We start from the raw sequence: 72089 nt of genomic DNA, 5'->3' as shown, positions 1-72089 counted from the left end.
CTTCCAAGGAACACCCCTAGGGAGTGCCCAGCTGAGCCCATTTGTTCCTTGCTGGCACCATTCTCTGACCTCAGGGAAGGAACCCAGCATTTCCCTGAATCACTCTGACCCAACTGTGGGTGTGGACCCTCTCTGATCCAGTGCAGAACAGGCTGTGTGGATGTCGAAAGGACATGTGGCCCAGAGAATGATTCAGAGATACTGCAGAGTCAAGATCTAACCTGAGACCTTTTTCTCTGCTCACTTCTGCCTCCCTCCCAGGTTACCAACTAGTGAACAGTCACCCGGTATCAGTCACTCCCTAATAGGAGCGCTCCAGGTAGTTCCACAGCCTGAGAGGGAGGCCACGTGTTGCTCTCCTACCCCTACCATGTATGCACCTCCTCCAAAGTCTGGTCCCCACTCTCAAACCGACCTCTTCCCAAGGTAGCTGAGGACTGGTCATTCCCTTTAGGACACTCTCACCTTTCTGGGAGCAATAAGATAAGTTTATAATATCTGGCAGTATATTTCAAAAATCTATTTTACTTACTCTTCATTATTCTTGAATTTTTAAGTTGAGATATAATTGACTTGTAACAGTGTAAGTTTAAGGAATACAACACCTTGGTTTGATACACATATATATTGCAATATGATGACTGTGGTAGCCTTAGCTCACACTTCAGTCATATCACATAATTACCATCCTTTTTTTGTGGTGAGAGCAATTAGGATCTAGTCTCTTGGCAACTTTGAACTTTATAAGACAGTATTATTGACTAAGATCACTTTGCATTAGATCTCCAGAACCTGATCTAGTTGCAAATTTGTACCCTTAAATAACATCTGCTCAATTCGCAACCCCCAACCCCTGCTAACCCCACTGTACTCTCTGTTTTTGTGAGTTTGGCTTTCTTAGGCTCCTCATATGAAATCATACTGTATTTGTCTTTCTGTGTCTAACTTATTTCACTTGCCATAATGCCTTCCATGTCCATCCATGTTTTAACAAATGGCAGGAATTCCTTCTTTCTCATGGATGAATACTATTGCATTGTGTATGTAACACTACATCTTCTTTATCCATTCGTCCATTGACTGACACTTAGGTTTTTTCCATATCTTGACTATTGTGAATAAAAACTACAATGAATATGGGTATGCAAATACCTGTTTAACATACTAATTTCAATTCCTTTGTATCTCATTTCAGTTTGAGATACTGATTTCAGTTCAATTGCTGGATATCCAGCAATACCTAGGAAAGAGATTGCTGAATCATATGGTAGTTCAGCTTTTAATATTTTGAGGAGTTGCCATACTACTTTCCATAATGGCTTGTACCATTTTACATTCCTATCAACACTGTATACATATTCTCTTTCCTCCACATCTTTGCCAACATTTGTTATTTCTTGTCTTTTCTTGATAATAGCCATCTTAACAGGCATGAAGAAATATCTCACTACGATTTTGATATGCATTTTCCTGATGGTTAGTGATGTTGAGCATCTTTTCATATACCTAGTGGCCATTTGTATGCCTTCTTTGAAAAAATATCTATTTGAATCCTTTCCTATTTTTAATTTGATTATTTGCTTTTTGCTACTGAGTTGTATGAGTTCTTCATATATTTTTATATTAACCCTGATCAGATACATGATTAGTGAATATTTTCTCCCATTCTGTAGGCTGCCTTTTCCCTTTATTGATTGCTTCCTTAGCTGTGCAGAAGTTCTTTAGTTTAATGTAGTCCCACTAGTTTATTTTTTGTTGCCTATGCTCTTGTTGTCTTATCCAATAAATCATTGACCAATCATTGATCCAAGACCAATGTCAAGGATCTTTCCCCCTATATTTTCTTCTAAGAATTTAATGGTTTCAGGTCATAAATTGAAGTCTTTGATCCATTTTTAGTTAATTTTTGTTAGTGGTATAAGACAGGCATCCAGGTTTTATTCTTTTGCATGAGGATATCCAGTTTTCCAAGCACCATTTATTAAAGAAACTATGTTTTTCCCTGTGCATCCTTAACACCACTGTCAAAAATTAGTGTAGCATATATGTGTGGGTTTATGTCTGGACTCTCTGCTCTATGAATTTACTCTTAAACTAACTCTGTCGATCCAACCCTAATGTTTTTAAGTTTGTTCTTAGAAAACTTTCATGAAATTTAATGTGTTCTCATCAGTGACTACCTTCTTACAGAAGAGTAAGCCAAAATACATGCACTGTTTTATCGTCTGCTATTGGGGATGAGATGAACCCACATGAGCCAATTATTGGATAGAACAAATTTAAAAGAAACACCAAGAAATAAATTGTACACAAAAAGCAAAAATACTTCTATCTGAGCTTCTCAAAGGAGAGGGCAAGATCATTTGTTGTGGTCAGCCACTAAAGTGATGCTAATTTGCATATCACAAAGGTGATAAGGGTGAGCTTAGGGTGCTTAGTAGGGCTTCCCAGGAGACACTAGTGGTAAAGAACCTACCTTCCAATGCAGGAGATGTAAGAGATGTGGGTTGGATCTCTGGGTCTGGGAAGATTCCCTGGAGGAGGGAATGGCAACCCACTCTAGTATTCTTGCCCAAAGAATCCCATGGACAGAAGAGTCTGGCAGGCTACAGTCCTCAGGGTCGCAGATTTGGACATGACTGAAGTGACTTAGCACACATGTGCAGAAAGCTTTAACTAGAACAAAGGCTTCCCTGGTGGCTCAGACAGTAAAGAATCTGCAATGCGGGAGACCTGGGTTCGAGCCCTGGGTTGGAACGATCCCCTAGAGGAGGGAATTGCAATCCACTCCAGTATTCTTGCCTGGAGAGTCCCCATGGATAGAGGAGCCTGGCAGGGTACAATCCATGGGGCTGCAAAGAGTTGGACACTACTGAGCGACCAAGGGCAGCACACAGCAGAGGGTGCTCAGTCTCCGCTAGCCACTGTTGTAGATGGGACCAGAGGAGTCACCTTCCCAGCTTCCTGCTGCTTTCACATACCTCCTTCAGTGTTGAATTCTCTTTCCTGTCTTTCCCTCTCCTTTCTTCGCTCCTATTATCTTGTGCTGTATTCTCCCCTTTTCCTTTAGGATGCAGTTTATAGAAGAGAAAGTGCGCCTGAGCCTCGCAGCTCTGGCACAAGTCTGTGCCTTCTGGGCAAGTCATAACCTTTTGCATGGCTGTGAGCATAACTGCGGAGAAGGCACTGGCAAGCCACTCCAGTACTCTTGCCTAGAAAATCCCATGGATGGAGGAGCCTGGTAGGCCGCAGTCCGTGGGGTCGCTAAGTGTTGGACACGACTGAGTGACTTCACTTTCACTTTTCACTTTCACACATTGGAGAAGGAAATGGCAACCCACTCCAGTGTTCTTGCCTGGAGAATCCCAGGGAAGGGGGAGCCTGGTGGGCTTCCATCTATGGGGTCGCACAGAGTCGGACATGACTGAAGTGACTTAGCAGCAGCAGCAGAGCATAACTGGCACAATCTTGTGTGTGTGTGCTCAGTTGCTTAGTCGTGCCCAACTCTTTGTGGCCTCATGAACTGTAGCCTGCCAGGTTCTTCTGCCCATGGAATTTTCCAGGTGAATACTGGAGTGGGGTGCCATTTCCTACACCAGGGGATCTTCCCGACCCATGGATTGAACTTGTGACTCTTGTGTCTCCTGCACTGGAAGGCAGATTCTTTACAACTAGTGCCACTTGGGAAGCATGACACAATCTTGGGCCCTGACAGTTTCCCCAGTCCTCTTGCTACCCTACCCAGGAATATATTTTGTAGCAAATCACTTCTCTATCATCCAGGGGTTTGTAGTTAATAATCAATAATAACAATAATAATTGTTTAATGATCATTAGGGCCAGGTAACTCCCAAACAATGAGGCAAACTTTTGCTGATGTGTTCCTGGCTCCCATAAGACTAGTTGCTGCTAAGTCACTTCAGTCGTGCGTCCGACTCTGTGAAACCCCATAGACGGCAGCCCACCAGGCTCCCCCATCTCTGGGATTCTCCAGGCAAGAACACTGGAGTGGGTTGCCATTTCCTTCTCCAACAAGACTAGTTACCCATTTATAAATCTTGACTTAGGAATGCATTCACTATAAGCTGAATAAGCTCTGGGGATCCACGTACAGCATAGTGACTATAATTCACAATACTATATGTTTGAACATTGCTAAGAGAATAGATTTTAAAAGTTCTCACCACATATAGGCACACAGTATGTAAGTATGTGACGTGATGAATGTGTAAACTAATCTTATTGTGGTAATCATTTTGCGATACATACATATATCCTATACTTATATTCTTAAACTTACACAGTGTTAAGTCAATATGTCAATAAAGCTGGAAAATAAATAATTTTAAAAAATAGTATCACAACAATAACAAAAAATAATAAAATGACAGTAAAATAGAGACCAATTGATAAGAGGCTGGATGCCCCAAGCTGTTTGGGATGGTCCTAGGTACACTGCTCTGGAAAGCTTAGTACAGGCCTCTTAAACTTTAACCTGTAAGTGAATGACCTGGAGATCACGTTCAAATGCAGATTCAGATTCAGCAAGTCTGAGTTGCAGATTGAGAGTCTGTATTTCTAACAAATTTTCAGGTGACGCCAGTACTGCTGGTCCACAGACCACTTTTGAGTAGTAACGATTTGATGGATGGTAACTGTTTCCTCACTCACATATTCAGCTTAATATCAGAAAAAACAATTACTGAAGACAGGGACACAGCTGAGCCTGTAGATATGAGCTCCTGAATTGACACTTCCTACATTTGAAAAGAGTCCAAGGCAGTTGCACAGCATTTAACTTTACAAATAACTTGCTTTTCTGATCCCAAGGTTGCTCTATTGTACCTGTACAGCCACACTTTTAGCAATCCTAGGGTTCACACGTGATTTTAAAATAAAGTTGTTTGTTTGTTTAGGTGAACCTTGATTTTAACATACAAACTCAAAGGAGTTAGAACACATTAGGGTTGACTCTATAGTTATGATGGTGTTGTCATCCTGTTCATCAGTTTGATAAGACAGACATCTATTCCAGGGAGTTGTCAGTCAGTCCACCAAGTGCAAATTTGAGAAATATATCTTCTATCTGAGATTTAAAGAAAGCAGAAACAAGATGCTGGGGACAAAGGCTATGTCAGAAGATGTAATGGAATAATTTTTTTCAAGAAGTTAGATGGCAATAACATCTTACAGTTGTTTAATGTTTATATTTACAGAACAACTTCATCTGAGGTATGTCATTTAATCGTCAAGAGGCAACTTTTTTTTTTCCTTTTCTTTTTTAAACAGATTAAGAAACAAGAGCTGAGAGGTAAAGTGATTTCTCAAAGGCACCTGCTAGAGTAGATATGGGTCTGGAGCAGACTATTCATCCCTTCTGGTTCTTTTCTCATTACAACATTGGCAACTATGTCATGTTTGTTTCCACTACCCTTTGCTGGGCAGACATCAATAATTGATCCTGGAATTCTTTTCCACTGAACTCTTAGCTTCACAACCTTCCCAACTCCATACCTCAGAAAGCTAGAAAACCTCTACCAAGGAATTGGACCTGGTAGGAAACATATTTCCCTCCTACAAGTGTTAGCTTTTATTATTCACAAAGATTGATTGTAAAGAGACTCACTTTCCTTGAAGATCTATAAAGGGATAAGCATTCATTTTTTTCTGATCTACTTAAAGTCTGTGGAAGTCCTTTCCAACGCTGGAATTCCATATGTTAACCTCCAAGTTATTATAGTGAGGGGATGTCTATGCTGAGATAGATAGAATTCTAAAATGGATCCCCTGATTCTCTCCCTAATGTTCACAGCCTATGTAATCTCCCCTTCCCTTGAGTTTGGGTGTGACTAGTGACCTGCTTTTAGTCAACAGAATATGACAAAGAGGAAGGGATTTTATGGATGTAATTAAAGTCCCAAATCAGTTGATTCTGAGTAAATCAAAAGGGAGATTGTCATGGATGGACTTGACTCAATCAGGTAAATGTCCTCAATAGAGGACTGGGCTCTCCCTTCGGTCAGAGATTCTCTCTCCATTGCTGGCTCTGAAGTATAGTGCCATGTTGTGACAAAGCCTAAGGAGAGGGCAGGTGATAGGGAGCTGCAGGTGCCTCTAGAGCTGAGAGCAGCCCTAGCTGTAACCAGCAAGTAAACTGGTTGTATGACTTCAGTCATAGAACCATAAGCAGATGAGGTCTATCAATGACCTGAAGGAGTTTGGAAGCAGATTGTTGTCCAGTTGAGCCAGGATAACACCTTGTTTGTAGCCTTATAAGACCCTAAGCAGGGGACCCAGATAAGCCATGCCCAGTTCTTGGCCCACAGAGCCTGTGGGATAATAAATATGCATTGTGTTAAACTGCTAAGTTTATAATCATTTCTTATGCAGCAATAGAAAACTAACACACATGCCTTATGTTGTACTTGCATTACTAAATCTCAGTCTTGTTCTGTTCAGCTGCTGCTGCTGCTAAGTCGCTTCAGTAGTGTCCGACTCTGTGAGACCCCATAGATGGCAGCCCACCAGGCTCCCCTGTCCCTGCGATTCTCCAGGCAAGAGCTACTGCCCATCTATTCACTTCTTCAAAATGCTAGTCAAAACTCACTTAGGCTCAATTTTGTCTGAACCTGAGAATAAGGAAGAGAGATATAGGACCCTGGAATACAGGGAAGACCTCTACATTCCTGAATGATATTACAGTCCAGATGACAGCTGGCTGTGAAAACTGCAAACCAAAGAACAACTGTTATACTTTGCTGTGATTTTCCAACTTTTACCAAGGACCACCACAGCAAAAAAGCCATTTAATGATATGCATTCTAGGCAGTCCTACTTGAAAGTCCTGTAAGCAGATAAACTTGAGTTTGTTTTCATAGTTAATCATAAATTCTAAGTTTTCTTTAGTGAGATTTTCTAACAAAGTGTAGGCTTAGAGCTATATCCATTCATTTATTCATTTAGCATTGACTGTGGGCCATGCTCAGTCCGGGGCAATGAGGATATGCTGCTGCTGCTGCCGCTAAGTCACTCCAGTCGTGTCCGACTCTGTGTGACCCCATAGACGTCAGTCCACCAGGCTCCCCTGTCCCTGGGATTCTCCAGGCAGGGACACTGGAGTGGGTTGCCATTTCCTTCTCCAATGCATGAAAGTGAAAAGGGAAAGTGATGTCGCTCAGTCGTGTCTGACTCTTAGCGACCCCATGGACCGCAGCCTACCAGGCTCCTCCATCCATGGGATTTTCCAGGCAAGAGTACTGGAGTGGGGTGCCATTGCCTTCTCCAATGAGGATATAAGGATGAGTAAATAAGGACAGTTGCCCTCCAGCTGCTAGAGGAGAAGACAGTCAAGAAAACCAATAATTACAATGCAATGTGGATGAAAAGGGCAGTAGGTAAGTGAGAATCAGGAGTCTGAAAATAACTATCTCCCCAGAAAAAACCATCTCTCCACATTACTACAGTGAAGATTATTACTTGTCTCTCCTAAGAGACTGTGAAGGCTATTCTTTCTATGACTATTCATTAGATTCTAAGTACTTAGCAGCACCTGAAAATAGTAGATGTTCAATACTGTATATCATTGAAAGTAAGACACCACAGTTAAGATCATATCATTATTTTACGTCCCATGAAAAAATGCTGCTAATTAAACTACAGTGTGCCAAAAATCATAAACAGATTCTGATTTCAGAAATGTTCAACTGTAGGGGGAAATGCTCAACTTAGAATTGATTTATAGCAAGTAATCACTGAGCTGTTTATTGAATTTCTAGAGGGACTGTGGGAGTAAAACAGTAGAGGTTTCAGAGTGGATTTCAAAGATGTAATATACATTTACAGCAAGTTATTCAGCACTGTACACTGTTGACTTGAACGAGGTTGTCAGAAGAATGATCTCCTGAGTTCTTGACTCCAAAACAGAGCTGCATGATGACCTATCTTTAAATATCTCTAAGAGTTGTAAGAGCCCAAATCTATGAAAGATCCCATAAAGTTTAAAAATTCTTAACTAGAGAATACATTTACTTGTCTTAGAATTCCATCTAGCTTAAAGGTCTTTAGAGTTACACACACACACACACACAGACACAGACACACACACACAAAAGCATCTACTATTTTGGGCTGAACTGTGTCTTCTCTACAAATTCACATATTGAAGTCCTAATCCTGGTAAGAGGGTCATTGCACATATAATTTAAGATGAGGTCAAGCTGGAATACTCGGCCCCTTCTTTAACATGTCTGGTGTCCTTATAAAAATGAGAAATTTGGACACAGGCCCATGGGGAGAATACCAGGTGAAGCTGAATGCAGAGATCAGGGTGATGGGTCCACAAACCAAGGAATGTGAAAGGCTGTCAGCCAACCATTAGAAGTTAGGAAAGAGACCTGGAATAGATTCTCCCTCACAGCTCTCAGAAGGAACCAACCCAACAACACCTTGATTTCAGATTTCTAGCCTTCAGACCTCTGGGGTAATCAATTTCTGTTATTTAAACAATCCAGTTTGTGGTATTTTGTTATGGCACCTTAGCAAACAAATACATTGCCATATCCTAAAAACTAAAAAAATGCCTCGTCGTATCACATGACCAGCCCGAGTGGACGTTGCAGACCTCAGTGAGTAGGCAAAATTAAACAGTGTGAGTCAGGAGACCAAAACGCTTTCAGTGTTTTGAAATCTATGACACAACGCCCATAAAAAGATGGTCTGTCAGTGAAAAGAATTGCTTCAGATGTCTGTAGCTCCAGGTTCCACCTCTGACCAAAATCTCTGGATATTAGAATCCTCTAATAATTAGTGTGGTAATTGTCATCTTAAGTAGCTGGGCAACTGTAGTTGGGATGACAGCACTTTTCCCAGTCTTTTCATCCCAGGAAGATTAAGAATCAGGTAGAGAAAGATTTTAAGAGCATCAGAATGAAGATATTAGTATGTTTTGTATTAGGAAAGGCTCTGTGTACATGTGACACATGTCAGGTGTCCTTCATCCTCTCATAAAACTTTCTACCATCTGGCTGGAAAGGGACAGAGCTTGTGTTGGCCCATGAGAGTGGATCATTACATTGTCAGGAATTTTTAAAGCTATTGATAAACAACATTCCAAACTTTGCAACTGCACAAGAAGCTAAAACCATGACTAGCGCTCTTGTAAGCAATAGTACCCAAGCTGAAAGCAGTGCTAATTTAATGAACATAATCTGTATGAGGCTGGGAAATAGTCTAATAGTAAATGACATATCATGTTCAATGACAACCCTTTTAATGGGAATGGGATGCAACTCTGTTAAATCATAGTTGAAATGCAACCACAGTTGAATTTGGCAAAAATCTTCAATGACATTCTGAGAAAATCAATTGACTATATGGCACATACAATAAAGAATATTACAGATTTTATTGTTATTTGGAAGTTATGTGCTTCATGTATTGACTTTCATTCCTCCTCCCCCATCAGTTCAGTTCAGTTCAGTCGCTCAGTCGTGTCCGACTCTTTGCGACCCCATGAATCACAGCACTCCAGGCCTCCTCCCCCATAGCAGACCGCTAATAGATACTCAGATAACAAATGTGATGAATCCAGTTGGTGGTAAAAGCCGTGAAGGCATTAAAGCAGAGTGATGTGGTGGAGAGTGACCAGTGGCTGGGGAAAGCTCACAGAGAGGTGAATGACTAAAAGCAGCCAGCCATGTGAAAACAGGAGGCACACCCTTCTGAAAGGACAAGTTCAAAGGCCGTGAGGGAGGGAAGAATTTGTGTGTTGTTATCATTGTGTTGTTAACAGAATCTGTACCTGAGATCCCAAATCTGAGGTCTCCACTTATTCCTTTTTTTTTTCATTCTATGTCTGGGAGCCACTCAGGGTCACTGTCCCTTTGGCCCCTGGAAATGCCTGTGGTTATTGGCTTCCTCCATGGACCCTCAGAGGTCTATATCAGTTCAGTTTAGTTCAGTTCAGTCACTCAGTCGTGTCAGACTCTTTGTGACCCCGTGGACTGCAGCAAGCCAGGCCTCCCTGTCCATCACCAACTCCTGCAGCTTACTCAAACTCATGTCCATTGAGTTGGTGATGCCATCCAGCCATCTCATCCTCCGTTGTCCCCTTCTCCTCCCACCTTCAATCTTTTCCAGTGTCAGGGTCTTTTCCAATAAGTTAGTTCTTCATATCAGGTGGCCGAATTATTGGAGTTTCAGCTTCAGCATCAGTCCTTCCAGTGAACACTCAGGACTGATCTCCTTTAGGATGGACTGGTTGGATCTCCTTGCAGTCCAAGGAACTCTCAAGAGTCTTCTCCAACACCACAGTTCAAAAGCATCAATTCTTCAGTGCTCAGCTTTCTTTATAGTCCGACTCTCACATCCATACCTGACTACTGGAAAAACCGTAGCTTTGACTAGACGAACTTTGTTGGCAAAGTAATGTCTCTGCTTTTTAATATGCTGTCTAGGTTTGTCATAGCTTTTCTTCAAAGAAGCAAGAGTCTTTTAATTTCATGGCTGCAGTCACCATCTGCAGTGATTTCAGAGCCCCAGAAAACAAATTCTCTCACTGTTTCCATTGTTTCCCCATCTATTTGCCATGAAGTGATGGGACTGGGTACCATGATCTTAGTTTTCTGAATGGTGAGTTTTCTGAATGTTAAGGTCTGTATGGTTTAGATAATTATATTATACATTCCTTTCTTGTTTCTCTTCTTTGGTGGAATTCAAAGGCTGGGAACCTCTATTTTTCCATTTTCCCTGATCTTAAGTTAACTTTCTTAACTCTTTAAACTAGACTCCATCTGAGGCCTCAGGACTGCCTGCCTACTTTTTCTAAAGGTGCAGTTGTGATCCTGCCAAGCACCTCCTTCGTGGGCTTATTTAATGTCACCCTTGGTTAGGGGCAAACTATTCCTTCTATGTGCCTCTTAAAAAATGTTTATTCTTCAGTTTGGCTTTGGAAATTGACAACTCCTAAAGTAAAAGGAGACAGTTTGGGGCAGATGTTTGGATTTCCATACCTTTCATAATTCCACTTATTCAGTCATCCCGGGTTCCTGAAATCTGGAGGCCTGCCTGGGCTCTGGGGAAAAGCTCAAAGGATGCTTCTTTTTAGTGTCACAGCACAACATCCAACTCTTAAATGCCATGGCCCTAATTCATTTCTTAATGATGGTGCAAATGAGTTGAATATTTCATACTGTCAACTTTCAACTTTCCAAACATCATTAAACAAAACCATTACAGTGATATATTTGGTTCAACAGATAAGTGCTTTGGCTGCAGTATGAAATAGCTAATTAGTAATTTAAAATATGATGCCTTGCCTTTTTTCCCTTTTAATTTATAACAAGGGAAACTTTCTCCTCTGTAGTATGAGGGGCTGGTTCTTCTCACTGACTGCCGAGTACTTCCCTTGTTTCCAGTGCTTGTGAACCAGTCTGGAGTGTTTAAATTAGCTTGTGAAATTACCAGCATCAAGTTGTCAAGTCGATTGCTGACATTAGAGCCAGCTGTTTTACGTATCAGTGCAGCTGCTTTGTGAGATGAGAACAAAACCTTACCACTGCTCCTTGCACTAAGGCTGAGCTATGTGAAAATGCTGATCATGAACCAAGGGGCGCATAACACATTCATTTTTGCTCCTTTTACCACCAGCTCAGATTTCTAAAATAATGAAACCTAAGTTCAGGAATCTGGAAGCAGAAATGTGCCCCTGATTCTGAAACAGTGCTATTACTCATGGATTTCAGGATCTGCTTTTTCCATTTTTTGAAAGTATGACTCATGGAGTTGTTAAGAAACCACTCATGAGGGCCCCAGTCACTTGGATAATTAAAGTTCCTCATGGGTAAGAACAACAGTCCTTATTTCTGGAGAGACTGGGGAGCCCAGTGAGCAACCATGAGCACAATCAAAGCCTTCCTGCTGCGAGGCTTTGCTTCAGCATGTCCTGGTCCAGATGGACCCAGAGAGTAGGATACAAAGATGTCTAAAATGGAACTAACGAAAGAATTGAACAGGCCTGGACAAGGCCACTTCACCAAGACTGGGACAGAATGGGGCAGAGGGAAGCACCGTGTAAGCCCAAAGACTTTTATCCTATTTATCCTAAACTCTGATGCAGGCTTAGCCTCTTTAACATCCTGTATTAATGCACTTGGTACAAACATGATTCGGAGACGGCAATGGCACCCCACTCCAGTACTCTTGCCTGGAAAATCCCATGGATGGAGGAGCCTGGTGGTCTGCAGTCCATGGGGTTGCTAAGAGTCAGACACGACTGAGCAATTTCACTTTCACGTTTCACTTTCATTCATTGGAGAAGGCAATGGCAACCCACTCCAGTGTTCTTGCCTGGAGAATCCCAGGGATGGGGGAGCCTGGTGGGCTGCCATCTATGGGGTCGCACAGAGTCGGACACGACTGAAGCGATTTAGCAGCAGCAGCAGCAGCATAAACATGATTACCTCTAAGCAAGGGAACATGGATGATTACAACATGAGTGATTAAAAAAATCTTATGTGAGGGGAGCAATAATTTCCTCTTCCCTTCCCCTCTTTGTCCTTCTCTCTCTTCCTTGTACTAAAAAACAAAGTCAACCCCCAGTAAGTTAGAAGATCTAATTGGCAATATGAGGTGATTTGTGAAAGGAAAGCAGCCCATCTAGGAACCAAAATGGGCCACAGAGGAGCAGTGCAAAATGGAAAACTTTTCTAGAAGTGGAGGTAAGGGCAAGAAAGCCATTAGCTGGAAAAAAAAATAAAAAGGTCATTTGGGGCCAGGATATCACCTTTTCTGGTGTGGGGAAAGGTGGGGTCTTTATCATATAGGTTATTTCATTGATGTTAATCAGGAAACTTCAGATGGACTGTTTTAAAGGTCATATTTCTGGGAAGGGTTGAGATAGAAATTAAGTCCCGGAAAAAAAAAAAGAAAGAAATTAAGTCCCGATTTGCTGTAGTGAAGGGCAAATTACCCCATTTTGGGCTTCTTAGTTCTTTTTAACAGTTGGTTTTTAAAGATTAAAAACAAAACAAGCCTACCTTTTGCTGTGGGAGTGTAGTTTCATCAGCTCCTTTTCATTCCAGACTATCCCAGCTGTAAATCAAAGCCAAATAACCAAAGCTGGCCCTAATTCAAAAGAAAAAAATGTCTTCTGTGATACACTTTGACATGTGTTGAATGATTTAGTTAAGATCATGGTTTCTCATCTCATTTTCTAAGACTTTCTTAGTTCATCTTTCTCCCATATTTCATTATTTTCACTGACATTGACTTCTAATGTCCCAAATATTATCTTTTTCTGCTCTTCATACAGAAGAGTTACTAGTTGAGTGACTCTGGCCAATAAGTCTTCAAATAACAAAACCAAAAAAAATTATTAAAATTTCGACTGAAGAGATATTGACTGAAGAAAACCTCCCACCTTAAAAGTTGGGAGTTAAGTTTATAACTTACTGAGGACTCTAGCCAGGGGTATAGCCTTTCAGGTAGATCTGAGGAACTGCTGTGAAGAGAGAAGGGAGGAGTCAGGCTATATAGTGGGGCTTTGGGCTGGAAAAAGGCATGTAGTCGAACAATAAAATATTACTGCAAATGACAAAAGACTACTGCTAATCACAAAAAATCATTATCTCAAGCTTATGCTTTAAGTGCTTTTCTTTGTATGGGAAGATGCAAAAACTCTGGATTTACTGAAATTATTCCTTAGATATGCATCTTAACTACTTAGAGCCAGTCCCCAAAGCACAGAATGCTTCCTTTTTCTCTCCATCCTGAATGCCCCTGAAGGTGCAGCATTGGTGGGTGGCTACAGTGACTAATGGCTTGATCCTTGTAGAACTGGGATGGCAGGCAACATCCTTTGCTTACAGGAATGGCAGTTCCTTGTCCAAAGAGATATTAGTATCAGTTCAGTTCAGTTGCTCAGTCGTGTCAGACTCTTTGCAACTCCATGAACTGCAGCACGCCAGGCCTCCCTGCCCATCACCAACTCCCGGAGTTTACCCAAACTCATGTCCATTGAGTTGGTGATGCCATCCAACCATCTCTACCTCTGTCGTCCCCTTCTCCTCCTGCCCTCAATCTTTCCTAGCATCAGGGTCTTTTCCAATGAGTCAGCTCTTCACATCAGGTGGCCAAAGTATTGCAGTTTCAGCTTCAACATCAGTCCTTCCATTTAATATTCAGGACTGATTTCCTTTAGGATGGACTGGTTGGATCTCCTTGCAGTCCAAGGGACTCTCAAGAGTCTTCTCCAACACCACAGTTCAAAAGCATCAATTCTTCGGTGATCAGCTTTCTTTATAGTCCAACTCTCATATCCATACATGACCTCTGGAAAAACCATAGCCTTGATTAGATGGACCTTTGTTGACAAAGTAATGTCTCTGCTTTTTAATATGCTGTCTAACTTGGTCATAACTTTCCTTCCAAGGAGTAAGCATCTTTTAATTTCATGGCTGCAATCACCATCTGCAGTGATGCAAAATAAAGTCAGCCACTGTTTCCATTGTTTCCCCATCTATTTGCCATGAAGTGATGGGACCGGATGCCATGATCTTAGTTTTCTGAATGTTGAGCTTTAAGCCAACTTTTTCACTCTCCTGTTTCACTATCATCAAGAGGCTCTTTAGTTCTTCTTCACTTTCTGCCATAAGGGTGGTATCATCTGCATATCTGAGGTTATTGATATTTCTCATGGCAATCTTGATTCCAGCTTGTGCTTCATCTAGCCCAGTGTTTCTCATGATATACTCTGCATATAAGTTAAATAAGCAGGGTGACAATATCCAGCCTTGACGTACTCCTTTTCCAATTGATAAAATGGATGAAATGCCTACCAAGGCCATGGTTCTGAAGCTGTGCTTCAAGGTGCCCTGAAGTGCTGCAGCAAACTCACAGGGATGCTACAGGACATTTGAAAACTGGAAGCACAGCATCTATTCAGATAGTGCACCAACTGTAAGCTCAAGGTAGTTGACAGGATCAGCATTAAATTGTGCAGCATCCCTTATCATGGCATACACTTGTGAAATATTGCACAAAGCAATGTAGAACAGCAAATGAGGATGGTAATGTCCAGTTATTGAAATAAATTCCTAGGCCCAGAGTGGAGCCACTTCTGAAAAACAGCAGGACCCCCTGGGGCTCCTAGCCATGGAAGCCTTTCTGTCCCCCATTTCTTGTCTGTAAGAGATAGACTGCTGCTTCCAACACCTCCCCTGAGTCCCAAAGTAAAGACACCAACAGTTGCTGATCAAGGAAGGGAGGAGTTGCAGAGACAAGGGAACAGCAGTCAAGAAACAATAGTGTAGTCTTGGGGCAGGGTCCTGGTTTCTACTTAAGGGATTCCCATAACAATATCTTTGAACTTTTTATAGAACAAAACCCCTCAATAAATGGAAGATATAGCATTCTTCATTCCAGAGAAGACCATCAGAGACCAGATTAAAGGAACCAGAAAAGTTCATCAGGAGATCATGTGAGGTCAGATTAAAGGAGTGCACACACCCAAATCTTTATCAGTAACTCCTCCCTTGAACCATTGCTATAAAATTCCTCACGAAATCCTCCCAGGTTGGGACACACAATTTTGAAGAACACAAGCCTACTGTGTCCCCCTTAGCCTGGCAAAGCAATAAAGCTATTTTTTCCTACTTCACCCAAAACTCTGTCTATGAGATTTGATTCAGCACCAGTGCAGAGAGGTCTAGTTTTTAGCATCGGTCGTAAGATGATGGAAAGACTGAAAGAGAGTTCTTGTGAGTAAACACCTGCCTGCAATGTTAATTATGAACCAACCATATAAGGGGGCTCTGTGACTACCCAGCAAACTCACATCAACCTTATAAATTGCAGCAATTTAGCATTCACACCAAGAAAGGACAGAACCCTCTAGACCCTGCATTGATCAGATCATGTTTGTGTTACATTGTTCAGTTCTAGGACCCACATCTTTAAACAGGAAATATTGTGACAAAGATTCTCTCCTTGACCAAATTTAGGTTCCTTTGAGCCCTGTTTTCAACTAGGGGTTGGCCTTGGCCCATGTTCTATCTTTAGCATACCTACCTCAGTTGTAGTAAGAATCCTGCTAAGTCAGTTTATTTAGAATCTTCCTACCCTTGATGTTGCCTCCTAGTAATTTTCCATCCACTGATTTCTTACTCAGCTCATGGGCTATAAATTCCCAGCTGTCTTGGCTGTATTTAGAGGTGAGCTGAATAGTTCTCCTTTGTTACAACACCTCGATTGCAATAGTCTTGCATAAAGTCTTCCTTAACATTTTAACAAGTGTCAAAATATTCTTTTAAAAACAACTGATACATTATAAAGTGTCTGAGAGGGTGACTCAAGAAGTGATGGGTCTTACAATCACATTCCTTGGGGGTACAGTTAAAGAGCCTAGGGCTTAATTACAGATATATGATTTTTAAAATAGCATTGCTTTTGCTCTGCCTACACATCAATACCATGTAGCAGGGGTTCCACCTGAATATCTAAGGACTCAGGAGTGGGATATGTCTAGAAGTTTGGTAGGAAATTCTCTCCAGGACAGGATCAAAGGAAGAGCCAAGGAGGCCTCTGGGGGAAATGAAGGCAGGCAGAGAGAACCATGTTATCAACCTAGAGGAACCACTGCTTGGGAGGAGGAAATATTCCTCTACTCTTCTAGATTTTTCTGGTCTAAGAACTAAAACAGACATGAAACAAATTAACAGGAGAAAATGAAACAAAATTTAATAATATATGTGTGTGTGTGTGTGCTGCTGCTGCTAAGTCACTTCAGTCGTGTCCAGCTCTGTGTGACCCCATAGACATCAGCCCACCAGACTCTCCCGTCCCTGGGATTCTCCAGGCAAGAACACTGGAGTGGTTGCCATTTCCTTCTCCAATGCATGAAAGTGGAAAGTGAAAGTGAAGTCTCTCAGTCGTCTCCGACTGTTAGAGACCCCATGGACTGCAGCCCAACATGCGCCTCCGTCCACAGGATTTTCCAGGCAAGAGCACTGGAGGGGGGTGCGTGTGTGCTAAGTTGCTTCAATTGTGTCCGACTCTTTGTGACCCTATGGACTGTAGCCTACCAGGTTCTTCTGTCCATGGGATTCTCTAGGCAAAAATACTGGAGTGGATTGCCAAGCCCTCATCCAGGGGATCTTCCTGACCCAGGGATCAAACCTCTTGTGTCTCCTGTGTTGGCAAGTGGGTTCTTTACTGCTAGTGCCACCTGGGAAGCCCCAATAATTTGAGATTTCATCTGAGTTATCAGGGAAGCCAAAGTGAAAGTTGCTCAATCGTGTCCAGCTCTTTGTATAGTCCATGGAATTCTCCAGGCCAGAATACTGGAGTGGGTAGCCTTTCCCTTCTCCAGGGAATCTTCCCAATTCAGGGATTGAACCCAGGTCTCCCGCTTTGCAGGTGGATTCTTTACCAGCTGAGCCACATGGGAAGCATATACACAACAGAAACACAGAAAAACTGAGTAACTCGGCCAAATGGCCAAAGCTCTTAAATACCATCCTCAGCTAAAGACAAAAGAGAGGCTAAAGGTATGTGACCGATGATAGAAGCAAGGTCCGGTGCTGTAAAGAGCAATATTGCATAGGAACCTGGAATGTTAGGTCCATGAATCAAGGCAAATTGGAAGTGGTCAAACAGGAGATGGCAAGAGTGAACATAGACATTCTAGGAATCAGTGAATTAAAAAGGACTGGAATGGGTGAATTTAACTCAGATGACCATTATGTCTACTAGTGTGGGCAGGAATCCCTTAGAAGAAATGGAGTAGCCATCATGGTCAACAAAAGAGTCCGAAATGCAGTACTTGGATGCAATCTTAAAAACGACAGAATGATTTCTGTTCGTTTCCAAGGCAAACCATTCAATATTACAGTAATCCAGGCCTATGCCCCAACCAGTAATGCTGAAGAAGACGAAGTTGAACAGTTCTATGAAGACCTACAAGACCTTTTAGAACTAACACCCAAAAAAGATGTCCTTTTCATTATAGGGGACTGGAATGCAAAAGTAGGAAGTCAAGAAACACCTGGAGTAACAGGCAAATTTGGCCTTGGAGCACGGAATGAAGCAGGGCAAAGGCTAATAGAGTTTTGTCAAGAGAACGCACTGGTCATAACAAACACCCTCTTCCAACAACACAAGAGAGGATTCTACACACGGACATCACCAGATGGTCAACACCGAAATCAGATTGATTATATTCTTTGCAGCCAAAGATGGAGAAGCTCTATACAGTTAGCAAAAACAAGACCAGGATATGAGTGTGGCTCAGATCATGAACTCCTTATTGCCAAATTCAGACTTAAATTGAAGAAAGTAGGGAAAACCACTAGACCATTCAGGTATGACCTAAATCAAATCCCTTATGATTATACAGTGGAAGTAAGGAATAGATTTAAGGGACTAGATCTGATAGATAGAGTGCCTGATGAACTCTGGACGGAGGTTCGTGACATTGTACAGGAGACAGGGACCAAGACCATCCCCATGGAAAAGAAATGCAAAAAAGCAAAATGGCTGTCTGAGGAGGCCTTACAAATAGCTGTGAAAAGAAGAGAAGCGAAAAGCAAAGGAGAAAAGGAAGGATATAAGCATCTGAATGCAGAGTTCCAAAGAATAGCAAGGAGAGATAAGAAAGCCTTCCTCAGTGATCAATGCAAAGACATAGAGGAAAAGAACAGAATAGGAAAAACAAGAGATCTCTTCAAGAAAATTAGAGATTCCAAGGGAACATTTCATGCAAAGATGGGCTCGATAAAGGCCAGAAATGGTATGGACCTAACAGAAGCAGAAGATATTAAGAAGAGGTGGCAGGAATACACAGAAGAACTGTACAAAAAAGATCTTCACGACCAAGATAGTCAAGATAACGTGATCACTGACCTAGAGCCAGACATCTTGGAATGTGAAGTCAAGTGGGCCTTAGAAAGCATCACTACAAACAAAGCTAGTGGTGGTGATGGAATTGCAGTTGAGCTATTTCAAATCTTGAAAGATGATGCTGTGAATGTGCTGCACTCAATATGCCAGTAACTTTGGAAAACTCAGCAGTGGCCACAGGACTGGAAAAGGTCAGTCTTCAATCCAATCCCAAAGAAAGGGAATGCCAAAGAATGCTCACACTACCGCACAATTGCACTCATCTCACACGCTAGTAAAGTCATGCTCAAAATTCTCCAAGCCAGGCTTCAGCAATATGTGAACCGTGAACTCCTGGATGTTCAAGCAGGTTTTAGAAAAGGCAGAGACACCAAAGATCAAATTGCCAACATCTGCTGGATCATGGAGAAAGCAAGAGAGTTCCAGAAAAACATCTATTTCTGCTTCATTGACTATGCCAAAGCCTTTGACTGTGTGGATCACAATAAACTGTGGAACATTCTGAAAGAAATGGGAATCCCAGACCACCTGACCTGCCTTTTGAGAAACCTGTATGCAGGTCAGGAAACAACAGTTAGAACTTTACATGGAACAACAGACTGGTTCCAAATAGGAAAGGGAGTGCGTCAAGGCTGTATATTGTCACCTTGCTTATTTAACTTATATGCAGAGTACATCATGAGGAACGCTGGGCTGGAAGAAGCACAAGCTGGAATCAAGATTGCTGGGAGAAATATCAATAATCTCAGATATGCAGATGACACTACCCTTATGGCAGAAAGTGAAGAGGAACTCAAAAGCCTCTTGATGAAAGTGAAAGAGGAGAGTGAAAAGGTTGGCTTGAAGCTCAACATTCAGAAAACAAAGATCATGGCATCTGGTCCCATCACTTCATGGGAAATAGATGGGGAAACAGTGGAAACAGTGTCAGACTTTATTTTGGGGGGCTCCAAAATCACTGCAGATGCTGATTGCAGCCGGGAAATTAAAAGACGCTTACTCCTTGGAAGGAAAGTTATGACCAACCTTGATAATATATTAAAAAGCAGAGACATTACTTTGCCAACCAAGGTCCGTCTAGTTAAGGCTATGGTTTTTCCCGTGGTCATGTATGGATGTGAGAGTTGGACTGTGAAGAAAGCTGATCACCAAAGAATCGATGCTTTTGAACTGTGGTGCTGGAGGAGACTCTTGAGAGTCCCTTGTACCGCAAGGAGATCCAACCAGTCCATTCTAAGGGAGATCGATCCTGAGTGTTCATTGGAAGGACTGATGCTAAAGCTGAAACTGCAATACTTTGGCCACCTCATGCGACGAGTTGACTCACTGGAAAAGACTCTGATCTGGGAAGGGTTGGGGGCGGGAGGAGAAGGGGACGACCGAGAATTAGATGGCTGGATGGCATCACCGACTTGATGGACATGAGTTTGAGTCAACTCCGGGAGTTGGTGATGGACAGGGAGGCCTGGTGTGCTGTGATTCATGGGGTCGCGGATAGTCGGACACGACTGAGCGACTGAACTGAACTGAACTGAACTAAAGGTAGGGAGAGTCAGTCACAAGCGGATACCAGGAAAAGCACAGTAAACAAAGGTGATTCTGATACAGACTTGTCTTTTCCTTCTCCATTGGTAAATGTTTCTAGAGATTTGGTCATCTTCTTCAAGGCACAGAGAGGGAAACACCTTTGCAAATGAAGAATTCCTTACAGAAAATGTTTCCTACAAAATAGCAACTCCTTTTGCTTCTTGGTTTTCAGACCTCTTCCCAAGTCTGCTGTTTCTTAGAAAATAACCAGCTTAAAACAGCTCAACACTATTGGTTTTGTGTTATGTGGTCTGTCTTCTGTGTGGTTTTATCAGTAATGTAATCCTTTTTCAATATAAGTTCTCTTGATTTTTGTCATAAACATAAATTAATACTTTGAGATGTATCTCTTCACTTGTTCATTTCTTTTGTGTTGAAATGAAGTACTTAAAACCGTTTACATGAACTTTGTGGACTAATATTTGTATATATGTTCAATTGCCTGGCTTTTTAATTAATATGCTTGTTTTCAGTGTTTAACACAGTATAATATGACTATAAATCATAAACATATTTTAAATCATTCCCTCCTGCACATTTGTACTCTGAGAGAGCCTTATTTTATTCTTCCAGCAGAATTACTACTTGTAATAGTTAGTTTCCATTCCCCAGAATGTGCCTCTTGTGCAAATTTTGTGTTCTTATTAAAAGTGTTTGCTGTGGTAAACAAAACAAAAAACAACTAGTATGCTAAAGAGACATATTCAGTTCAGTTCAATATTACAGGGCGGTAAATTCTGTTCCCGTACAGTGGGGACTGTGTTGCTTACCACAGTCTCCTATCAGGACTGTTGAAAGAGTCCTGAGGAAAGAATTGAAAACAAAAACAATTCTATTCACATCTTTATAAGCCGTTAGAAGAGAATGATTGCTCTTCTTGGGTTCCTCCTCACAAATGAAATCTCATTTTCTTCACTCCAATGAGGCATTCATGTGGCAACTAAGGATTCTCATACTCTTGTCTGGACCTCACCCTGAGAGAGAGAGATTGGTGCAGGGAAACGGTTTAGAAAGCAAAAAGAGAGCAAAATCCATGCACAGTGTGATAAAGGATAACTTCCGCATGATAGAGCCCACTCAGAATACTTGTACATTTACTCAGTACAATCTCTGTGTCATGGGAATCTATTGGGAATACAGCTTCATGGTCTGGTTTCGGGTCCAGATCCTTAGTTCTTTAGCTTTGTTTTTGCAGCTCTGATAAGTGTTTTTGGATTATTTGAGGCATTTCTGGTCCCTGGACAAGTCAGTCTGACTTGCATGCTTCTCATTCATAATTTCTTACAATTTGGTAGATTACTGAGGCATCATGAAAGAGTTAAAAATAGGAGGATGTTATGTATGCTGTATCCTTTTTATTATTTTTGTAACAAACTAGAAAATGATGAAAGGGCAAGTGAACCATGAAAATCAGCTGTAATCCTATCACTGGCAGTGACCACCCTAAATGTCAGTGTCTTCTTATACATACACAGACACACATTTTTTTTCCTCTTTTTTATTTTTTTCAAAACAGAGATTGCTGTCTCATCAATTTTTCTTTTTTGTTTTTAAATAAAAATAGCTCTTCCCCCAAACTATATTGTATGGAGACCAGAAAACATAGCAACATATAATAAGGAAGTGTTTCTGTTTTATATGTGAATCTAAAACATTTTAGGTGGCAATAGTACACAGAAGAACTATACAAAAAAAATCTTCATGACCCAGATAATCATGATGGTGTGGTCATTCACCTAGAGCCAGACATCCTGGAATGTGAAGTCAAGTGGGCCTTAGGAATCATCATTATGAAGAAAGCTAGTGGAGGTGATAGAATTTCAGTTGAGCTATTTCAAATCCTAAAAGATGATGCTGTGAAAGTGCTGCACTCAATATGCCAGCAAATTTGGAAAACTCAGCAGTGGCCACAGAACTGGAAAAGGTCGGTCTTCATTTCATTTCAGTTCAGTTCAATCGCTCAGTCGTGTTCGACTCTTTGCGACCCCATGAATCACAGCACGCCAGGCCTCCCTGTCCATCTCCAACTCCCAGAGTTCACTCAAACTCATGTCCATCGAGTCGGTGATGCCATCCAGCCATCTCATTCTCTGTTGTCCCCTTCTCCTCCCGCCCCCCAACCTTTCCCAGCATCAGAGTCTTTTCCAGTGAGTCAACTCGTCGCATGAGGTGGCCAAAGTATTGTAGTTTCAGCTTTAGCATCAGTCCTTCCAATGAACACCCAGGATTGATCTTCTTTAGAATGGACTGGTTGGATCTCCTTGCAGTCCAAGGGACTCTCAAGAGTCTTCTCCAGAAACTCAGTTCAAAAGCATCAATTCTTTGGCAATCAGCTTTCTTCACAGTCCAACTCTCACATCCATACATGACCACGGGAAAAACCATAGCCTTGACTAGACGAACTTTTTTTGGCACAGTAATGTCTCTGCTTTTTAATATACTATCTAGGCTAGTCATAACTTTCCTTCCAAGGAGTAAGCGTCTTTTAATTTCATGGCTGCAATCAGCATTCGCAGTGATTTTGGAGCCCCCCAAAATAAAGTCTGACACTGTTTCCACTGTTTCCCCATCTATTTCCCATGAAGTGATGGGACCAGATGCCATGATCTTTGTTTTCTGAATGTTGAGCTTCAAGCCAACCTTTTCACTCTCCTCTTTCACTTTCATCAAGAGGCTTTTGAGTTCCTCTTCACTTTCTGCCATAAGGGTAGTGTCATCTGCATATCTGAGGTTATTGATATTTCTCCCAGCAATCTTGATTCCAGCTTGTGCTTCTTCCAGCCCAGTGTTCCTCATGATGTACTCTGCATATAAGCTAAATAAGCAGGGTGACAATATACAACCTTGACATACTCCTTTTCCTATTTGGAACCAGTCTGTTGTTCCATGTCCAGTTCTAACTGTTGCTTCCTGACCTGCATACAGGTTTCTCAAAAGGCAGGTCAGGTGGTCTGGGATTCCCATCTCTTTCAGAATTTTCCACAGTTTATTGTGATCCACACAGTCAAAGGCTTTGGCATAGTCAATGAAGCAGAAATAGATGTTTTTCTGGAACTCTCTTGCTTTCTCCATGATCCAGCAGATGTTGGCAATTTGATCTCTGGTGACTCTGCCTTTTCTAAAACATGCTTGAACATCTGGAATGTCACAGTTCACGTATTGTTGAAGCCTAGCTTGGAGGATTTTGAGCATGACTTTACTAGCGTGTGAGATGAGTGCAATTGTGCAGTAGTTTGAGCATTTTTTGGCATTGCCTTTCTTTGGGATTGGATTGAAGACTGACCTTTTCCAGTCCTGTGGCCACTGCTGAGTTTTCCAAATTTGCTGGCATATTGAGTGCAGCACTTTCACAGCATCATCTTTCAGAATTTGAAATAGCTCAATTGGAATTCCATCACCTCCACTAGCTTTGTTTGTAGTGATGCTTTCTAAGGCCCACTTGACTTCACATTCCAAGATGTCTGGCTCTAGGTCAGTGATCACACCATCGTGATTATCTTGGTTGTAGGAAAGGCTATGCCAAAGACTGCTTGAACTAATGCACAGTTGCACTCATCTCACGTGCTAGCAAAGTAATGCTCAAAATTCTCCAAGCTAGGCTTCAACAATACATGAACTGTGAACTTCCAGATTTTCAAGCTGGTTTTAGAAAAGGCAGAGGAAGCAGAGATCAAATTGGCAACATCCCCTGGATCATTGAAAAAGCAAGATAATTCCAGAAAAACATCTATTTCTGCTTTATTGACTATGCCAAAGCCTTTTACTGTGTGGATCACAATAAACTGTGGAAAATTCTTCAAGAGATGGCAATACCCGACCACCTGACCTGCCTCTTGAGAAATCTGTATGCAGGTCAGAAAGCAACAGGTAGAACTGGACATGGAACAACAAACTGGTTCCAAATATGAAAAGGAGTACGTCAAGGCTGATATTTTCAGCCTGCTGATTTATCTTATATGCTGCTGCTGCTGTTGCTAAGTCACTTCAGTCATGTCCGACTCTGTGTGACCCCGGAGATGGCAGCCTACCAGGCTCCCCTGTCCTTGGGGTTCTCCAGGCAAAATCACTGGAGTGGTTTGCCATTTCCTTCTCCAATGCATGAGAGTAAAAAGTGAAAGTGAAGTCGCTCAGTCGTGTCCGACTCTTGCGACCCCATGGACTGCAGCCTACCAGGCTCCTCCATCCATCGGACTTTCCAGGCAAGAGTACGAGTGAGTTGCCATTTCCTTCTCCAACTTATATGCAGAGTACATCATGAGAAACGCTGGACTGGATGAAGCACAAACTGGAATCAAGATTGCCAGGAGAAATATCAATAACCTCAGATATGCAGATGACACCACCGTTATGGCAGAAAGCGAAGAAGAACTAAAGAGCCTCTTGATGAAAGTGAAGGAAGAGAGTGAAAAAGTTGGCTTAAAGCTCAACATTCAGAAAACTAAGATCATGGCATCTGGTCTCATCACTTCATGGCAAATAGATGGGGAAACATGGAAACAGTGGCTGACTTTATTTTCTTAGGCTCAAAAATCACTGCAGATGGTGACTGCAGCCATGAAATTAAAAGATACTTACTCCTTGGAAGGAAAGTTATGACCAACCTAGATAGCATATTAAAAAGCAGAGACATTACTTTGCCAACAAAGGTCCATCTAGTGAAAGCTATGGTTTTTCCAGTGGTCATGTATGGATGTGAAAGTTGGACTATAAAGAAAGCTGAACACTGAAGAACTGATGCTTTTGAACTGCTTTGGAGAGGACTCTTGAGTGTCCCTTGGAGATCCAACCAGTCAATCCTAAAGGAGATCAGTCCTGGGGGTTCATTGAAAGGACTGATACTGAAGCTGAAACTCCAACACTTCAGCCACCAGATGTGAAGAACTGACTCATTTGAAAAGACCCTGATGCTGGGAAACATTGAAGGCAGGAGGAGAAGGGGACGACAGAGGATGAGATGGTTGGATGGCATCACTGACTCAATGGACATGAGTTTGAGTAAACTCTGGGAGTTGGTGAAGGACAGGGAGGCCTGGCGTGCTGCAGTCCATGGGGTCACAAAGAGCCAGACATGACTGAGCAACCGAACTGAACTTAACTGACTGAAAAGGACAGTTCTGAAGGACTGCCCTATTTTATAGAATTGAGGGAGGGAAGAAGGGCTGAAAGTAAAACTTCATTTATCTTTCTACTCACAACACTAATGAGACCAAAACCAGTGGATTTTCCACACCAAACTTGTCTTCAAGTCTTTGCAGACACTAACTGGATGTCTTCCAATTCAATATAATTCTGATGCTATCTGCCTGAAGTTAGCATCAAAATTCATAGGGTAAAGGGCTCAGTACCAGAAGACTATCTCCACTTCAGATGCTGATCCCAAGCAGTAGGTTCCCAGGTTATCCACAACTCCTGTCCTACTTGGCAACAAACTGAAGTTTTCATGTCTCTTCCCTCAGGTTCAGTGATTTGCTAAAACAACTTATAGAACTCAGGGAAACACATTTACCACTTTATTATAAAAGATACAACTCAGATAAACAACAAGGTCTTACTGTATAGCACAGGGAACGATATTCAATATTTTGTAATAAACTATAGTGTAAAAGAATCTGAAGATTCTTACATATATAAGTAACTGAATCACTTTGCTGTACACTGAAACTTAAAAAAAAATTGCATTCTCCAGGGAGCGACCCACGGTTGCGCTAGAGCCCCTACTGGCGGCATCCCCATTGGCCACCCCAGAGTTGGCCGAGTGAAACTTTTCCCGTCGCGCTTCGGCTCGGAGCCCACGCCTCTCGCAGCCCAGACCACCACCCGTGGGAAGCGAGAGGGTGGGGAGAGGCCCGCGGCTCGCCGCCCCAGCCCCGCCTCCCGTCGGGCAAGGCGGCGGGGCCCCCCAGGGGATGGTCGCAGAGCTGGCGATGGGTGCCGAGCTGCCCAGCAGCCCGTTGGAATTAAAAAAATAAAATAAAAAAATTGTAAATCAACTATAAAACAGTGATACAACATACAACTCAGGAACAGTGAAGCAGAAGAGATGCACAGGGCAAGGTATGTAGGAAGGAGCAGAGAGTGTCCAAGCCTTCTCCAAGCATGGCATCTTCCCAGCAGGTGAATGTGTTCACCACCTGGACACTTCAAACCCGTTTGATTAGGATTGTTCTGGAGGTTTCATTTGGTAGTCATGATTGACTAAACTATGGGCCATTAGTGATTAACTCAATCGCTAGTCCCTCTCCCCTCACTTGAGGTGGGGAGGTGGAGCTGAAAGTTCCAATCCTCTAATCACACAGTCAGTTTCCCTGGCAAAAAACTCCCATCCTTAGCGGATTTTTAAAAATCACTTCATTAACATAAACTTATTTCTGGTAGGAAGGGGCTTGTTATGAATAACAAAATATACTACTTCCACCTTTATTGCTCTAAGAGCTATTTCAGGAACCAGGGACAAAAACTAAATACCATAACAAAAGATGGTCCTTCACCTCTTATCACTTAGGAAATTACAAGAGTTTTAGGAGCTCTGTGCCAGAAACTGGGGAGGAAGACCAAATATATATTTCTTATTTTGTCACAAGAGCCCAGTTAGGGGAGGACGTCTTTTGGGATGTGCACAGCTGGAGCGCTGGTTCAGGAAGGACTTCCTTCCACTCAAGGTGTGTGCATCATCTCTGTTCTCTACCAGTGTTGAGGTCATCTTTAGACTAGAAAGAGGAACTTGGTGGGCAGTCCAGTCAGGACACTATGTGTAAACAGAAAAAAGTGGAAAAGTCAGCCAGGAGGAGAGGAGAGACTGATAAGCTTCAGACGGCAGAGTGAAAATTAATGAACAGAAACTTCACTTAAAATGGAGTTGAAACTTCAATAAAACAAAACAAAATGGAGTTGAAAGTCCAGAAAGGGGAGCTCTTATGTCTTATCAATTGACCATAACTGCAGACCCAACAGGAGAAGGAAATGGCAACCCACTCCAGTATTCTTCCCTAGAGAATTCTGTGGACAGAAGAGCCTGGTGGGCTTCTGTCCATGGGGTCGCACAGAGTCAGACATGACTGAAGTGACTTAGCATGCATGCATGCATTGGAGAAGGAAATGGCAACCCACTCCAGTATTCTTGCCTGGAGAATCCCAGGGATGGAGGAGCCTGGTGGGCTGCCGTCTATGGGGTCACACAGAGTCAGACACAACTGAAGTGACTTAGCAGCAGCAGTAGCAGCAGACCCAACAGGAAAATATATTCTTTGCAACTTCAATAGAAAGTTACTGTTTTACAACACAGCAGGAGGAAGAATAATTTCTCCTTCCCTGGAAAAATCTCAGTCAATGAGAGATTATCACAGCTCGGCCAATGAAAAGCCAATACATTTCAAACTCTCAGGATCCTCCAACGGATTCTTTGTTGTAACAGCTCCTCCCAACTCTTCTTTCTCCTGCCAATTATATCCTGGTTGAAGGAGGACATATTGTTAAAGAATCTGTATTAGTTTCCTATTGCTGTTGTAACAAACTACCACAAACTTAGTGGCTTAAAAACACAAATTTACTATTTTCTGGAGGTCTGAAGGCTGAAAAGAGGTGAAATAAAGGGGCTGCATTCATTCTGGAAGCTCTAGAGGCTACCTGTGTTCCTTGGCTTGCAGCCCTTTGCCCTGTCTCCAAAGCCAGCAATATGGCATCGCCAATCTCTCTCACTTTTGATTTAGTTCAAAATAGTCAATTAGACATACAAACATAAAAAGAATGACCAAATATCTGTAGATCTCTATAATTCAATAATTTCTTTACAAAAATTACTAAATAGACCATAAATCAAATTCCCAATCATTTCCCTTACCAATGGGGAAAGACTTATTGGCCATAAACAGATCAAAACACAAAATTCATAGAAATACTATTAAAATTAAAAATAACAGAGAGTAAGCAAATTTCAGCCAGCTTTGTTGGGTGAATCCATTGGGCATCTCATGAAGACCTTCAAAACTGTTAAGAGGATAATTTCAAAATGGTAAAATTCTGACTCTCACTTTATCCTTTGGATAAAGGATAGACATATGTATAGATAAAGAATATTGAAATGAATTTATAAGTGGATACAGAACTGACTTTTTCACAGTAAGATAATACTGCCCCTCCACCAGATAGAATTTAGCTGCCTGCCTTTAGTCAAGAATTATTTGCGTAGAAATTGCTTTGCTACAACATACAGAGTTCTAAAATAGCCCAGTCACATTCTTGGAGACTCCAGCACTCCACTGAAAAAGGCTATCCAGTAGTCCTTTTTGCTGATTTCAACTAACCGTTTTCTTTTGGTCTTACTAACTCAATTCATCAACAGCAATACATTTTTTTCTAATTTTTATTTTTATTGGAGGCTAATTATTTTACAATATTATATTGGTTGGTTTTGCCATACATTGACATGAATCTGCCCCGGGTGTATGAGTTCCCCCTCCCGAACCCCCCTCCCACCTCCCTCCTCCCCTTATCCTCCCTCTGGGTCATCCCCGCATACCAGCCCCGAGCATCCTGTAACATGCATCGACCCTGAACTGGCGATTCGTTTCACATATGATAATATACATGTTTCAATGCCATTCTACCAAATCATCCCACCCTCACCCTCAGAGTCCAAAAGACTGTTCTATACATTTGTGTGTCTCTTTTGCTGTCTCGTATACAGGGTTATCATTTGCATCTTTCTAAATTCCATATATATGCATTAGTATATTGTATTGGTGTTTTTCTTTCTGGCTTACTTCACTCTGTATAATAGGCTCTAGTTTCATCCACCTCATTAGAACTGGTTCAAATGCATTCTTTTTAATGGCTGAGTACTGCAAGGAGATCCAACCAGTCCATTCTAAAGGAGATCAATCCTGGATGTTCATTGGAGGGACTGATGCTAAAGCTGAAACTGCAATACTTTGGCCACCTCATGCGATGAGTTGACTCACTGGAAAAGACTCTGATGCTGGGAAAGGTTGGGGGCGGGAGGAGAAGGGGATGACGGAGAATGAGATGGCTGGATGGCATCACCGACTCTGTGGACATGAGCTTGAGTGTACTCCGGGAGTTGGTGATGGACAGGGAGGCCTGGCGTGCTGTGATTCATGGGGTCGCGGAGAGTCAGACACGACTGAGCGACTGAACTGAACTGAATACTCCATTGTGTATATGTACCAAAGCTTTCTTATCTATTCGTCTGCAGATGGACATCTAGGTTGCTTCCATGTCCTGGCTATTATAAACAGTGCTGCGATGAACATTGGAGTACATGTGTCTCTTTCAATTCTGGTTTCCTCGGTGTGTATGCCCAGGAGTGCGATTGCTGGATCATATGGCAGTTCTATTTCCAGTTTTTTGAGGAATCTCCACACTGTTCTCCATAGTGGCTGTACTAGTTTGCATTCCCACCAACAGTGTAAGAGGGTTCCCTTCTCTCCACACCCTCTCCAGCATTTATTGCATGTAGACTTTTGGATAGCAGCCATTCTGACTGGTGTGAAATGGTATCTCATTGTGGTTTTGATTTGCATTTCTCTGATTATGAGGGATGCTGAGCATTTTTTCATGTGTTTGTTAGCCATCTTTATGTCTTCTTTGGAGAAATCTCTGTTTAGTTCTTTGGCCCATTTTTTGATTGGGTCATTTATTTTTCTGGAATTGAGCTGCAGGAGCTGCTTGTATATTTTGGAGATTAATCCTTTATCAGCTGCTTCATTTGCTATTATTTTCTCCCATTCTGAAGGCTGTCTTTTCACCTTGCTTATAGTTTCCTTTGCTGTGCAGAAGCTTTTGATTTTAATTAGGTCCCATTTGTTTATCTTTGATTTTATTTCCAATATTCTGGGAGGTGGGTCTTGGAGGATCCTAACAGCAGTACATTTTTACAAAATGAAAGGCAGATGTCATTAAATGTGTAGATTGCAGTCACACCATGTGGATCCGTTGCTTGGGGTCCACCATTCTTCGCTGCGTGGCCTTGGGAGACTGACTAAGTCAGGCATCAGCAAACAATAGCCTAATGGTCAAATCCAACCAATTGCCTGTTTCTGTATAGCCCTTTCTAAATGATTAGTGAATTCACAGAAGAATGATATTTTGTGACACATAAAAATCCAAACAAGAATAGCATTTTATGACACATGAAAATTATACAAAATTTAAATTTGGGGGCCCATAAAAAAAGTTGTATTAAAATACAACTTTATTCATTTGTTTACATATTGTCTACAGCTGCTTTCATGTTTTAAAAAGAAAAGCACAGGCTCAAAACAGAGTCACGTATGCTAGGCCACACATTAACCCAGAGCTTAATAACTAATCTAAGTGAAGCTCCAACTTCCCCCAGAAATGTAGTCTTAACCAGTCTATCAGGAATCTTCTGGTCAGCACCAATAAGGTAATCTTTCTCATGAAAGTGAAAATGTTAGTCACTCAGTCCTATCTGACTCTTTGCGACCCCATGGACTGTCCACAGAATTCTCCAGGCAAGAACACTGGAGTAGGGGGGCTTCCCTGGTGGCTCAGTGGTAAAGAATCTACCTGCCAATGCAGGGGACTCAAGTTTGATTCCTGGTTGGGGAAGATCCCACTTGCCACGGAGCAACTAAGCCTGTGCACCACAAATATGAGCCTCTGTTCAACAGCCCAGGAACCACAACTACTGAGCCCTTGTGCTGCAGATACTAAGCCCTTGTGCCCTAGAGCCTGTGCTCTGCAACCGGAGAAGCCACGGCAATGAGAAGCCTGTGTAGTACGAAGAAGAGTAGCTCCCGCTCACTCCAACTAGAGAAAAACCCAAGCAGCAGCAAAGACCCACAATAGTCAAAACAAACAAATAAATAAAATTAAATTAAAATACTCGAGTAGGTAGCCATTCCCTTCTCCAGGGTTCTTCCCAATCCAGGAATGGAACATGGGTTTCTTGCACTGCAGGCGGATTCTTTACCATCTTAGCCACCAGGAAAGTCCTTTCTATCCCCTAAAGGAAGATTAGCTAACTCAACTACTAAAACTTTGTTTTCCCAAAAGGAAAAGGACCTAATCTGAAGTAATTTTTTTTTCTGTTTATGACTTCCTTGTCCTGCCTTTGAAACTCCTTCCCTTCCCATAGCCCTTTGGAGCTCTCCTTTACTTGGTAGGTGGGATGCTACCTGATTTATGAATATTTAACAAAGCCAATCATATCTTTAAAACTTAAAGGTTTTGTTTTCAGGACAGATTTGGTGACAGCAGTGGGATATGAAGTGAATGTCTGATGGCATTTGGGACGACAAGAAATACAGGCGTGGTACCCGTGAACCTGAGTTCATTATCCTTCTCATCATTTTCGAAAGCTGTGGTTAAGTTTCTCTCTTTGTGTCGAGCTCCCGATCTACCCGGCTTTCTAGCCAGTTCCCTATATTTCTAGAATCACTAGTTCCACAATCAGAGCTCCTGGTAGTTTGAGCCATAATTGCCCATTTGATTGGAAATTCCCAGCCCTTGACTCTGTTCCCAGATTCCTGAGAACTGCTGGTAGCAGCTGTGATTCCTCATTTATTTGGAATCACTTTGCAACTTTCATTTGAGGCCTGCTTATTGAATCCTTTCTCCCAGTCCCAGGTTCCATGTTGGGAACTGTTCATGGTACACACAGACCCTTTTTCTTGGCCAAACTGCGGTAAAGTGCATATATTTGTTTGTCTTGCATAGGTAAAGGCCAGCTAAAAGAGATTGGATCTTTAATTTCTAAAGAACGAAGCATGCTACCTTCCAGCACACCTGTTGATTTTATGTCCAAGAGCTATAATCCTGGAAGCTGTAAATATCCACAAAAATAGGAAAAATATTATTAAAACAACCTAGAATTACAATGGCCATTATGGTGAATGCTCCAATTAGATATAATCATTCATTTAGGAAGTGCGTTTGAAAGTACAGTTTCCTGAATTAAACAGAATGGGATACCTATTTGAGTTGGAATACAGAAACTTCCAAAAGTCTCCAAGATCCAAAGTAGCTTCATATAAAGACTTGTTAAAATAGGTTAATAAAAAATTAAAAATAAAAGAGGTACCTAAAATAAAAGACAACAGGACCAACATGACACTGGTCCCCTCTATCCTTCTTTGCCTCACATTTTATGATTCTGTCTAACTGCCTTTCCACTCTGAAGAGACTGTTAAACAGAATTAAACGGATTACTTTAAAATAATACTTTTATTAAACAGTTACTTTTTAAGATAAAAATACCTGAGGTTGCAGACAAACCACCTCAGGTATCTTTCTCCCCTTGGTCAAAGACTGAACTAAGGATCATAGTTAGGAAATTTCCTAAACCTATGGAGGATCCCCAAAAGGTTTTTTTTTTTTATGAATTTAAACTCATTATTGGGGCCTACAATACTAGGATGCTAGAACATTATCAGCTTGTGCATGTGTTCATAGGACCTGGTGAAGCCCAAAATCATGAATGCAGGAAACAAAATGACAAACCCTGAGACTGATATTCAGACTTGACCATAAAAAGTTCACAAAATAGCAAATGACCTTGTATATAAGCCATTCCTAGAGTCTCCCTTGCCTGAACTGATCGGTCTATTATTCAGTCATGCAAACAAAGGAAGGTGGATCTGTGGCAGATTTTTAGAAGCCCTAAAGTCTTCACTTAGAAGCCCTCTATCTGGGGCATTCCAGGTTGCCTAATAAGTAGGGTCATCTAACATGCTCTAGTTGCCTATTTGTAAATGATTATCACCCGAGATTAGTGGATTGATTTTTTAAAAAGGCATAAAATGAGAGGGCGAGGGTGCGATGATTTGGGAGAATGGCATTGAAACATGTACATTATCATATGTGAAACAAATCGCCAGTCCCGGTTCGACACATGATACAGGATACTCGGGGCTGGTGTACTGGGATGAACCAGAGGGATGGGATGGGGATGGAGGTGGGAGGGGGGTTCAAGATGGGGAACACATGTACACCCGAGGCGGATTCATGTCAATGTATGGCAAAACCAATACAATAATGTAAAGAAATTAGTCTCCAATTAAAAGAAATTAATAATTTTAAAAAAGACATAAAATAGAATGAAGGGGAGCCCAGTCAGATTGAGTTCATGATCATAGCTGAGCATTTTAAAAAATATTTATTTATTTTTATTCAATTATTTATTTGACTGTGTCAGGTCTTAGTTGCAGTACATGAGATCTTTAGTTGTGGCATGTGGGATCTAGTTCCCAGATCAGGGATAGAACCCAGGCCCCCTGCACTGGGAGTATAGAGTCTTAGGCACTAGACCGCCAGGTAAGTCCCATAGCTAAGTATTTTGAAAGGATCTTAGAGCAAGACCATAAACAAAAATCTGCCAAGCTGTTGGCCTTATAGTTATTACAGCTGCAAGGCTAGAGATCTAAGGTAATACCGCAGCCTCTTATATTACACCCTTGTAGGGGTCCACCATCAAAATGCTGGCCTAAGGACATTTGTCTCATTTGAAATCGACCGAGACACTAGACAAAGGATTAGGCTCCAAGGTCCTATGCAAATTCTTCATCTTTAGTGCCCCCATATCTGTTCCCAAGGGAGGGCCCCTATATGACTTGTTCCCAGAGTTGATGAGACTCCAAGAGATTCTCCAGCAAACTGTAAACTATTACCAGCAGCTTCCCATTAAAATTAATGGAAATCTTGCTTAATTCTAGTTGATATTGAAGTTATGCCTTCTACTTTAAACCCCACTCTTATATGCCAACAAATCTCTCAGAGTGGAAAAAAAAAGCAAATCATTCCTTATACCAGCCCCTACAACACATAGATCTCACTGGTTAGGAAACCTAATGGATGGGGATGGAGATTTGTCTAGGGTTTAAGCACTATTAACAAGATAGTTTCTCAGTTGTTTCATACCCAAACACCCTTTTGTCCTAAGTCCTACCAGAATCAAAATGGTTCACTGGTGTAGACCTTTGTTCAGTCTTTTGCAGCATTCCTAGGTCCCAACAACCAAAATCTATTTTCTTTTACTTGGAAAAACTGTTACCAAACTGAACTTGGGTCCTCTTGCTCATGAGAAGCAAAGCCAAGCTACCAACAACAGATTATAGTGAAGGAAATTACATTTATTGCAAGGAGAACAAGTGGCTCATTCTCAAAAGACTCAATTCCCCAGTGGCTTTCAGGGGAGGATTTTTTAAAGGCAACTTTTGGGGTGAGGGTTTACAGCTCATGGACGTTCTTCTTACTCTTCATGGACTGTTCTGTGATAACAGTCTTAATCAACAACCTTATGGTTCCAATCAGCCTGGGGTCTATGGTCACAATGAGTCACTGTCCTTCACCTGGGTGATAGTTTCTACAGAACAACTCAAATGTATGTATCTGATTAGTCCATATATGTCTTAAGCGAACTAGGTAGGACTCTGCTTTATCACTGAACTCTTGTCTAGGCTATCATAACTTGTTTAAATGGCTTTTCCTTTGTTTTTGCCTTCTCTCACTTCCTTAATTAGCAACTGCTTGAGTCTGCTTGTTGGATCTCAGGGAAGGCCTAGTAGACTAAAGCCTTTTCTACAAGCAAGAACTAGGGGACAGAAAGGGGCTTTTGTACCTAGAAAGCATCCTACTCATTTTAAACCCTCCCCTTTTCTTTGATGCCCCCCAATTCTGAGGGAAACAAAGGCAAGACAAGAAAGGAAATAAAGTACCATAAAAAGGAATGAAATTGTGCCGTTTGCAGCGACATGGACAGACCTAGAGATGATCACACTAAGTGAAGTAAGTCAGACAGAGAAAGACAAATATCATATGATATCACTTATATGTGGAATTCCCCCCAAAAATGATACAAATGAACTTACATACAAATCAGAAATAGACTCACAGAAATAGAAAACAAATTCATGGTTACCAAAGGGAAAGGGGAGGGGGAGGGATAAATTAGGAGTTTGGGATTAATATATACGCATACTGTACACAAAATACATAACCAGCAAGGACCTATTGTATATCACAGGGAAGAATAATCAATATTTTGTAATAACCTAGAGGTAAAAGATTCTGAAAAAGAATAGATATGGATATACATATATACACATATATATAACTGAATCATTTTGTTGTACATTTGAAACTTATACAACATTGTAAATTAACTACACTTCAATTTTAAAAAAAGAAAAAAATAGAACAAAGTAACTCATCAAGGGAACTCGATGTCAGGGGAACTGGGTTCACAATCAGTAATATACCTGGACAGTAATATACCTTGTGCCTCGGGGAGTCACTAAAGCGCGTTCTTATTTCTCCCTATTCCCCAAGATGTAAGCTCTCTCCAGTTCCCTGGAAATCAATCCTTTTACAATATTAGATGACCTTCTATTGTGCTAAATTACCAAAGAGGCATTCATAAAAGATTAGCTGAAAAGGTACATAAAGTTACTAAGGAAAAATTGTAATTCTCTCTAGATACTGCTCATTAAGTAGGTCACAACATAAGCACTAAAGAAATCCAGCTATCTCAAAAAAGGATTAAGCTAATTTAAGAATTTCCTAGACACACAAATAAGCAAGAGTTTCATGGATTAACAAACTTGGTTGGTTATTGTGGCTATTCCTAATTTTTCTCTATTAATTTCCCCACTCTAGGAACTTAACTAAACTTTCAGCCTTTGAACCCCTTATTTGGGAAGATAAACACAGGCAGGCTTTTATAAGACTAAAACAAGCTCTGCAAGAACCACTGCCTTAGGGCTTCCTAATGATTCAAAACATTTCACCTTATTTGTGCATGAGAGAGAACCAGGCTCTGGAAATGCTCATGCAAAGACATGGTAATAAACACAGGCCAAGGGCATATTGCAGAATGCACTTGAGTCAGTCACTCCTTCCTGTTGTTGTTAAATTAGTAGAAGCCTCAGCAGACCTAATCCTAGGAAATAATGTTTACTTAACAACCTCTTTACTGCAGTCCAGAGTTGTCTTAACTCTAAATTGACACAATTCTCTGCAAGCAGGTTTAACCTCCTATGCGATTCCTCCGCTTTCACTTCCTAATCGGCATCATAAATATCGCAACATTCTTTAAAAACACACACACACACACATTTTATTTTGTATTGGGTATAGCTGATTAGCAATGCTGTGACAGTTTCAGGTGAACAGCAAAGGGACTCAGCCCACAGGAATACATGTATCCATTCTCACCAAGACTCCTCTCCCATCCAGGCTGCCACAGAACATTGAGCCAAGTTCCTTGCTGGTTATCCACTGTAAATATAGCAATGTGTACTGTGTTAAATGTTGCAATATTCTCAATCCTGCTGCTTCACTTCTTCTACCCTACAAAGGTGAGCCCCATGACTGTGAGAAAATAACAATGTCCCTTTTTGTGACACTGAGTTCTGATTTACAAGACACCCCTTTAACCAATCCTGAGTTAATCCTGTTTGTTGATGGGACATACTGTAGAAATGACTATGGAAATTTCCAAGCTGGTTATGCTATTACTATCCAACATGAACCACTTGAAAGAGAAAGCCTCCCACGTACTGAATCAGCTCAATAAGCAGATGCCCTTACCAGAGCACCTCAGCAGCTATCTGAGGACACACTGTTAGTATTTATACTGACAGCTGGTATGTCTTTGGGGTCATCCATGATTTGGGGATGTTATGGAAACCAAAGAGTTTTCCTACTTCCTCTGTGACCCCAATCCACAGTGGGCCACAAGTAGATGACCTTCTTACTGCTATTTTCTTCTCTTCTGAAACTGCTGCCTTCAAAACTGACTCGTACTAAAAGGCCTGAACCTAAGTGAGTATCAAGGGAAAGTCCTATGAGGGCAGCAGCAAAAAAGTCTATAAAGATTATGGCTCCTGAGGATGAAGTCCATTGCACCTCTGCAGAATGACCCCTTGTTGCCAGACTTTTGCCTTCCTGAAGTCCTGGTAATGTGGCAACAATCTGCTCCTGAATCAGAGAAATTAAGATGGGCGAAGAGTGGTTGTAAATCAAATGAACTGTCAGGACTATGGGAAACCCAAGATGGCCACTTGTTTTTTTCTGACCCCGCGGAGATCCCATTTTTCAACTTTTGCTTTCCACTGCCCATCACAGCGTATTTGAGATAACTCGATCTGTGAACAGACATTGGTGGGGAGACTTCGATAAAACTGCAGAAGTAGTAACGTCTGGCATGTCAGGTCCATAATCCTGAAAAAACTATTTAGGCCTCAGACCTCCTTCCTCTGCATCCTTGGAGTATCTGTGGCTGGACTTTTTTCAGTTGCCACTTAGCATGGTTGATCAATATATTGTTATTATGTGGGTGTTTTTCAAATGGACCCTTCCACTGGCACAAGGCTGATGCACTAACGGCGGCAAAGAAACTATTAGAAAATTTATTTTCCACCTGGGATAGACTTCCACTACCTCCAGTGACTGAGGTACCCAATTCACAGGACAAATCATATGAGCCGTAATGAAAACTTTGCAAACTTTTTGGAATTATACCGTCTGTAGCACAATTAATCATCAGGCAAGGTCAAAAGAAAGCTACTGGACTTCTTTGGCCTAAGGTAATACCTCTGGACTTGCCAACTGTATGCAGTACCCCTCTGGAAAACATAAACTCATATCTCCACCTGTGATAGTCACCAGTAGACCATTAGTATGCAACTTTCTTCTGACTCCTTGCTGTCTCATGCTAGTATGACCAGCTGCTGCTGCTGCTGCTAAGTCGCTTCAGTCATGTCTGACTCTGTGCGACCCCACAGACGGCAGCCCACGAGGCTCCCCCATACCTGGGATTTTCCAGGCAAGAGTACTGGAGTGGGTTGCCATTGCTTTCTCCAAGTATGACCAGATACTGTAAGTCTTATGCTAAAGCTCATCATTGACAGGCTGAAGTGGCTTTCCCAGATCCCAGTTCAAAGGATCCTATTGGTCACAGTCTGGAGTCTGGTGACTAGGTATTCTGGAAACAACATAAAAAGACAGCCCTCTAGTCCCATTAGAAGGAACCTTACCAAATGTTTTGACCACCGACAGTACCTCAAAACTAGAAAGCATTGAGCCTTGGGTACACATTTCGCTCATGGTTAAAAAAGGCTCCACCTGACACCTGGTCCTGTGCACAGACTGGAGACCTCAGAACGAATTGAGGTAGGAGAAAAGTAGCTGATTTTAAAGTAGACTGCTTCTACCTTAGATGCTGGACTGAGGCTTCATACTTTAAACATGGAACCTTTCCACCTTTTTATTCTTCTCTTTACTCTATATTGGCCTGGAAGGTAACACCCTCATCCTATCTCTCAGGTTTCATTGTTAAGAGTGGGGAGAAAAAACATTTCTGATTACTGGATTTGTTATCAAAGTTTTCAATCTATTTATGATGCCTGAGATTCTCTGATCCTCCCTGTGACCTATTTCTCTTCTGTACTTGATGTAAATGCAAACTATGATCAATGCTTTCGTGCAAAGCCTCTTGTGCGTTAGTCACTCAGTTGTGTCCAACTCTTTGGGACTCCATGGACTGTACCCCACCAGGCTCCTCTGTTCATGGAATTCTCGAGGTGAGAATACTGGAGTGGGTTGCCATTCCCTTCTCCAGGGGATCTTCCTGACTCGGGGATTGAACCTGGGTCTCCTGCACTGCAGGCAGATTCTTTACTATCTGAGCTACCAGGGAAAACAAAAGTCTCTTACTGAGCTCAACTTTTGCAGCCAGAAATTGTGCCTTGTTTTTCCTTTCTCTCATCTACCTGTGTGTACCCAATTAGACACAATTACTTTTGTAAATCTTAGTACATTTGCACTCCCACATTCCCATGATTATTTGAATCAGATTTGGCTCCACCCATTAAGAGATCTCAGTCCCTGTAAATGAATCCATTAAAAGTACCTCCTTAATGGAAATGGTTGTGCCCCAACAGGGTTTGTCTCTGTCTGTGCTGGTTATCATTCTTCTTGGGCCAAGAATGCCTAGGTGGCTGACGCACAGGCAGGCAAAGCCTCAGGTTATCCAACGGGGCCTCTTTGCCTTTCACAAGCAAACTAAGACTACCCCATTGGTTGATTCCCCTGAATTTCCATTGTCAAGTTAGACAGGACCCACCAGGAAGCGCTTATGACTCAGGGTCTTCCTCCTTTGGCAAAGCCACCTTCTCCGGTTAGGAGTAAATGCAAATGAGGACGTGATCAGAAGTCTCTCCTTTCTTTTTTTTAATACAGCCTTCTTTTCTTTTTTTGTGACTGCACTGCACATGCATGTGGAATCTTAATTCCCTGACCAGGGATGGAACCCATGCCCCTGCATTGGAAGCATGGAGTCTTAGCCACTAGACTGCCAGGGATGTCCAGAAGTTTCTCCTTAACTCGTGAAGTTACTGCAGATTCCATTGCTAAGACAATGGCTGTCCAACAAAGACCCTTAAACTCTGTGGCCAAAGTTGCTCTCGACAATAGTATGATCCTTGATTATCTTTTAACTGAGCGAGGAGTCTATGCTATGGTCAACACCATCTGCTGCACTTTTGGAAAAGTTGAAACTCAATTAAACAAGATGACTGAGCAAGCCACTTGGCTTAAAAAGGTGACTCATTAAATGAGTCTCTTCTTTGATTTACTTATTTTGATTAATTTCGGTCTCTGGACATTGTGAATTATCCTGCTTATTAGAATCATTATAATTTCCCCTATGTGTTGTATTTTCTCAAAAACTTTAAATGCAAGTCCACAGCCACTAACCACCAAGAAAATGATCTCTGAAGGCCTGAACCATCAGAAAAGAAAGAGAATAACGAACTTAAAGATTGTGAGCCTGAAGCCATGACCTGTGCAAAAATGTCATAATTTATAGAAATGGAAACCCACTCCAGTATTCTTGCCTGGAGAATCCCATGGACAGAGGAACCTGGTGGTCTACAGTCCATTGGGTCACAAAGAGTTGGACATGACTAAGTGACTAACTTTCTCTTCTCTATGCAAAAGAACAATACAAACTGTGAGCATTCAGAGCAGCAGCTGAGAGTAGTGCTAATGCCTTAAATTTTCATCACACCTCTCAGATAAGCTGAAGGGGCATTGTTTAAAAAAAAAAATCATACCAATATGAAGTCACTTATGGACCATGCCACCAAATCAGGGCTTAATACTTAACCCATGAAACTTCAATCTCTCCTAGAAATGTAGTCTTTTAAAAAATTATTGATTTATTGATTTTTGGCTGTGTTGGGTCTTCGTTGCTATGCGTGGGATTTCTGTCGTTGTGACCAGCAGAGGCTACTCTTTGCTGTGGTGTGTGGGCTTCTCATTGCAGTGGCTTCTCTTATTGCAGAGCATGGGCTCTAGGGCACACGGGCTTTAGTAGTTGGGATGCACAGGCTTCTTGCTCCTCAGCATGTGGGATCTTCCTGGACCAGGGATTGAACCCAGGTCCTCTGCCCTGGCCGGTGGATTCTTAACCATTGGACCACCAGGGAAGTCCTAGAAATGTAGTCTTAACTGCTCATCCAGGAATATTCTGGTCAGCACCAATGAGGTAATCTTTCACATGGCCCTCTCCATCCTCCAAAGGAAGATGAGGTAAGCCACCTAATATGGCCCTTTTATCTTAAAAGGGAAATGACCTAATCTGAAATAATCCTTTTTTCTGGTTGTGACTTCCTTGTCCTGTCTTTCAGGAGCCCTTTGCAAGGCTTGCTAGATGTGACACCGCCCAACTTGTGAATTGTTCAGTAAAACCAATTAGATCTTCAAAATGTACTCAGTTGAATTCTGGTTTTTAACACACACTACAATACAGAGTAGAGTGGTTGTGACAAAGATCATCTGGTCTGCAGAGCCTAAAATGTTTACTATCTAATTCTTCACCTACAAAAAATAAAGGTTGCGAACCTCTGTGTCCTTCTGTACTAAACTCTTCTAAGCTTTGTTTTGCTTGTCTGTAAAATGAGGGTAAATATGGCATTTCCATATTAGAGTTGTGGTGAAAATTGAGATAATGCATGGAAACATCATAGTGCCTGGCATATAGTAAGCCCTCGATATATGTGTATGTGTGCTCAGTTGCTCAATAAGTCCTAGCCACTCAGAATCCTTGCCCCAAATTGTGTATGCTGAGAAATATAGATGCTGGGGTATTATAGATGTTATAAATTATATAGAGAGATGCTATAAATTGTTACAAATGCTGGTGTTCCCTTTTGGTATCACTAAGTTAGGCTGTGATAAGCCTAGAATTGTCTATTGTAATACCTTGCTCCCTGCCTCTTCCATTAAAAACAAAAACCACTAAACTAAATGTACTAAATGTAGCTTACATTTATTGAGCACATTTTATGTGTCAGACACTATGATGAGTTCCTTATGTATATATATAATCTTATTTAATCTTTATAACAACATAAGTAGTATTATTTCCCCGATTTTACAGATATGAAAACTGAGGCTCAAAAGCAGTTAGATAACTTACTTTAGGTTAAGTGGTGGAGCAGATTCAAGGCTCGATAGTCATATTGAAGAGCCATCAGACTATCCTGCCCCCAACATGAAGGACACCCACCCACAATAAAGGGAATGAATCTGCTCTACTGGAGGAGGCTGCCTCCTGAGGGGCAGGAAAGAAAGAACCCAACAGAGCCTACCTCTGTTGGCCAATCATTTCGTTCCGTTTTGTTTGACTGAAGCTAATTTGAGTTCATTTTCTGCTGTCTGAGATGGAAACAGGCTGAGGAAAGTAAAAGACATGAGCGTTTTCTTCTAACAACCCAGAGATGTAGGGAAAGATAGACACACACACACACATGAAACGCTGGGTGTTACAGTAAAGGCATGTTTTGAATGCCATGAAGGCACAAAGAGGGGATTTTAACAGTGCCAATTTCGGAAATCCTTGCTGTGTGCCTTCCGTGTGGCAGGTGCTGAGCGGGATGCCCTTCGGTCGATTTCTTTATATTTCAAGTGTGATGCAAATTATTGGATTCAGCTTTTGGATCTTTTGTTTGCACCTTTTCTGTGTTGGCTATAGAATGCCCATGTGTTCTGGATAGCACTCATGATTGGTCCATCTGTGATGCAGCGTTTCTTTATAGTTTTATGGTGATTGTACCATGCCAAAGATGCTGCAGTGAGGCCCACAAATAGGCTAGGGAATGCACTTGTTAAAATATAAAAATGTAATTTAAAAAATGTCATGGGTGTCTTTCCACTAATCAGATTATACATTTGCTCAGATTTAAAATACAAACTTATTAAAAGAAGGCCTCAATTATATCTCCCTTTCACAATGCAGGTAGCTCTTTAGTCACAATTACCTGTTGTTACAAAATGGTACACAAATAATTGCACTCATAATTGTCTAATTGCAGGCTGAAAATGAAGGGCAAGCTATAATTTGTTCTCAGATGTCTGAGGCTGCTTGTCACTAGCTGTTGGTGGCACAAGTGATTGCATAGCTTGCTCTTGCCTATGAAAGTGACATTGTCTACTGGGCGTGAACTTCTAGAGCAACCCCCTCATTACCTCTATCAGAATGTGCTTTTCTCTGAAGAGACCTTTTATTTTCCCTATCGACTTTTCACATGGTACTAGCTTACCGACTTTCTATGCCTTGCTTCTTTGTTCAGATTTCTTTAAGAATCATCTTAACTTTCAGTATGTGTATGTGCTTTTAAATTCCATTTTAAATTACTTTGTTCATTTCTCGCTTTCTCAATTTTTTCTCACGTATAGTCAGAGTGGAATTTTTTCCTCTTTTGGGAGAGGTGAACATGGGAGAGAAGTATTACTGTTTCAATAGGATCAATGTGTTCAAATTAGGAAAAAAAGTGGAAATCTCAGGCTTCCCTGGTGGTCCAGTGGATAAGAGTCCCCATGCCAATGCAGGGGACGCAGGTTCAGTCCCTGCTCCAAGAGGATCTCATGAGACTTGGGGCAACTAAGCCCATGTACTACGACTACTGAGCCCATGCTCGAGAGTCCTGGAGCTGCAGCTACTGAAGCCCGAGTACCTAGAACCTGTGCAACACAAAAAGAGAAGCCACTGCAGGGAGAACCCCGCATCCCCAACCAGAGAGCAGCCCTCACTCGGCACAACTAGAGAACGCTTGCTTGCAGCAGTGAAGACCCAGTGCAGCCAGAAGTAAATGAATAAATAAACCTTTTTTAAAAAAGTGGAAATCTCTAATAACAGATTTATCTTATAGGGAAAAAAAGCAGGGGTCTGAAAGTCTTCCTTGGTGGCTCAGATGGTAAAGAATCTACCTGCAGTGTAGAAGACCCTGGGTTGGGAAGATCCCGAAATGGCAACCCACTCCAGTATTCTTGCCTAGAGAATTCCATGAACAGAGGAGCCTGGAGGGCTATAGTCCACGGGGTCGCAAAGAGTTGAAAATGACTGAATGACTAACACAGTGATAATCATGGGCATTCCTGAAGCAGGATTCAAGTAAGAAGTTCTGTTTTTTTGTGGTGATGTCACTATTACTCATCCACAGGACTGTGTGGGAAAAAAGGAGAGTAGGCATAAATAACAATAAAACAAGCATCCTAATTTGAGCACTTTGTTTTTGCAAGAGTGCAGTCATCAGCTGGAAGAAATGACAGCAGCTCTGAATGCGGTGATTTACTCAGCATCTAAGTGGAATAACTGAGATGAAAATTCTGAATATTACCTCTGGGTCCAGAGCACCCCCTCTTTCCTTATCTGCTCACCTCCATCACCTCTAAGATGTGTTCACGTCCATGATTAAACAATCACTTCCATGATAAACTATCTTCCTTCTTTTGAATTACTCTTAGGATTTCTGCTCTACAAAGTACTGAAACTTAATTTTCTTTCTTCTCAGAAAGATATCTTTTTCATTCAGGTGCGATGAAGTCAAAGTGTCTGGGGAATGAAGTTCCTACAATTAAATGTGCTATTTCAATTACGGTTTCTCACTCAGAGTCTTACTTTTTTGAGTCTAACTTCTGTGTCTATTCTTTTGATAATCTCTATTGTGTCACCCTTGTGTGTGTGTGTGTGTGAGTCACTCAGTCATGTCCGACTCTTTGTGATCCCATGGACTGGAGCCCACCAGGCTCCTCTGTCCATGGTATTTCCCTAGTCAAGAAAAGTGGATTGGGTTCCCATGCCCTTCTCCAGGGGATCTTCCCAACCCAGGTATTGAACCTGGTCTCCTGCATTGCAGGCAGATTCTTTACCATCTGAGCCACAGGGTAGCACCCTTATGATATATAAATTCCATTAAGTCGGTCTCTCGTTGGCCGCGGCGCAGGGCACTCACTTTCCTCTGTGCCGGATCTTCCGCCCGCGCGTGCGCAGTATCCTGCAGACCTGGAATGGAGTGAAATGATTGACCGAGAGTTCTGGGGTCACTTCCCATGACTGATCTTACCTGAGAAGGAAGGCCAGAGGAAGCGGAAAGCAAGGAGTCAGAAATGACTCATTCCGAGGACTTGAAATAGCTCTGCTGGAGTTCCATCACGTGCACTAGCTTTGTTGGTCGTCATGCCTTCTAAGGCCGACTTGACTTTGGATGCCAGGATGTCTGTTACTAGCTATGTCTCCACAAGACACCCAGGATTTGATGCCGAAGAATCCAGCATTAGAAGATGTATTCCCAAAAGCAAACCTAGGAATATATCTCAGAAACTTAAATTTAATGAAAGACATGGAATGTATGAGGGTGTATGAAAGACAGAGAGGATGTTTATATGGACATAAAGAAATGGAGACAGTTACACATAATGCTAAGATTACTGCAAAAAGACATGAGCAACCTGAGTCAAACTGGGAGAAACACCAACTTCAGACTTCAACATCTGCGTAGAAGTGCAAGTGTTTAAGAAAAGATTTCCGTCCTTTTTTGAAACATACGTGTTCTTGAAAAGGAAAGGGGGAAAATCTGGAAGGTAATCTAGTCTCTACTGCAAATACTCATTCAGACAATCCTGAATGTAGGCTTCGATTAAACATACATTCAAGCATGTCTGAACACCTACAATTTAACAGTGAGTGGGAAAACTCACAATCTAATCAATTTGAGGGATCCATAAGCAGGGGGTCATTTTTCTTCCCCCAACAGATATTTTCTCTCCATTCCAAGATGTATAATGTTGATGATAATAGAAGAGATGCCATCCAAGCATCATTGTTCAATACATATTGTGATATGGTTAATACACAACAACTTCCTACGTGTAATAAAATGAGTCAGACCTTAAGTAAGAGCTCCAGCTCCAATAATCACAAAAGCATTTATGCTGGACTGAGAAGGTATTCAATCAATGAAACTGGGTATATGGTTGAAGGAGACTCAAACCTTATAAAACATCAGGGACCTGAATCTTCAAACAAGGATTATAGAAGTAATAAATTTAGAAATACCTTTGATCAAATATCAGGTTTTTTCACTAGATAAGAGTACTTGTACTGGAGAGAGGACTTGTATTGAATATGATAAGGTTTCTAATCAGTCTTCAGAACTTATTCAACAGGACATTGTTCAGAATCCACAGAAAGAAAACAAGTGTAAGATATGTGGGAAAGTGTTTAGGAACTCATCCAATCTGAGTAGACATAAGAAAATTCATACAGGAAGGAAACCTTTCAAATGTACAGAATGTAAGAAAGCATTTAACCATAGCTCACTTCTTACTCAACATCAGCAAATTCATGCTGGAGAGAAACCTTATAAATGTACAGAATGTAGCAAAGCCTTTACTTACAACTCAGATCTTATTGAACATCGGCGAATTCATGCTAGAGAGAAACCTTATAAATGTAAAGAGTGTAACAAAGCCTTTCGTCATTGCTCATTTCTTACTCGACATCAGCGAATTCAAACTGGAGAGAAACCTTATGAATGTACAGAATGTAGCGAAGCCTTTATCTGTTACTCACGTCTAACCTACCATCAGCGAATCCACACTGGAGAGAAGCCTTATAAATGTAAAGAATGCAACAAAGCCTTTGATCGTTGCTCAGTTTTTACTGCACATCATCGAATCCATACCAGGGAGAAACCATACAAATGTAAAGAATGTGGCAAAGCCTTCATTAGGAGTTCAGCCCTTACTGAACATTCAGTTCAGTTCAGTTCAGTCGCTCAGTCGTGTCCGACTCTCCGCGACCCCATGAATCACAGCACGCCAGGCCTCCCTGTCCATCACCAACTCCCGGAGTACACTCAAACTCATGTCCACAGAGTCCGTGATGCCATCCAGCCATCTCATTCTCCGTCGTCCCCTTCTCCTCCCTCCCTCAACCCTTCCCAGCATCAGAGACTTTTCCAGTGAGTCAACTCGTCGCATGAGGTGGCCAAAGTATTGGAGTTTCAGCTTTAGCATCAGTCCCTCCAATGAACATCCAGGATTGATCTCCTTTAGAATGGACTGGTTGGATCTCCTTGCAGTATAAGGGACTCTCAAGAGTCTTCTCCAACACCACAGTTCAAAAGCATCGATTCTTCGGCGATCAGCTTTCTTCACAGTCCAACTCTCACATCCATACATGACCACGGGAAAAACCATTGCCTTGACTAGACGGACCTTGGTTGGCAAAGTAATGTCTCTGCTTTTTAATATACTATCAAGGTTGGTCATAACTTTCCTTCCAAGGAGTAAGCGTCTTTTAATTTCATGGCTGCAATCAGCATCTGCAGTGATTTTGGAGCCCAAAAAAACAAAGTCTGACACTGTTTCCACTGTTTTTCCATCTATTTCCCATGAAGTGATGGGACCAGATGCCATGATCTTTGTTTTCTGAATGTTGAGCTTCAAGCCAACCTTTTCACTCTCCTCTTTCATTACCGAATTCATACTGGGGATAGACGTTATAAATGTACAGAATGTGGCAAGGCCTTTATTACACGTTCTAATCTTACTGAACATCGGCGAATGCATACTGGAGAGAGACCATATAGATGTACTGAATGTGGCAAAGCCTTTGGTTGCAACACAATGCTTACTCGACATCGGCGAATGCATACTGGAGAGAGACCTTATAAATGTACTGAATGTGGCAAAGCCTTTAGTCAGAGTGCTCATCTCACTAAACATCTGAGAACACACACTGGAGGGAAACCCTAGTAATGGAACAAGTGATGGAAGAGGTTTGCCGTAAACATGCATGAAAAACACAAGAGTTAATGTAAGAAACCAATCGGAATGATGTAACAAATATGTTCAGTTCAGTTCAGTCGCTCAGTCGTGTCTGACTCTCCGCGACCCCATGAATCACAGCACGCCAGGCCTCCCTGTCCATCACCAACTCCCGGAGTTCACTCAAACTCATGTAGAAAAGTATTTAATCAAAAGTTAAATCGAAAGAAATATCAGAGTTTGCATACTAAAAAAATAAATAAATAAATTCCATTAAGTCACTTTTAGAGATATTGGAAGGTGATGGGCAATAAAAGTTGGTAGAAAAAACATGATTAGAATTAAGAGTTTCTCACAAAACACTATTCTTATCTTTTGGCAAAATATTACTGAGTATAATATAAATGTCTCTACTGAATATATCAGTCAGCGTTCTAGGTTGCAGACTACAGAATTTACTCTAGCTGTTGAAGCAGGAAGAGATTTATTAAAGGAACATTAGGCATGGCAACCGCTCCACATTCTTGCCTGGAGAATCCCCATGAACAGAGGAGCCTGGTAGGCTATACTCCATGGAGTCACAAAGAGTTGGATACAACTGAGCGACTAAGCACAGCACACAGGCAGCTCACAGATTCACCAAAGGAGACAGAGAACAAGGATTTGATGCTACACAGTCAGGAAAAAAGAGGCTAGGGAAAGCACAGTCAGAAAAATACCGCAGCATATCATAGAACCTTTCTAGAGGGACACCATTGCAGTTACCTTCCAATATTCAGCATTCATGATGTAAAGAATCAGATGTCAGAACCCTCCAACAACCTCAAGGGGAGAACTGGATGCCCCACTTTACTTCCCAGAAAATTTGATCTCCCTACATGAGGCTGCCTCTTGTGAGTCATTTCCACATGCAAATCTGTGTGGAGAAATCTGATTTGTGGAAACTGGGTCACTTGCCTACCTCCTAGCTGTGAGAGAGTCCGAGAAATACATCTCACAGCTTTTTATCCTCTATCTATAGCAGAGGTTGGAATTTTTTTTTTTGAAGACTCGATAGTAGGGGACTTCCCTGGCAGTCTAGTGGTTAAGACTTCACCTCCCAATGCGGGGGGTGTGGGTTTGATCCCTGCTTAGGGAGCTAAGATCCCACATGCCTCATGGGCAAAAAACAAAGACATAAAACAGAGACAATATTGTAACAAATTCACCAAAGACTTTAAAAATGGTCCACCTCAAAAAAATCTTCAAAAAAAAAAGAATGAAAGATCAGATGGTAAATATTCTAGGATTTGCAGGACTATGGACTCTGTCACAACTATTCAACTCTGCAGCTATAATGCAAAAGCAGCCATAGATGATACAGAAACAAATCAGTCAGGATATACTGCAACAGAACATTTTTCTATGGACACTGAATCTCATAAAACCTACACGTCACAAAATATTATTTTTTTGATTTTTCCCCAACAATTTAAATATATTAAGAGCCCAGAAATAAACCTTCACATATATGATCAACTGATTTTCAACAAGGGCACCAAGACCATTTGATGGAGAAAGGATAATCTTTTCAACAAATGGTGCTGGAAAAAAGATATCAACATGCAAAAAAATGAAACTGGACCCCTTAACTTACATCATATACAAAAGTTAATTAAAAATGGATATAAACTTAAAACATAAGAACTAAAACTATAAAGCTCTCAATCCTGGGTGTTCATTGGAAGGACTGATGCTAAAGCTGAAACTCCAATACTTTGGCCACCTCATGCGTCGAGTTGACTCACTGGAAAAGAGTCTGATGCTAGGAAGAATTGGGGGTGGGAGGAGACGGGGACGACAGAGAATGAGATGGCTGGATGGCATCACCTACTCGATGGACATGAGTTTGAGTGAACTCCGGGAGTTGGTGATGGACAGGGAGGCCTGGCGTGCTGTGATTCATGGGGTCGCAAAGAGTCGGACACGACTGAGTGACTGAACTGAACTGAACTGAACTTAGAAGAAAACATAAGGGAAAGTCTTCATACATTACATTTGGCAGTGATTTTCTTGGATATGACATCAAAAGCACAAACAACAAAAGTAAAAATAGATGGATTGAACTTCATCAAAACTGGGAATTTTTGTTCAAAAAGACATTGTGAATAGAGTAAAAGGGCAACCCACAGATTACTAGAAAACTTTATAAATCACATCTCTCACAAGGGATTAATATCCAGAATATATAAAGAATTTCTAAAGCACAACACAAACAACCCAGTTCACAAATGGACAGGATGTGAAAAGACATTTCTCCAAAGAAAATGTATAAATAGCCAATAAGCATATGAAAAGATGCTCAACATCACTTAACCATTGGGGAAATGCAAATCAGAAACATAATGAGAGATCACCTCATAGCTATTAGGATGGCTATTTCAAAAAACAAAAACAGAAAATAGTAAGTGTTGGTGAGAATGTAGAAAAGTTAGAACCTTTGTAAACTGAAAGGAAAATGGTGTAGCTGCTATGGAAAATGGTATGTCAGTTTCTCAAAAGGTTAAAAATAGCATTAATATATGATCCAGAAATCCTACCTTTGGATATTTACTCAAATAAATTAAAATCAGGGACTTGAACAGATATTTGTATATCCATTTCTATGGTAGTATTTACTCATGTGCAAAGGTTTGTTTTTTGTGACTTCTAATACTTTATTACTAATAAAGCTTGAATCAGATGCACTTTCTTGAGATCAGAGGACTTGCTATGGGATTTCCCAGGCAAGAATATTGGAGTAGGTAGCCATTCCCTTCTCTAGGGGATTTTCCCGACCCAGGGATTAAACCTTGGTCTCCTGCACTGCAGGCAGATTCTCTACCATCTGAGCCACCTGAGAAATCCTACAACGTGGATGCACCTCAAGGACTTTATTCTAAGTCACAAAGAATTTAAAAAAAACCTATAATTCCACTTATATGTGATATTGTAATATTGTGAACTACAAAAATAAATATATATATATTTGGTCTTCATCCTCATTTCTGGCACAGAGGTCCTAAAACCCTTGGAATTTTCTAAGTGATGAGAATTATCAAAGTATCTTTTGTTATGTTGGTGAGGTTACTTTTTAAACACATCTAAGGAAGGGATTAGGGTTGCCAGGAGAACCGATCGTGTAATTAGAGAGTTAGGCCTATTAGTCCTACCTCCTTGACCTCTGGGAAACTGAGAAGTGCTGGAGGTTGATTCAATTGCCAGAAGCGACAATCTGGTGTCCGTAGATTGGCTTTGCTGTGAAGTGGAAGAGCGAACCTGAGTTCATTTGGGGAACAGTAGGCTAAGGCAATAGTGCCCCACTCCAATACTCTTGCCTGGAAAATCCCATGGACAGAGGAGGCTGGTGGGCTGCAGTCCATGGGGTGGCGAAGAGTCGGACACAACTAAACGACTTCCCTTTCACTTTTCACTTTCATGCATTGGAGAAGGAAATGGCAACCCACTCCAGTGTTCTTGCCTGGAGAATCCCAGAGATGGCGGAGCCTGGTGGGCTGCCGTCTATGGGATCGCACAGAGTCGGACACGACTGAAGTGACTCAGCAGCAGCAGTAGCAGCAGCAGGCTAAATTTGGCCTGTGGGCTGTATGTAGCTTGCCAACTACTGTTCTGTAGTAGGAAGATCAGCTCGCCAAGCACTCAAGTGAGTGCACAAACTCACCATATCTGCCACAATGAGTAACAGAATATCCTCCTACTAGTCAGTTATATTTATTTGCTCTTCTTGAAATTAAAGTTTCCCTGCACTTTAAACTTCAAGAATTTCTTCAACTTCTGTCCTCAACACTTCTGTATATTCTTTTTGATGATTTTGTTTCCTTTCACCCCAGGCAGAATATTCTTTTAAGACTCATCCCTATGTCTTTTTCTCTTGATTCCATCTCTTCTTTCTCCTAGATTTCTTCTCCTTTAATCTTCTCTTCCTCTCCACTGCCTTCTTTTTCTTAGCAACAACTCTGCCCTATTTCCTTTAACAGAAAAGAACTTACATTCAACCTTGCCTGTCCTTCAAGCTACTATTTATCTCTTTTATTCTCTAACATTAATTTCTAAAAGCATAGCTTCCACCAGCATTACTAAGCTAAACTAAAAAGAGAAATATCTTTCTTTCATTTTTTAATTTACTGTGGTCTGATTTCCTGTGAACTAAAACATCCTTTTAAAGGTATTTCCTGACTAGGAATCCAACAGGCTCTGCTCAGTACTCCCCCATTCGAACTTTCTGCTGCATCCAGCAGCACGTTCCATGCTCCCTTTCAAATCCATACACATTTACTGGGCAAGAACCACCTGCCAGGCCCTGTGGTGGGTGCTAGGACACACTCTCCACCCGCTCTTATCTCTATTCCTAAGGTTCCCCTGAGGCCCTTCTGTTCTTGCTCTCTATTCCTTTCCAGGTAATTTAGTGACACCCTTGATATTGAGAAGTCCCTGGTGGCTCAGACAGCGTCTGCCTGCAGTGCAGGAGGCCCAGGTTCAATCCCTGGGTTGGGAAAATCCCCTGGAGAAGGAAATGGCAACCCACTCCAGTACCCTTGCCTGGAAAATCCCACGGACAGAGGAGCCTGATAGGCTATAGTCCACAGAGTCACAAAGAGTCGGACACGACTGAGTGACTTCACTTTTCTTTGGTATTGAGAACTTACTCTATACCAAGCCAGTTCTAAGTGCTTTACATGGATGAACTCATTTGATCTTGAAACCATCCCATGAAATAGATGCTGCTGCTGCCGCCGCTAAGTCACTTCAGTCGTGTCTGACTCTGTGCGACCCCACAGACAGCAGCCCACCAGGCTCCCCCGTCCCTGGGATTCTCCAGGCAAGAACACTGGAGTGGGTTGCCATTAACACCTAAATATCTCCATTTTACAGATGAGAAAATCAATGTACAAATAGACAGTTCTATCGCTAGTAGGCTGCTGATAAGGGATTCAAACCAGGCAGTCTGAATGTAGGATTAAATCTCTTTACCTTTGACTGCTTCTCCTTCAGGTTCAAATATTCCCTCCATGCTGACTGACAAACTCAGAGCTCCAGCTTTAGCAAAGCTCCTGGCTAGGTCATCCCTTAACATTTGTGAGGCCCTGACAAGAGAACAAAATCAAGGCCCGTGTTCCAGACGTCTGAAACTTTAAGTTACGAATGAAGCTATCGACTGTTGAATAAGAGCATTCTATCATTCTGCTCTGACAAATATACCTTCTTCACAATCTGTCAAGTTTTGAATATTTGGACACTATGGAGTTCATGCTGGAATATGGCGGCACTGAGTGAACTGGCTCTAACCCTGGCCTGCCCACTTCTTTTCCTTGTCATACTGTGCATACATGGCTTGACATCCTAGCTCAGTCCAGGACCCCCCAAACACTCGGGATCTCGGGCTTAACCTACTGGTAGCTCTGTTCACCTGCAGCTATGTGTTTCCAGGAAAGAAGCTCGCGTGAGTCCTGGACACAGGCTCAGGGCCTGTGGGGCTAGAATTCTAAGCCATGGATCCCTTATCCAGATTGGCTCTCTAAAGCAGCCTTCCTCAGTCTGTCGAGAAGGATGTTCCCCCTCGCCACTTCCCTCTTTCAATCTGTTACAGATAAATACTTCTTTTAATATAATAAAAATGAGTTGCTAGAGAATAAAACAGAAAGGAAGCAGACTCAGAGGTACAGAGAGCAAGCTAGTCACCAGCTGGGAAAGGGCAGAGGGGAGGGGCAATAGCGGGAAAGGAGGAGAAAAAGGGTTATTATGGACTTAAATCATGTATGTGAAACTTCTGAAAATTATAAAGCACCATAGAATTTAAAGAATCTTTCATTCAATTAAAAAATGAATTACTAGAAAAGTGAGATAAAATACATACAAAATTCAAGTATATATTTTTATTATTAGATTCATTTATTTCTAGATTGTTACACATAAAATTATTTTCAATAAATATATAAGAGCAAACATAAAAGAGGGGAAAAAACTACAAAAATTGAGCATATTGTTCTTTAAAGTGTGTGTATAAATGATTGACCTTATAACTCTTGGTTATTCCAACGTCATAAATGAAAATTTTGAATGAAATAGGATCCCCCCCATTAGGTGTTATATGCTCACTTTAAATAGGACCACTAATATCAATATTTAAGGGTTTTAAGAAGACAAATGAGCTTGCTTACTTACTCTTCAATCTTGGTCAGGTTGATGGTCACACACCTCTTGTAGAGAGCAACATATATATTAAACTGTTTCTGTGCTTTGTTTTATTAATATTCGGAGTAGGGAAACTAGTCTCATAGGGTTATTTTGACAGAATAGAAGATGATACTTCAGAGTAATTTGAGCAGGCTTAGGTTTCTCGTTTTTAAATTTTATACAAATCAGAGCAAAGTTCCTCCTCAGTCCTTCATCAATAGCCAGTTGGACTGACTTATCTCTGGAATCATAATGAAATCTAAATATCTTCCTATGAAAGATTTCGGATCCTCAAATTTCCTATTTAGTTCGGCTGACTTTTGCAGCAAAACTTTTGAAGGGAGCAGTATGCTGATTCACATTCTGGCACCAGTTCCTTAAGCAGGGTAACTAACCCAGAATGCTTTCCAGTCATTGCAGCTGTGGCATCAGAATATAATCCTACACAAAATCCTAACTCCAGACACATTTATGGACAATGTAATCCTTTATAGTTTTATACAGTTCACAGTTGTGTTTATTAGCCATGAAGTGAGAAAATAAAAGGACTATTTCTTCCTATCATGGTCATGTTTAAACCATACACATACTAAAAGGATGGCCAGATTAATAGCACTTGTGTATTCATCTACTTTCAGTGAAAGATACTTTGCTAGTTTCATATTTTTCCTGTGAATTAGCCTTCCATATCATTAGTCAGTTCCTGAATATGTTAAACTATAATTTCACTGGAAAATGGCATTTGAGCTACCTCCTTTGCTACTATATCACCCAACATTTCTAAAGCAACATCTTTGATAGACTTGCATTCATGTCTTGGCAGCTGTATATATGCCTGGTCTTAGCAACCCTAAATACAACATAAAAGAAGCCCGCCAAGCTGCTTATATGTGAACTAGTTAACATCTGCCTTTGTCAGTTTTTTAATTCAATACTATTTCAAATAATTCTCTTTTCACTTATTGCTTACATATGACATGCAAAAGTCACTTAAGTTTTGATGATTTCATTGCTTCATTAGTTGGTAAATTTCTATGGATAATATAGTGTAGTTTTAGCACTTAATCATCAATTATGGCTGCAAACTGAACTCAGTATATAAGGGCTCATACTTCTAAGTAAAGCTAGTATGAATCATTTTGGTATTCATTGGTTTACTACTACTAACATTTTGAAATATGTCTTTTCCTGAAAAAGAAGTCCTGAAAACTTGTTTCCTAATCAGTAAATTAGAGTTAAAAAATAAATGATATAAAGTTTACTTCCATAGAATTACTATTGTAAAAATAGCCATACTATCCAAGGCAATCTCAGATTTAATGTAATCTTTATCAAATTACCCATGACATTTTTCACAGAACTAGACCAAATAATCCTAAAATTTATATGGAACCATAAAAGACTCAGAATTGCCAAAGCAATCCTGAGGAAAAAGAACAAAGCAGGAGGCACAGCCCTCCCAGACTTCAGACATTACTGTAAAGCTACAATAATCAACACACTTGGTATTGGCACAAAGACGGACATATGGATCAATGGAACAGAATAGAGAGACCAGAAATAAACCCACAGACCTATGATCAACTAATCTTCTACAAAGGAGGCAAGAATATACAATGCGAAAAAGCCACTTCTTCAGCAAGTGGTGCTGGGAAAGTTGGACAGCTGCATGTCAGTCAGTGAAGTTAGAACACACCAAAAATAAACTCAAAATGGCTTAAAAACTTAAACATAAGACATGACACCATAAAACTCCTACAAGAGATAATAGGCAAAACATTCTCTGACATGAATTGTACCAATGTTTTCTTAGGTCAGTCTCCCAAGGCAATGGAAATAAAAACAAAAATAAACTAATGGGACCTAATCAAACTTATAAGCTTTTACACAGCAAAGGAAACCATAAAAGACAAAAAGAAAAAGATTACTTATAAGATGGGAGAAAATATTTGTAAACAATTCAAGGCATAATTTCCAAAATATACAAACAACTCATGAAACACAACCCAATTGAAAAATGTACATAAGACCTAAAAAGACATTCCTCCAAAAAAGACATACAAATGGCCAATAGGCACATGAAAATATGCTCAGCATCACTAATTATCACAGAAAGGCAAATTAAAACTACAATGAGGTACCACCTTACACAAGTCAGAATGGCCATCATTAAAAAGTCTTCAAATAACAAATGCTGGAGAGGGTGTGGAGAAAAGAAAATCCTCCTATGCTGTTGGTAGAACATAAGCTGCTACAGCCACCGCTGAGAACAATAGAGAGGCTCCTCAGAAAACTAAAAACAGAATTACCATATGATCCAACAATTCTACTCCTGGGCCAAATATCCAGACATAACTCGAATCCAAAAAGATATATGCACCCCTACTTTCACAGCAGCACTATTCACAATAGCCAAGACATGGAAACAGTCTAAATGTTCATCAACAGATAAATGGATAATGAAGATGTGGTACATAATATACAATGGAATACTACTCAGCCATAAAAAAGAATAAAATAATATGGATGGACCTAGAGATAATGATACTAAATGAAGTCTGAAAGAGAAAGACAAATACCATATGATATCACTTATATGTGGAATCTAAAATATGACACAAATGAACCAACATATGAAACAGAAACAGATTCATGGTCATAGAGAGCAGACTTGTGGTTGCCAGTGGGGAGGGGCTTGGAGAAGGGATGGAGTGGGAGGTTAAGGTTAGCAGATATAGGCTGTTATATATGGAATAGAAAAACAACAAGGTCCTACTTTATAGCATAGGGTTAGGGTTAGTATCCTATGATAAACCATAATGGAAAAGAATCTTAAAAATAATGTATATTTATGTATAACTGAATCACAATGCTTTACAGCAGAAATTAACACAACATTGTGAATCAACTATAATTAAAGTTTACTTCCTTTGAGCTATTGGGTCAAAATATACTTTTTAATTTAAAAATATTTTAATATATTTATTATAGATAAATATATATTGTATGCATTTATATAAACATAAATAAAAGAGCTGATTTAATTTAAATGAACATAATTAATATAAAAATAAATACAAATACTTATATTTCATTCACTTTTGGCTTATAGGTAACTAATCTTAAAATATCATATGTTGAAACTAGTGAATAAAATAAAAAAGAAGTAGACTCACTGATACAGAGAGAGAACTATCGGTTACCAATAAGGAAGGGACGGGTGGAGGGGGAGGGGAGTAAGAAGTACAAGCTATTAGGTATAAAATAAGCCACAAAGATAGACCATACAAAATGGGGAATATAACCAATATTTTATAATACCATAAATGTACTATCAGTTCAGTTCAGTAGCTCAGTCGTGTCTGACTCTTTGCGACCCCATGAATCACAGCATGCCAGGCCTCCCTGTCCATCACCAACTCCCGGAGTTCACTTAAACTCATGTTATAGTCTTTAAAAATTGTGAATCTCTATATTGTACACCTGCAACTTATACGGCATTGTACAACTATACTTCAATAAAAAAATTTTTAAATATCATATGCGGAGAAGTGGTACTGCTGTCCTTGATACTCTGCAGTCTATGCGGCTTGTGACTCACTCCTCAATTTCAAACACATCCTAACTCGTCTATACCCTGTTTAATGAGACGATACAGAAATATCAGATTGGTTTAGAAGTTTTTAATGCTTCCTCTTAAGTGCTGTACTTATCCCGTATGACTCAGGGACAGTCTGTGGACTAACTAGTCCATGGACCATCCCATGAATAGCACTGCTCTGAAAACTAGGCCCATGACAGGCCCCCTCTTGCCTGAGTTTTAGGGGTGCACTACTCCTGAATTATAAGCTTGAATTTTTAGCTGCCTCCTGAATATATTTGTATGGATAATGACAATCAGTTCAGTTCAGTTCAGTCGCTCAGTCATGTCCGACTCTTTGCGACCCCATGAATCACAGCACGCCAGGCCTCCCTGTCCATCACCAAATCCCGGAGTTCACTCAAACTCATGTCCATCAAGTCGGTGATGCTATCCAGCCATCTCATTCTCTGTCGTCCCCTTCTCCTCCCGCCCCCAACCTTTCCCAGCATCAGAGTCTTTTCCAGTGAGTCAGCTCGTTGCATAAGGTGGCCAAAGTATTGGAGTTTCAGCTTTAGCATCAGTCCTTCCAGTGAACACCCAGGATTGATCTCCTTTAGAATGGGCTGGTTGGATCTCCTTGCAGTCCAAGGGACTCTCAAGAGTCTTCTCCAGCACCACAGTTCAAAAGCATCAATTCTTTGGTGTTCAGCTTTCTTCACAGTCCAACTCTCACATCCATACATGATCACTGGAAAAACCATAGCCTTGACTAGACGGACGTTTGTTGGCAAAGTAATGTCTCTGCTTTTTAATGTACTATCTAGGTTGGTCATAACTTTCCTTCCAAGGAGTAAGCGTCTTTTAATTTCCTGGCTGCAATCAGCATCCGCAGTGATTTTGGAGCCCCCAAAAATAAAGTCTGACACTGTTTCCACTGTTACCCCATCTATTTCCCATGAAGTGATGGGACCAGATGCCATGATCTTTGTTTTCTGAATGGTGAGCTTCAAGCCAACCTTTTCACTCTCCTCTTTCACTTTCATCAAGAGGCTTTGAGTTCCTCTTCACTTTCTGCCATAAGGGTGGTGTCATCTGCATATCTGAGGTTATTGATATTTCTCCCAGCAATCTTGATTCCAGCTCGTGCTTCTTCCAGCCCAGCGTTCCTCATGATGTACTCTGCATATAAGTTAAATAAGTTAATAATGACAATAGTAAAGTATTATTAAACTATCATTAAAACTACCTAGTATTGGGAACTTAGCATGTGCCAGAAATACAACAGAAAGAGGTTTCTAGCTTTTCCGACCTTAAATTCTAGTGAGAGAAATGGATATTTAATTCTCACATCCCTTTGAAAAGTTGTCTTACCTTCATTTTACAGATAAGGAAATTGAAGCTTATGGAGGTTAGTTAATATGTCTGAGGACTCAGAGCTAGTAAGAGGTGCATCAGGGACACTAAACCAGGTCTTACTGGCTGAACCCATGGTGATTCAAACCTGCAGCATTGCTGGCAGTAGCCTCTATGTCTTTAGTCTCTTACCCAGAAGTAAGTTTAGTCTCTTACCTAGACTTTACCCAGTTTTGTGTTTATTCCTAAAACATGAGTCATAGTAAACTATCTCCCTTCTTCGTTAACTTATACTTCATAAAATGGATCATAATATCAAGATGAGCTCTCACCAAGTAGTCACTGTGATCTCGTAGCATTTTATATTTGGAAAGTTGACCATAAATGTCTTCTTTAAAAACAACAACAACAACAAAAAAAAGCATTTATTCTACAGATATCTATCTCAGAATTGTGCATAGTCTCTACTTGTTGAAAGTTGTGCAAATATGGTACATAAGAAATAAAGTGATACAGGAGAACACCATCAGTACTTTTCCTGCTGTGGTATGACCATACACGATAAAATTATACCGGTTTTGTTTCATCCACATCAATTTTGATTCTGATTATAATTGTGTCTGATTGATTTAATTACTACTGAATGCAGCTTTAAATATTAATCTCTAGTGATGATATAATGTAGCAGAGACTGGCTAATTGTTCACTATGCTATTTTTATTTCCCTCATGGGTCCAGCAGATGCTCTTTCAGGGAGTAGAGACCATGTGGCTCAGTTCTGGCCAATAGGAAGCAGACAGAAGTCAGGAAGCCCACTTCTGGGTGTAGCCCATAATACCCTCCCCCTGAGTTCTCCAGGTTCTCTTCCTTCCCCCTTCTGCTGGACAGAACCCAGAGGAGTCAACAGAGGACCCTGGAGTGTAAGAAACTTGGGTCTTCGAATGACAGAGTGGAGGAGAAAACCCAACCCCTCCTCAACCTACACTGGACTATGCTGTGACATGTTTGCAAATTAAACTTTTATTAAGCTCCTGATCATTTTGGGTAAAAGTAGTAACTAATGTACGGGCTTCCCTGATGGCTCAGAGGGTAAAAGAATATGACTGCAATGTGGGAGACCTGGGTTTGATCCCTGGGTTGGGATGATCACCTGGAGGGGGGCCTGGCAACCCACTCCAGTATTCTTGCCTGGAGAATTCCATGGACAGAGGAGCCTGACGGGCTACAGTCCATGGGGTTGCAAAGAGTTGGACATGACTGAGTGACTAAGCACAGCACACAGTAACTAATGTGCATAAATAAGTAGATGAATAGAATGAAAGGGTACGTTAAATACCTAAAGTGTGCACTTTCTAATGAACTCAGTCTGTGGCAAAAAAACAGAATGTTCTGTACTCTAAATAGTGATTCGGATTTTCTAATAACAGCCTAGAGCACTTTCCTGTTTGGATTTAGTCAAGCTCAGGTAACAGGGCTATAAATTTATGTGACTAAATATTTAGCAGTGTTGACAAAACTGTGCTTCTGGTAATAGATGGTGCATCAGAATTAGACCCTGTTTCTTCCTTACTTTTGAGTCTCTTGTGTACACTTCCACTAGATGATATGCCCTAGTTTAAGTGGCCTTAATTCGTGACCATTTCACTAGCATTTCAGTCATTTCTTTTATCTGTGGTTGCACTGTGTCCCCCAAATTATTTGGGTTTACAGCATCTCCATAAATGGTATTTAATTTCACAGTTTCACTGATACGGCTTTTTGTTTCACTATTTTCAGTCCTCTAAAACTTTTCTTTTTGACTTAGCATTTTCTTATTAGCATGATTTTATTTGTGACCAATAGAACAGTCCTTAAGACAAGCAGAATTAAAGTAAATGACATTTATATCTTAGGAGAACCAAAGAAATGCATAGTTATCATTTTAGTGGAGTTGCAGATTTCTGGTCATTGAGGGAAGAATTACTTAAAGCTACGATTTGAACTCAGGAACAGGCTCTACAACACCTTCTCTTTTTGAAAGTTATGGAATCATGTTATGAACACTATTAATAGGGTTCAGCCTTCAGTGACCCTTAGGGTTAAGAAGAAGAATCAGCGGAGTGATCCGGAAAGAAGCTTTCTTGGTGCAATAGGAAACCTCAGTGCACTAGGGTAAAACACCACTGTGGTTTGCGTGGACACAGCATTTCCTCACTGGAAAGACTTATAATTAAATGTTAAAAATGATGAAGTAAATAAACCCCAATTATTTACACTTTTAAGTTTAGAACAATTTATGTATATTTAAGTACTACTTGGAGAATTTAAGAATTTGATATATCTCTGTATCTGGAAAATTGTGATTCCAATTTAGAAAAAGTTAATTGGCTTAATTGATTTAGACCTCAGAGGGATAGTATAATTTTACTTGAATTATAAGCAATAATTGGATAAGAACTTAATTTTACCCATTTTTATAAATTTAATTTAGTAGACATATAAGAATTATGTATGATAGGATAATGTTTGTTTGATAATCAGGTAAAGCACAAAAATCAAATGTATTAAATTACTGATACAATTTTAAATGCTCAAAAGATTATTTAAGTTGTATAAATGCTATGAAAAGTGATTACTGACCTCTTCTGGATTTGTAAATGCAATAATAAGATTTATAAGTTTTGAAACCTTAAGAAAGAACAAAGCTTTTTAGATTATAATTTAAAACATAAGGAAAACAGAACAGGCTTTGAACAATCTTTTCAGGGCATGAAAGTCACCTCTAGGAATATCATAAAACTCCTATGAACATTTTTCTTCTGTTTTTTTTTGTATCGTCCTGCAGTTGCTGTCTGTGGGGTCGCTAAGGGTTGGACACGACTGAGCAACTTCACTTTCCCTTTTCACTTTCACACATTGGAGAAGGAAATGGCAACCCACTCCAGTGTTCTTGCCTGGAGAATCCCAGGGATGGGGGAGCCTGGTGGGCTTTCGTCTATGGGGTCACACAGAGTCGGACACGACTGAAGTGACTTAGCAGCAGCAGCAGCAGTTGCTCTTGGCACCAGTACTTTCTTTTTCTTTTCATATAAAAATACTATGCCCTTTTAAAGTAAAGGAAAAGGTGATACTAAATAATACTTTGTAAAATATTTTGTAGACTGAAAATGAAAATTTGCTTTTTTTCGAAAATCTCTCATGTGGTCATCTACTAGTATTATGGATGCTTGCCTATAACACATGCAGAAACCTCCCTCTCATGTCATAAAAGCAACAGCAGTAGCAATGACTCTTGAAAATAACACCAAAACGGTATAGAATTCACTCTTCTGCATGAGTAAGGCAAAAGAACAATAAATGCGTGGCTGAATGATTCTTTTTAATCCTTGGATTCTTAAAGTTGCTTTGTCCTTGAGATAATGGTCTTCAATCTCTTTTATATAAACGTTGCAAGTGACAGAAGACGATCTTTCCTAATCCAAACATCCTTGACACTGAGATGTCCAATGTGGGGTTTCTGAGTCCATCTGGAGCAGAGAGGCTCTAACAGGGCTCTGCAAGTCCTCAATCTTCTGTAGATGCTCTGAGTGGACAGGCTGGGGCTCCCTTCTTCAGCCAGAGTGGATTCACTTCTATTTCTTTTATAGACTGAAAGTTTGGTCAGGTTTCATTTGGAGAGCGGCTTCCACAGCTTTGCAAGTTTTGAAAATCACTGGGGCACAGTGTGCTTTTTCTAGAAACAGTGGCAGCACTGTGTGAGTGAATACACATTATCCTAAAGATGGCAAGTCCCAGCAGGAAAAATAGAAATTACACAAGGAGATGGTTGTGGGACCATTGGTCTGTTTTTCTAAAAAGTAAAGAACTTCACAAACACTGATTTGGGGAGGTTACTAAACCTTTAGCCAAACTGTGGGGGAACCCCCTTATTTACTTATTTCATTTAGAAATGGGATCATTTCTTTTTGCTTGTTTAATTAAAGACTCTCCCTTGCTTTTATTCAGAAATCTCTCTCATTTTATTTGGCACCAAGGATGCGCTATACCACCGTGAACCTGCAGGTTAGCTGAGGTTACTAATGTGGCAGAACAAACAAACCCTTTATGCCTTCTTTCCTAGAACTCAACTACTACTGAGGCTAAAGTAACAAAAGAGAGCTTTTAAAAATTTAACTCAAAACTGGGAGGGAGACAGAGACTCAGAATAAAACACTGACAAACTACCAGCAGGAGATTTTGGTTTTGCTCGTGTGTGTGTGTGTGTGTGTGTGTGTGTGTGTGTTTATAGTGCTAAAGTTCTTGCTGGTTTTTAGATGCTTTATTTTGTGGCCCTGCAGTCAGACTATCATGGGGTCTCTGTTGCTACCCTGTTCTACCCTCAAAGGCATGAAGGACCTTTCCCCCTGCCCTCTGCCCCATTTTATCCATCGGTGGATCCTCTAATGGCTGAGAATGACCCACAACTCAAGCCAGAGTTTGGATATAAAGGAAGGCAAGGCAAGGAATGAAATGGAAAGGTTAAAGAGGACTAAGGGCAGGTGTCTGAGGGGGAAGAAGACATAAAGGGGAAGGTCACAGGGTAATAAGTGGTGATCTGAGTCACGTGACATGCCCAGGCCTCTAGGATCATGACCTTGTGGCTAAGGATTTCCAAAACCTCCTCCTCCTTAACTGGAACAAGGAAGGATCCTTTCAGCAAAGAACTGAGTGAACATTCTTCAGGATTCCAAGTGAGTAAAACTACTGCTTAAGACTCAAGTGGTATTTTGGGGAAAATTTGAACCATAAGCTTAAGATTTGGCAGAAATGCAGGCATGATTCCCCTCTCTGGGCTCTTATTTCATTGTTAAAAAATCACAATGACATGGAAATTTAGGGACACTAAGAGTTCAGCTGAAAGGATTATATGGTCTCTTATTTTCCTTTTGAAATTCAAGGCTAAGTAATATTCATGGCATCCAGTCCCATCACTTGATGGCAAATAGACAGGAAAACAATGAAAACGGTGACAGATTTGATTTTCTTGGGCTCCAATATCACTGCAGATGGTGACTGCAGCCATGAAATTAAAAGATGCTTGCTTCTTGGAAGAAAAGCTATGACAAACCTAGACAGCATATTAAAAAGCAGAGACAGGAGAGCATGGGAAGATGGCAGAGGAATAGGATGGGGTGACCATTTTCTCCCCCACAAAATCAACAGAAGAGCATTTGAACGCTGAGTAAATCCCACAAAACAACTTCTGAATACCGGCAGAGGACATCAGGCACTCAGAAAAGCAGCCCATAATCCTCAAAAGGAGGTAGGAAATAGATAAAAAGATAAAAAGAGAGACAAAAGAGGGAGGGACGGAGCTCCATCCCTGGAAGGGAGGCTTAAAAAAAAAAAAAAGAGAAGTTTCCAAACACCTGGAAACACTGGTGAGTGGAACCTCAGAGGGCCGCATAACTGGGAGACAAAAGACATAAATAATTAAAACTCACAGACTAAGTGCCCAGAGGAAACTCTCAGCAGAGAAGCAGCGCAGACACCGGCGCCCCTCACTAGCAGGCAGAGGCTGGGCAGGGAGGCGCCAGCAGCAGCGCTTAGAGGGAGAACTGGGCTTGGACGCCCCAGGGCAAGCTGAAGGCGCGAACTTAAGATACCAGAGCAGAGGTTGCAGCTGAAGGGTGAGAGGGCTGGGAAAAGTCCGCGAAAAGCCCCAAGCCAGGACTCTGCCAGCCCTGCCCACAGAACGGGGCGCTGAGCGGAGCGAGCCGGCAGTGGGCGGCCCAGCCCCCAGCCCCCACCGACGCGGGCGGGGAGGGCAGCCCCGCCGGGGCAGGGGGAGCCGCGGCCCCAGAGAGGGCTTCCCGTGCCAAGCTGCAGGCAGGCTTCCTTGCTGGCCAGGACTTCTTGGGTTCGGGCCGGTGGATATCCGCCTGAGAAAGTGCGCCGGTTGTACTCCCAGAAAACTGAGCGGCAGGGACCGGGAAGGCGATAAGTCGCAGCTACCGCGCTCACCAAACGCCTGGTCACCTGAGCTGCTAGGACCGGGGAAGGCACAAAACGCAGGCCCAGCCAAGTCTGTGCCTTTGTCGAGTACCTGAGGACCTGAACCTGAGCCGCTCAGACCTGGGAAGTGCATGCAACCCAGCGCCAGCCGCGGACAGCTCCCAGCAGAGCAACCTAAAGCCGAAGCAGCATAAACAGGGAAAGCACACACGCCTCGAGCGGGAGCATTCCCAGTGTAGCCGAGACACCGCAAGCACTCCCCACAGACGCCAGGGATATTTGTTAGCTGTTCCTCCCTCCCCATAGCATTACTGAATAGGTAAGCTGGGGAAAAAAAAAAAGTGTCCACCACCGCAACCTGGTGTCAGGACGGGAATTAGACACTGAGGAGACCAGAAAACAGAAGAGCTTTTTCAACAGAAGGAACTGCCTTGGAAGTAACAGAGGGAGAAGCCTTGAGCCTACTGCAAGAATAAGACTGAAAACCAGAGGCAGAGGCTTAAGGCCAAATCCTGAGAACACCAGAGATCTCCTGTTCCAGAGAACATTAATTGATAGGTGCTCATCAAATGCCTCCATACATACACTGAAACCAGGCACCACCCAAGGGTCAACAAGTTTCAGTGAAAGACATACTACGCAAACTATCCAGCAACACAGGAGAATAGCACTGAACTTCAATAGACAGGCTGCCCAAAGCCACTCCAAACCCACTGACATCTCAAACTCATTACTGGACACTTCATTGCACTCCAGAGAGAAGAAATCAAGCTCCACCCACCAGAACATCGATACAAGCTTCCCTAACCAGGGAACCTTGACAAGTCACCCATCCAACACCACACACAACGAGGTAACTACTTAATAAAGAGAACTCCACAAACTGCCAGAAGATGGAAAGGCCACCCCGAACACAGCAATATAAGCAAGAAGAAGAGGCAGAGAAATACCCAACAAATAAAGGCACAGGATAAATGCCCACCAACACAAACAAAGAGGAAGATATAGGGAACCTACCTGATAAAGAATTTCAAATTTTAATTGTGAAAATGATTCAAAATCTGGAAAGCAAAATGGAGTTACAGATAAATAAACTGGAGAAAAGGACTGAGAAGATGCAAGAAATGTTCAATAAGGAATTAGAGGAAATAAAAAAGAGTCAATATATAATGAATAATGCAATAGATGAGATCAGAAACACTCTGGAGGGTACAAACAGTAGAATAACGGAGGCAGAAGACAGGATAAGCGAGTTAGAAGATAGAATTGTAGAAATAAATGAAACAGAGACGGAAAAAGAAAAAAGATTTAAAAGAAATGAGGACAATATTAGAGACATATGGGACAATATTAAATGCCCCAACAGTCGAATCATAGGAGTCCCAGAAGAAGAAGACAAAAAGAAAGACCATGAGAGAATACTTGAGGAGACAATAGTTGAAAATTTCCCTAAAATGGGGAAGGAAATAATCACCCAAGTCAAAGAAACACAGAGAGTCCCTAACAGGATAAACCCAAGGTGAAATACCCCAAGGCACATATTAATCAAATTAACAAAGATCAAACACAAAGAATATTAAAAAGCAGCAAGGGAAAAATAACAAATAACACACAAGGGGATCCCCATAAGGATAACAGCTGATCTTTCAGCAGAAACTCTTCAGGCCAGGAGGGAATGGCAAGACATACTTAAAGTGATGAAAGAAAATAACCTACAGCCCAGATTACTGTACCCAGCAAGGATCTCATTCAAATATGAAGGAGAAATCAAAAGCTTTACAGACAAGCAAAAGCTGAGAGAATTCAGCATCACCAAACCAGCTCTCCAACAAATACTAAAGGATCTTCTCTAGACTGGAAACACAGAAAGGGTATATAAACTCGAACCCAAAACAATAAAGAAAATGTCAACGGGATTATACTTATCAATAATCACCTTAAATGTAAATGGGTTGAATGCCCCAACCAAAAGACAAAGGATGGCTGAATGGATACAAAAACAAGACCCCCATATATGTTGTCTACAAGAAACCCACCTCAAATCAAGGGACACATACAGACTGAAAGTGAAGGGCTGGAAAAAGATATTCCACGCAAATAGAGACCAAAAGAATGCAGGAGTAGCAATACTCATATCAGATAAAATAGATTTTAAAACAAAGGCTGTGAAAAGAGACAAAGAAGGAAACTACATAATGATCAAAGGATCAATCCAAGAAGAAGATATAACAATTCTAAATATGTATGCACCCAACATAGGAGCACCGCAATATGTAAGACAATTACTAACAAGTATGAAAGGGGAAATTAACAATAACACAGTAATAGTGGGAGACTTTAATACCCCACTTACATCTATGGATAGATCAACTAAACAGAAAATTAACAAGGAAACACAAACTTTAAATGATACAATAGACCAGTTAGACCTAATAGATCTCTATAGGACATTTCACCCCAAAACAATGAATTTCACCTTTTTCTCAAGTGCACACGGAACATTTTCCAGGATAGATCACATCCTGGGTCATAAATCTAGCCTTGGTAAATTCAAAAAAATTGAAATCATTCCAAGCATCTTTTCTGACCACAATGCAGTAAGATTAGATGTCAATTACAGGAGAAAAACTATAAAAATGCCAACATATGGAGGCTGAATAACACGCTGCTGAATAATGAACAAATCATGGAAGAAATCAAAAGAGAAATAAAAATATGCATAGAAATGAATGAAAATGAAAACACAACAACCCAAAACCTCTGGGACACTGTAAAAGCAGTGCTAAGGGGGAAGTTCATAGCAATACAGGCACACCTCAAGAAACAAGAAAAAAGTCAAATAAATAACCTAACACTACATCTAAAGAAACTAGAAAAGGAAGAAATGAAGAACCCCAGGGTTAGTAGAAGGAAAGAAATCTTAAAAATTAGGGCAGAAATAAATGCAAAAGAAACAAAAGAGACCGTAGCAAAAATCAACAAAGCCAAAAGCTGGTTCTTTGAGAAGGTAAATAAAATTGACAAACCACTATCCAGACTCATCAAGAAACAAAGGGAGAAGAACCAAATCAATAAAATTAGAAATGAAAATGGAGAGATCACAACCAACAACACAGAAATACAAAGGATTATTAGAGAATACTATCAGCAATTATATGGCAATAAAATGAATAACTTGGAAGAAATGGACAAATTCCTAGATAAGTACACCTTTCCAAAACTGAACCAGGAAGAAATAGAAAATATGAACAGACCCATCACAAGCACGGAACTAGAGGAAGTAATCGGAGATCTTCCAGCAAACAAAAGCCCAGGTCCAGACGGCTTCACAACTGAATTCTACCAAAAATTTAGAGAAGAGCTAACACCTATTCTACTCAAACTCTTCCAGAAAATTGCTGAGGAAGGGAAACTTCCAAACTCATTCTATGAGGCCACCATCACCCTAATCCCCAAACCTGGTAAAGATCCCACAAAAAAAGAAAACTACAGGCCAATATCACTGATGAACATAGATGCAAAAATCCTTAACAAAATTCTAGCAATCAGAATCCAACAACACATTAAGAAGATCATACATCGTGACCAAGTGGGCTTTATCCCAGGAATGCAAGGATTCTTCAATATCCGCAAATCAATCAATGTAATACACCACATTAACAAACTGAAAAATAAAAATCATATGATTATCTCAATAGATGCAGAGAAAGCCTTCAACAAAATTCAACATCCATTTATGATAAAAACCCTCCAGAAAGTGGGAATAGAAGGAACATACCTCAACATGATAAAAGCTATATATGACAAACCCACAGCAAACATTATCCTCAATGGTAAAAAACCAAAAACATTTCCCCTAAAGTCAGGAACAAGACAAGGGTGCCCACTCTCACCACTACTATTCAACATAGTTCTGGAAGTTTTGGCTACAGCAATCAGAGCAGAAAAAGACATAAAAGGAATCCTAATTGGAAAAGAAGAAGTAAAACTGTCACTGTTCGCTGATGACATGATCCTCTACACAGAAAACCCTAAAGACTCTACCAGAAAACTACTAGAGCTAATCAATGAATACAGTAAAGTTGCAGGATATAAAATCAACACACAGAAATCTCTTGCATTCCTATACACTAATAATGAGAAAATAGAGAAATTAAGGAAACTATTCCATTCATTGTTGCAACGAAAAGAATTAAATATTTAGGAATATATCTACCTAAAGAAACAAAAGACCTGTACATAGAAAACTATAAAACACTAGTGAAAGTAATCAAAGAGGACACTAATAGATGGAGAAATATACCATGTTCATGGATTGGAAGAATAAATATTGTAAAAATGAGTATACTACCCAAAGTAATTTACACATTCAATGCAATCCCTATCAAGCTACCAACGATATTTTTCACAGAGTTAGAACAAATAATCTCACAATTTGTGTGGAAATACAAAAAACCTCGAATAGCCAAAGCAATCTTGAGGAAGAAGAATGGAACTGGGGGAATCAACCTGCCAGACTTCAGGCTCTACTACAAAGCCACAGTCATCAAGACAGTATGGCACTGGCATAAAGACAGAAATATAGATCAATGGAACAAAATAGAAAGCCCAGAGATAAATCCACACACCTTATCTTCAACAAAGGAGGCAAGAATATAAAATGGACAAAAGACAGTCTCTTTAACAAGTGGTGCTGGGAAAACTGGTCAGCCACTTGTAAAAGAATGAAACTAGAACACTTCCTAACACCATACCCCAAAATAAACTCAAAATGGATAGAGAGCTAAATGTTAGACCAGATTCTATAAAACTCCTAGAGGAGAATGTAGGCAAAATACTCTCCGACATAAATCACGGCAGGATCCTCACCTCCCAGAATATTGGAAATAAAATCAAAAATAAACAAATGGGACTTAATTAAAATCAAAAGCTTCTGCACAGCAAAGGAAACTATAAGCAAGGTGAAAAGACAGCCTTCAGAATGGGAGAAAATAATAGCAAATGAAGCAACTGATAAAGGATTAATCTCCGAAATATACAAGCAGCTCCTGCAGCTCAATTCCAGAAAAATAAGTGACCCAATCAAAAAATGGACCAAAGAACTAAACAGACATTTCTCCAAAGAAGACATAAAGATGGCTAACAAACACATGAAAAAATGCTCAGCATCCCTCATAATCAGAGAAATGCAAATCAAAACCACAATGAGATACCATTTCACACCAGTCAGAATGGCTGCTATCCAAAAGTCTACATGCAATAAATGCTGGAGAGGGTGTGGAGAGAAGGGAACCCTCTGACACTATTGGTGGGAATGCAAACTAGTTCAGCCACTTTGGAGAACAGTGTGGAGATTCCTCAAAAAACTGGAAATAGAACTGCCATATGATCCAGCAATCGCACTCCTGGGCATACACACCGAGGAAACCAGAATTGAAAGAGACACATGTACTCCAATGTTCATTGCAGCACTGTTTATAATAGCCAGGACATGTAAGCAACCTAGATGTCCATCTGCAGATGAATGGATAAGAAAGCTTTGGTACATATACACAATTGAGTATTTTTCAGCCATCAAAAAGAATGCATTTGAATCAGTTTTAATGAGGTGGATGAAATTGGAGCCTATTATACAGAGTGAAGTAAGCCAGAAAGAAAAACATCAATACAGTATACTAACGCATATATATGGAATTTAGAAAGATGGTAACCTTAACCCTGTATACGAGACTGCAAAAGAGACATAGGTATATAGAACAGTCTTTTGGACTCTGTGGGAGAGGGTGAAAGTGGGATGATTGGGGAGAACGGCATTGTAGCATGTATATTATCATATGTGACCAGTCCAGGTTCGACGCATGATACAGGATGCTTGGGGCTGGTGCACAGGGATGACCTGGAGGGAGGATATGGGGAAGAGGGAGGTGGGTTCAAGAAAGGGAACACATGTACACCCGGGGCGGATTCATGTCAATGTATGGCAAAACCAACCAATATATTAATGTAAGGTAATTTGCCTCCAATAAAATAAATTTTAAAAAAATAAATAAAAAGCAGAGACATTACTTTGCCAGCAAAGGTCCATCCATCAAAGTTATTGTTTTTCCAGTAGTCATGTATGCCTATGAGAGTTCAACCATAAAGAAAGCTGAGGGCCGAAAAACTGATGCTTTTGAACTATGGTGTTGGAGAAGACACTTGAGAGTGCCTAAACTGCAAGGAGATCCAACCAGTCAACCCTATGGGAAATCAACACTGAATATTCATTGGAAGGACTGAGGCTGAAGCTGAAACTCAAATACTTTGGCCACCTGATGAGAAGAACTGACTCATTTGAAAAGACCCTGATGCTGGGAAAGATTGAAGGCGGGAGGAGAAGGGGACGACAGAAGATGAGATGGTTGTATGGCATCACCAACTCAATGGACATGAGTTTGAGCCAGCTCCTAGAGTTGGTGATGGAAGGGAAGCCTGACATGCTGCAGTCCATAGGGTCACAAAGAGTTGGACACGATAGAGCAACTGAACTGAACTGAACTGATATAACTAAGGAAAGTGAGGCTTAGAAAGGCTGACTAACTTATACAAGGTCAAAGTGAGTGATAGAGCAGGCAGGTAAAGCTGTGTACGTCTGAGGTCACTGCCTATGCTCAAATCACCTGGTATGACCATCTACTTGGTATATATATATAGTAGGAAAGCATGAGCTTTCTGCTATGCTTACTTTTTACCATCAGCCTGTTTATGAACTCTTGTTTCCTTCCCTTTTCCTAAGCTAAGTGTCATGAGATATGAATCATAAATCATATGAAGAGCCAGGGAAAGGCAATATTCAGGGTTCAATTCCAGAATGTCTGCCCCTCCCACCATCATCAAAAAGTCTACAGACAATAAATGCTGGATAGGGTGTGGAGAAAAGAGAACGCTCTTGCACTGTTGGTGGGAATGTAAATTGATATGGTCACTATGGAAAATGGTATGGAGATTTCTTTAAAAACCAGGAATAAAGCCACCATATGACCCAGCAATCCCACTCCTAGGCATATACTGTGAGGAGACCGAAATTGAAAAAGACACATATATCCCATTGGTCATTGCAGCACTATTTGCAATAGCTAAAACATGGAAGCAACCTAGATGTCTGTCGGCAGATGAATGGATAAAGAAGTTGTGGTACATATACACAATGGAATATTACTCAGCCATAAAAAGGAATGCATTTGAGTCAGTTCTGATGAGGTGGATGAACTTCAGTTCAGTTCAGTTCAGTTCAGTCGCTCAGTCGTGTCCGACTCTTTGCGACCCCATGAATCACAGCACGCCAGGCCTCCCTGTCCACCACCAAATCTAGGAGTTCACTCAAACTCATGTCCATCAAGTCGGTGATGCC

The 72089-nt window shown here is 41.0% G+C and overlaps 1 long non-coding RNA gene and 1 pseudogene across 1 annotated transcript; one reads left to right on the top strand and one right to left on the bottom strand.

Moving 5' to 3' along the window:
- Window positions 1–36592: 36592 nt before the first annotated feature.
- LOC129537191 (uncharacterized) lies at window positions 36593–48425 on the bottom strand. Its single transcript, XR_008681949.2, has 3 exons — window positions 48343–48425; window positions 44760–44809; window positions 36593–36738 (listed from the first exon to the last, which is right to left on the bottom strand). It is a non-coding gene; the product is annotated as an uncharacterized LOC129537191 (long non-coding RNA).
- Window positions 45036–47565, top strand: LOC148777607 (uncharacterized; annotated as a pseudogene).
- Window positions 48426–72089: the final 23664 nt, after the last annotated feature.

Source organism: Moschus berezovskii, chromosome 6 (assembly GCF_049115385.1).
Source record: "Moschus berezovskii isolate FMDL1 chromosome 6, NW_MosBer_1.0, whole genome shotgun sequence".
In the NCBI taxonomy this organism is placed as follows: Eukaryota; Metazoa; Chordata; class Mammalia; order Artiodactyla; family Moschidae; genus Moschus; species Moschus berezovskii.
Note: the sequence above shows the minus strand (reverse complement) of the source record. Positions and strands in the feature narration are given on the sequence as shown.